The sequence below is a fragment of the Apteryx mantelli genome, chromosome 11 (assembly GCF_036417845.1).
Source record: "Apteryx mantelli isolate bAptMan1 chromosome 11, bAptMan1.hap1, whole genome shotgun sequence".
NCBI lineage: Eukaryota > Metazoa > Chordata > Aves > Apterygiformes > Apterygidae > Apteryx > Apteryx mantelli.
The window spans coordinates 12,824,751-12,892,499 of record NC_089988.1 but is presented as its reverse complement, the minus strand read 5'-3'; the positions used below and the strand labels follow the sequence as shown (position 1 = coordinate 12,892,499).

Below are 67,749 nucleotides of genomic sequence, written 5' to 3'. Positions count from 1 at the left end.
TTGTGAGGTCAGTGGTGGCTCAGTGCCTGCTAGGCCAGAGCTGGGTGCTTGGGTGCTGTTTTCAATGGTGAGGTCAGTGGTGGCTCAGTGCCTGCTAGGCCAGTGCTAGGTGCGTGGCTGCTGTTTGTGGTTGTGAGGTCAGTGGTGGCTCAGTGCCTGCTAGGCCAGTGCTAGGTGTGTGGCTGCTGTTTTGAACTGTGAGGTCGCTTGTGGCTCAGTGCCTGCTAGGCCAGTGCTAGGTGCGTGGCTCCTGTTTGTGGTTGTGAGGTCAGTGGTGGCTCAGTGCCTGCTAGGCCAGTGCTAGGTGCATGGCTGCTGTTTGTGCTTGTGAGGTCAGTGGTGGCTCAGTGCCTGCTAGGCCAGTGCTGGGTGCGTGGGTGCTGTTTGTGGTTGTGAGGTCAGTGGTGGCTCAGTGCCTGCTAGGCCAGTGCTAGGTGTGTGGCTGCTGTTTTCAATTGTGAGGTCAGTGGTGGCTCAGTGCCTGCTAGGCCAGTGCTGGGTGCGTGGGTGCTGTTTGTGGTTGTGAGGTCAGTGGTGGCTCAGTGCCTGCTAGGCCAGTGCTAGGTGCGTGGGTGCTGTTTGTGGTTGTGAGGTCAGTGGTGGCTCAGTGCCTGCTAGGCCAGTGCTAGGTGCGTGGCTGCTGTTTGTGGTTGTGAGGTCAGTGGTGGCTCAGTGCCTGCTAGGACAGTGCTAGGTGTGTGGCTGCTGTTTTCAATTGTGAGGTCGCTTGTGGCTCAGTGCCTGCTAGGCCAGTGCTAGGTGCGTGGCTGCTGTTTGTGGTTGTGAGGTCAGTGGTGGCTCAGTGCCGCTAGGCCAGTGCTAGGTGTGTGGGTGCTGTTTGTGGTTGTGAGGTCAGTGGTGGCTCAGTGCCTGCTAGGCCAGTGCTAGGTGTGTGGGTGCTCTTTGTGGTTGTGAGGTCACTTGTGGCTCAGTGCCTGCTAGGCCAGAGCTAGGTGCGTGGCTGCTGTTTGTGGTTGTGAGGTCAGTGGTGGCTCAGTGCCTGCTAGGCCAGTGCTAGGTGCGTGGCTGCTGTTTGTGGTTGTGAGGTCAGTGGTGGCTCAGTGCCTGCTAGGCCAGTGCTAGGTGCGTGGCTGCTGTTTGTGGTTGTGAGGTCACTTGTGGCTCAGTGCCTGCTAGGCCAGTGCTAGTTGCGTGGGTGCTGTTTGTGGTTGTGAGGTCAGTGGTGGCTCAGTGCCTGCTAGGCCAGTGCTAGGTGTGTGGCTGCTGTTTTCAATTGTGAGGTCGCTTGTGGCTCAGTGCCTGCTAGGCCAGTGCTAGGTGCGTGGCTCCTGTTTGTGGTTGTGAGGTCAGTGGTGGCTCAGTGCCTGCTAGGCCAGTGCTAGGTGCGTGGGTGCTGTTTGTGGTTGTGAGGTCAGTGGTGGCTCAGTGCCTGCTAGGCCAGTGCTAGGTGCGTGGCTGCTGTTTGTGGTTGTGAGGTCAGTGGTGGCTCAGTGCCTGCTAGGCCAGTGCTAGGTGCGTGGCTGCTGTTTGTGCTTGTGAGGTCAGTGGTGGCTCAGTGCCTGCTAGGCCAGTGCTGGGTGCGTGGGTGCTGTTTGTGGTTGTGAGGTCAGTGGTGGCTCAGTGCCTGCTAGGCCAGTGCTAGGTGTGTGGCTGCTGTTTTCAATTGTGAGGTCAGTGGTGGCTCAGTGCCTGCTAGGCCAGTGCTCGGTGCGTGGCTGCTGTTTGTGGTTGTGAGGTGAGTGGTGGCTCAGTGCCTGCTAGGCCAGTGCTAGGTGCGTGGCTGCTGTTTGTGGTTGTGAGGTCAGTGGTGGCTCAGTGCCTGCTAGGCCAGTGCAAGGCACGTGGGTGCTGTTTGTGGTTGTGAGGTCAGTGGTGGCTCAGTGCCTGCTAGGACAGTGCTAGGTGTGTGGCTGCTGTTTTCAATTGTGAGGTCGCTTGTGGCTCAGTGCCTGCTAGGCCAGTGCTAGGTGTGTGGGTGCTCTTTGTGGTTGTGAGGTCACTTGTGGCTCAGTGCCTGCTAGGCCAGAGCTAGGTGCGTGGCTGCTGTTTGTGGTTGTGAGGTCAGTGGTGGCTCAGTGCCTGCTAGGCCAGTGCTAGGTGCGTGGGTGCTGTTTGTGGTTGTGAGGTCAGTGGTGGCTCAGTGCCTGCTAGGCCAGTGCAAGGCGCGTGGGTGCTGTTTGTGGTTGTGAGGTCAGTGGTGGCTCAGTGCCGCTAGGCCAGTGCTAGGTGTGTGGGTGCTGTTTGTGGTTGTGAGGTCAGTGGTGGCTCAGTGCCTGCTAGGCCAGAGCTAGGTGCTTGGGTGCTGTTTTCAATGGTGAGGTCAGTGGTGGCTCAGTGCCTGCTAGGCCAGTGCTAGGTGCGTGGGTGCTGTTTGTGGTTGTGAGGTCAGTGGTGGCTCAGTGCCTGCTAGGCCAGTGCTAGGTGCGTGGCTGCTGTTTGTGGATGTGAGGTCAGTGGTGGCTCAGTGCCTGCTAGGCCAGTGCAAGGCGTGTGGGTGCTGTTTGTGGTGTGAGGTCAGTGGTGGCTCAGTGCCTGCTAGGCCAGTGCTAGGTGCGTGGCTGCTGTTTGTGGTTGTGAGGTCAGTGGTGGCTCAGTGCCTGCTAGGCCAGTGCTAGGTGCGTGGGTGCTGTTTGTGGTTGTGAGGTCACTTGTGGCTCGGTGCCTGCTAGGCCAGTGCTAGGTGCGTGGGTGCTGTTTGTGGTTGTGAGGTCAGTGGTGGCTCAGTGCCTGCTAGGCCAGTGATGGGTGCGTGGGTGCTGTTTGTGGTTGTGAGGTCAGTGGTGGCTCAGTGCCTGCTAGGCCAGTGCTAGGTGCGTGGGTGCTGTTTGTGGTTGTGAGGTCAGTGGTGGCTCAGTGCCTGCTAGGCCAGTGCTAGGTGCGTGGGTGCTGTTTGTGGTTGTGAGGTCAGTGGTGGCTCAGTGCCTGCTAGGCCAGTGATGGGTGCGTGGGTGCTGTTTTCAATTCTGAGGTCAGTGGTGGCTCGGTGCCTGCTAGGCCAGTGCTAGGTGCATGGGTGCTGTTTGTGGTTGTGAGGTCAGTGGTGGCTCAGTGCCTGCTAGGCCAGTGCTTGGCGCGTGGCTGCTGTTTGTGGTTGTGAGGTCAGTGGTGGCTCAGTGCCTGCTAGGCCAGTGCTAGGCACGTGGGTGCTGTTTGTGGTTGTGAGGTCAGTGGTGGCTCAGTGCCTGCTAGGCCAGTGCTAGGTGCGTGGCTGCTGTTTGTGGTTGTGAGGTCAGTGGTGGCTCAGTGCCTGCTAGGCCAGTGCTAGGTGCGTGGCTGCTGTTTGTGGTTGTGAGGTCATTGAGGGCTCAGTGCCTGCTAGGCCAGTGCTAGGTGCGTGGCTGCTGTTTGTGCTTGTGAGGTCAGTGGTGGCTCAGTGCCTGCTAGGCCAGTGATGGGTATGTGGGTGCTGTTTGTGGTTGTGAGGTCAGTGGTGGCTCAGTGCCTGCTAGGCCAGAGCTAGGTGCGTGGGTGCTGTTTGTGGTTGTGAGGTCAGTGGTGGCTCAGTGCCTGCTAGGCCAGTGCTAGGTGCGTGGCTGCTGTTTTCGGTTGTGAGGTCACTTGTGGCTCGGTGCCTGCTAGGCCAGTGCTAGGTGCGTGGGTGCTGTTTTCAATTTTGAGGTCAGTGGTGGCTCAGTGCCTGCTAGGCCAGTGATGGGTGCGTGGGTGCTGTTTTCAACTGTGAGGTCAGTGGTGGCTCAGTGCCTGCTAGGCCAGTGCTAGGCACGTGGGTGCTGTTTGTGGTTGTGAGGTCAGTGGTGGCTCAGTGCCTGCTAGGCCAGTGCTAGGTGCGTGGCTGCTGTTTTCTGTTGTGAGGTCAGTGGTGGCTCAGTGCGTGCTAGGCCAGTGCTAGGTGCGTGGCTGCTGTTTGTGGTTGTGAGGTCAGTGGTGGCTCAGTGCCTGCTAGGCCAGTGCTAGGTGCGTGGCTGCTGTTTTCAATTGTGAGGTCAGTGGTGGCTCAGTGCCTGCTAGGCCAGTGCTCGGTGCGTGGCTGCTGTTTGTGGTTGTGAGGTCAGTGGTGGCTCAGTGCCTGCTAGGCCAGTGCTAGGTGCGTGGCTGCTGTTTTCAATTGTGAGGTCAGTGGTGGCTCAGTGCCTGCTAGGCCAGTGCTAGGTGCGTGGCTGCTGTTTTCGGTTGTGAGGTCACTTGTGGCTCGGTGCCTGCTAGGCCAGTGCTAGGTGCGTGGGTGCTGTTTTCAATTGTGAGGTCAGTGGTGGCTCAGTGCCTGCTAGGCCAGTGCTAGGTGCGTGGCTGCTGTTTGTGGTTTTGAGGTCAGTGGTGGCTCAGGGCCTGCTAGGCCAGTGCTAGGTGCGTGGGTGCTGTTTGTGGTTGTGAGGTCAGTGGTGGCTCAGTGCCTGCTAGGCCAGTGCTAGGTGCGTGGCTGCTGTTTGTGGTTGTGAGGTCAGTGGTGGCTCAGTGCCGCTAGGCCAGTGCTAGGTGTGTGGGTGCTGTTTGTGGTTGTGAGGTCACTTGTGGCTCAGTGCCTGCTAGGCCAGAGCTAGGTGCTTGGGTGCTGTTTTCAATGGTGAGGTCAGTGGTGGCTCAGTGCCGCTAGGCCAGTGCTAGGTGCGTGGCTGCTGTTTGTGCTTGTGAGGTCACTTGTGGCTCAGTGCCTGCTAGGCCAGTGCTACGTGCGTGGCTGCTGTTTTCAATTGTGAGGTCAGTGGTGGCTCAGTGCCTGCTAGGCCAGTGCTAGGTGTGTGGCTGCTGTTTTCAATTGTGAGGTCGCTTGTGGCTCAGTGCCTGCTAGGCCAGTGCTAGGTGCGTGGCTGCTGTTTGTGGTTGTGAGGTGAGTGGTGGCTCAGTGCCTGCTAGGCCAGTGCTAGGTGCGTGGGTGCTGTTTGTGCTTGTGAGGTCAGTGGTGGCTCAGTGCCTGCTAGGCCAGTGCTGGGTGCGTGGGTGCTGTTTGTGGTTGTGAGGTCAGTGGTGGCTCAGTGCCTGCTAGGCCAGTGCTAGGCGCGTGGGTGCTGTTTGTGGTTGTGAGGTCAGTGGTGGCTCAGTGCCTGCTAGGCCAGTGCTAGGTGCGTGGCTGCTGTTTGTGGTTGTGAGGTCAGTGGTGGCTCAGTGCCTGCTAGGCCAGTGCTAGGTGCGTGGGTGCTGTTTGTGGTTGTGAGGTCAGTGGTGCCTCAGTGCCTGCTAGGCCAGTGCAAGGCGCGTGGGTGCTGTTTGTGGTTGTGAGGTCAGTGGTGGCTCAGTGCCGCTAGGCCAGTGCTAGGTGTGTGGGTGCTGTTTGTGGTTGTGAGGTCACTTGTGGCTCAGTGCCTGCTAGGCCAGAGCTAGGTGCTTGGGTCCTGTTTTCAATGGTGAGGTCAGTGGTGGCTCAGTGCCTGCTAGGCCAGTGCTAGGTGCGTGGCTGCTGTTTGTGGTTGTGAGGTCAGTGGTGGCTCAGTGCCTGCTAGGCCAGTGCTAGGTGCATGGCTCCTGTTTGTGCTTGTGAGGTCAGTGGTGGCTCAGTGCCTGCTAGGCCAGTGCTAGGTGCATGGGTGCTGTTTGTGGTTGTGAGGTCAGTGGTGGCTCAGTGCCTGCTAGGCCAGTGATGGGTATGTGGGTGCTGTTTGTGGTTGTGAGGTCAGTGGTGGCTCAGTGCCTGCTAGGCCAGTGCTAGGTGCGTGGGTGCTGTTTGTGGTTGTGAGGTCAGTGGTGGCTCAGTGCCTGCTAGGCCAGTGCTAGGTGCGTGGCTGCTGTTTGTGGTTGTGAGGTCAGTGGTGGCTCGGTGCTTGCTAGGCCAGTGCTAGGTGCGTGGGTGCTGTTTGTGGTTGTGAGGTCAGTGGTGGCTCAGTGCCTGCTAGGCCAGTGCTAGGTGTGTGGCTGCTGTTTTCAATTGTGAGGTCGCTTGTGGCTCAGTGCCTGCTAGGCCAGTGCTAGGTGCGTGGGTGCTGTTTGTGGTTGTGAGGTCAGTGGTGGCTCAGTGCCTGCTAGGCCAGTGCTAGGTGCGTGGGTGCTGTTTGTGGTTGTGAGGTCAGTGGTGGCTCAGTGCCTGCTAGGCCAGTGCTAGGTGCGTGGCTGCTGTTTGTGGTTGTGAGGTCAGTGGTGGCTCAGTGCCTGCTAGGCCAGTGATGGGTATGTGGGTGCTGTTTGTGGTTGTGAGGTCAGTGGTGGCTCAGTGCCTGCTAGGCCAGTGCTAGGTGCGTGGGTGCTGTTTGTGGTTGTGAGGTCAGTGGTGGCTCAGTGCCTGCTAGGCCAGTGCTAGGTGCGTGGGTGCTGTTTGTGGTTGTGAGGTCAGTGGTGGCTCAGTGCCTGCTAGGCCAGTGCTAGGTGCGTGGCTGCTGTTTTCGGTTGTGAGGTCAGTGGTGGCTCAGTGCCTGCTAGGCCACTGCTAGGTGCGTGGCTCCTGTTTGTGGTTGTGAGGTCAGTGGTGGCTCAGTGCCTGCTAGGCCAGTGCTAGGTGCGTGGCTGCTGTTTTCAATTGTGAGGTCAGTGGTGGCTCAGTGCCTGCTAGGCCAGTGCTCGGTGCGTGGCTGCTGTTTGTGGTTGTGAGGTGAGTGGTGGCTCAGTGCCTGCTAGGCCAGTGCTAGGTGCGTGGCTGCTGTTTGTGGTTGTGAGGTCAGTGGTGGCTCAGTGCCTGCTAGGCCAGTGCAAGGCACGTGGGTGCTGTTTGTGGTTGTGAGGTCAGTGGTGGCTCAGTGCCTGCTAGGACAGTGCTAGGTGTGTGGCTGCTGTTTTCAATTGTGAGGTCGCTTGTGGCTCAGTGCCTGCTAGGCCAGTGCTAGGTGTGTGGGTGCTCTTTGTGGTTGTGAGGTCACTTGTGGCTCAGTGCCTGCTAGGCCAGAGCTAGGTGCGTGGCTGCTGTTTGTGGTTGTGAGGTCAGTGGTGGCTCAGTGCCTGCTAGGCCAGTGCTAGGTGCGTGGGTGCTGTTTGTGGTTGTGAGGTCAGTGGTGGCTCAGTGCCTGCTAGGCCAGTGCAAGGCGCGTGGGTGCTGTTTGTGGTTGTGAGGTCAGTGGTGGCTCAGTGCCGCTAGGCCAGTGCTAGGTGTGTGGGTGCTGTTTGTGGTTGTGAGGTCAGTGGTGGCTCAGTGCCTGCTAGGCCAGAGCTAGGTGCTTGGGTGCTGTTTTCAATGGTGAGGTCAGTGGTGGCTCAGTGCCTGCTAGGCCAGTGCTAGGTGCGTGGCTGCTGTTTGTGGTTGTGAGGTCACTTGTGGCTCAGTGCCTGCTAGGCCAGTGCTAGGTGCGTGGCTGCTGTTTGTGGTTGTGAGGTCAGTGGTGGCTCAGTGCCTGCTAGGCCAGTGCTAGGTGCGTGGGTGCTGTTTGTGGTTGTGAGGTCAGTGGTGCCTCAGTGCCTGCTAGGCCAGTGCAAGGCGCGTGGGTGCTGTTTGTGGTTGTGAGGTCAGTGGTGGCTCAGTGCCGCTAGGCCAGTGCTAGGTGTGTGGGTGCTGTTTGTGGTTGTGAGGTCACTTGTGGCTCAGTGCCTGCTAGGCCAGAGCTAGGTGCTTGGGTCCTGTTTTCAATGGTGAGGTCAGTGGTGGCTCAGTGCCTGCTAGGCCAGTGCTAGGTGCGTGGCTGCTGTTTGTGGTTGTGAGGTCAGTGGTGGCTCAGTGCCTGCTAGGCCAGTGCTAGGTGCATGGCTCCTGTTTGTGCTTGTGAGGTCAGTGGTGGCTCAGTGCCTGCTAGGCCAGTGCTAGGTGCATGGGTGCTGTTTGTGGTTGTGAGGTCAGTGGTGGCTCAGTGCCTGCTAGGCCAGTGATGGGTATGTGGGTGCTGTTTGTGGTTGTGAGGTCAGTGGTGGCTCAGTGCCTGCTAGGCCAGTGCTAGGTGCGTGGGTGCTGTTTGTGGTTGTGAGGTCAGTGGTGGCTCAGTGCCTGCTAGGCCAGTGCTAGGTGCGTGGCTGCTGTTTGTGGTTGTGAGGTCAGTGGTGGCTCGGTGCTTGCTAGGCCAGTGCTAGGTGCGTGGGTGCTGTTTGTGGTTGTGAGGTCAGTGGTGGCTCAGTGCCTGCTAGGCCAGTGCTAGGTGTGTGGCTGCTGTTTTCAATTGTGAGGTCGCTTGTGGCTCAGTGCCTGCTAGGCCAGTGCTAGGTGCGTGGGTGCTGTTTGTGGTTGTGAGGTCAGTGGTGGCTCAGTGCCTGCTAGGCCAGTGCTAGGTGCGTGGGTGCTGTTTGTGGTTGTGAGGTCAGTGGTGGCTCAGTGCCTGCTAGGCCAGTGCTAGGTGCGTGGCTGCTGTTTGTGGTTGTGAGGTCAGTGGTGGCTCAGTGCCTGCTAGGCCAGTGATGGGTATGTGGGTGCTGTTTGTGGTTGTGAGGTCAGTGGTGGCTCAGTGCCTGCTAGGCCAGTGCTAGGTGCGTGGGTGCTGTTTGTGGTTGTGAGGTCAGTGGTGGCTCAGTGCCTGCTAGGCCAGTGCTAGGTGCGTGGGTGCTGTTTGTGGTTGTGAGGTCAGTGGTGGCTCAGTGCCTGCTAGGCCAGTGCTAGGTGCGTGGCTGCTGTTTTCGGTTGTGAGGTCAGTGGTGGCTCAGTGCCTGCTAGGCCACTGCTAGGTGCGTGGCTCCTGTTTGTGGTTGTGAGGTCAGTGGTGGCTCAGTGCCTGCTAGGCCAGTGCTAGGTGCGTGGCTGCTGTTTTCAATTGTGAGGTCAGTGGTGGCTCAGTGCCTGCTAGGCCAGTGCTAGGTGCGTGGCTGCTGTTTGTGGTTGTGAGGTGAGTGGTGGCTCAGTGCCTGCTAGGCCAGTGCTAGGTGCGTGGCTGCTGTTTGTGGTTGTGAGGTCAGTGGTGGCTCAGTGCCTGCTAGGCCAGTGCAAGGCACGTGGGTGCTGTTTGTGGTTGTGAGGTCAGTGGTGGCTCAGTGCCTGCTAGGACAGTGCTAGGTGTGTGGCTGCTGTTTTCAATTGTGAGGTCGCTTGTGGCTCAGTGCCTGCTAGGCCAGTGCTAGGTGTGTGGGTGCTCTTTGTGGTTGTGAGGTCACTTGTGGCTCAGTGCCTGCTAGGCCAGAGCTAGGTGCGTGGCTGCTGTTTGTGGTTGTGAGGTCAGTGGTGGCTCAGTGCCTGCTAGGCCAGTGCTAGGTGCGTGGCTGCTGTTTGTGGTTGTGAGGTCAGTGGTGGCTCAGTGCCTGCTAGGCCAGTGCAAGGCGCGTGGGTGCTGTTTGTGGTTGTGAGGTCAGTGGTGGCTCAGTGCCGCTAGGCCAGTGCTAGGTGTGTGGGTGCTGTTTGTGGTTGTGAGGTCAGTGGTGGCTCAGTGCCTGCTAGGCCAGAGCTAGGTGCTTGGGTGCTGTTTTCAATGGTGAGGTCAGTGGTGGCTCAGTGCCTGCTAGGCCAGTGCTAGGTGCGTGGCTGCTGTTTGTGGTTGTGAGGTCACTTGTGGCTCAGTGCCTGCTAGGCCAGTGCTAGGTGCGTGGCTGCTGTTTGTGGTTGTGAGGTCAGTGGTGGCTCAGTGCCTGCTAGGCCAGTGCAAGGCGTGTGGGTGCTGTTTGTGGTTGTGAGGTCAGTGGTGGCTCAGTGCCTGCTAGGCCAGTGCTAGGTGCGTGGCTGCTGTTTGTGGTTGTGAGGTCAGTGGTGGCTCAGTGCCTGCTAGGCCAGTGCTAGGTGCGTGGGTGCTGTTTGTGGTTGTGAGGTCACTTGTGGCTCGGTGCCTGCTAGGCCAGTGCTAGGTGCGTGGGTGCTGTTTGTGGTTGTGAGGTCAGTGGTGGCTCAGTGCCTGCTAGGCCAGTGATGGGTGCGTGGGTGCTGTTTGTGGTTGTGAGGTCAGTGGTGGCTCAGTGCCTGCTAGGCCAGTGCTAGGTGCGTGGGTGCTGTTTGTGGTTGTGAGGTCAGTGGTGGCTCAGTGCCTGCTAGGCCAGTGCTAGGTGCGTGGGTGCTGTTTGTGGTTGTGAGGTCAGTGGTGGCTCAGTGCCTGCTAGGCCAGTGATGGGTGCGTGGGTGCTGTTTTCAATTCTGAGGTCAGTGGTGGCTCGGTGCCTGCTAGGCCAGTGCTAGGTGCATGGGTGCTGTTTGTGGTTGTGAGGTCAGTGGTGGCTCAGTGCCTGCTAGGCCAGTGCTTGGCGCGTGGCTGCTGTTTGTGGTTGTGAGGTCAGTGGTGGCTCAGTGCCTGCTAGGCCAGTGCTAGGCACGTGGGTGCTGTTTGTGGTTGTGAGGTCAGTGGTGGCTCAGTGCCTGCTAGGCCAGTGCTAGGTGCGTGGCTGCTGTTTGTGGTTGTGAGGTCAGTGGTGGCTCAGTGCCTGCTAGGCCAGTGCTAGGTGCGTGGCTGCTGTTTGTGGTTGTGAGGTCATTGAGGGCTCAGTGCCTGCTAGGCCAGTGCTAGGTGCGTGGGTGCTCTTTGTGGTTGTGAGGTCAGTGGTGGCTCAGTGCCTGCTAGGCCAGTGCTAGGTGCGTGGCTGCTGTTTGTGCTTGTGAGGTCAGTGGTGGCTCAGTGCCTGCTAGGCCAGTGCTAGGTGCATGGGTGCTGTTTGTGGTTGTGAGGTCAGTGGTGGCTCAGTGCCTGCTAGGCCAGTGATGGGTATGTGGGTGCTGTTTGTGGTTGTGAGGTCAGTGGTGGCTCAGTGCCTGCTAGGCCAGAGCTAGGTGCGTGGGTGCTGTTTGTGGTTGTGAGGTCAGTGGTGGCTCAGTGCCTGCTAGGCCAGTGCTAGGTGCGTGGCTGCTGTTTTCGGTTGTGAGGTCACTTGTGGCTCGGTGCCTGCTAGGCCAGTGCTAGGTGCGTGGGTGCTGTTTTCAATTTTGAGGTCAGTGGTGGCTCAGTGCCTGCTAGGCCAGTGATGGGTGCGTGGGAGCTGTTTTCAACTGTGAGGTCAGTGGTGGCTCAGTGCCTGCTAGGCCAGTGCTAGGCACGTGGGTGCTGTTTGTGGTTGTGAGGTCAGTGGTGGCTCAGTGCCTGCTAGGCCAGTGCTAGGTGCGTGGCTCCTGTTTGTGGTTGTGAGGTCAGTGGTGGCTCAGTGCCTGCTAGGCCAGTGCTAGGTGCGTGGCTGCTGTTTTCTGTTGTGAGGTCAGTGGTGGCTCAGTGCCTGCTAGGCCAGTGCTAGGTGCGTGGCTGCTGTTTGTGGTTGTGAGGTCAGTGGTGGCTCAGTGCCTGCTAGGCCAGTGCTAGGTGCGTGGCTGCTGTTTTCAATTGTGAGGTCAGTGGTGGCTCAGTGCCTGCTAGGCCAGTGCTCGGTGCGTGGCTGCTGTTTGTGGTTGTGAGGTGAGTGGTGGCTCAGTGCCTGCTAGGCCAGTGCTAGGTGCGTGGGTGCTGTTTGTGGTTGTGAGGTCAGTGGTGGCTCAGTGCCTGCTAGGCCAGTGCAAGGCACGTGGGTGCTGTTTGTGGTTGTGAGGTCAGTGGTGGCTCAGTGCCTGCTAGGCCAGTGCTAGGTGCGTGGCTGCTGTTTGTGGTTGTGAGGTCAGTGGTGGCTCAGTGCCTGCTAGGCCAGTGCTAGGTGCGTGGGTGCTGTTTGTGGTTGTGAGGTCAGTGGTGGCTCAGTGCCTGCTAGGCCAGTGGTAGGTGCGTGGGTGCTGTTTGTGGTTGTGAGGTCAGTGGTGGCTCAGTGCCTGCTAGGCCAGTGCTAGGTGTGTGGCTGCTGTTTTCAATTGTGAGGTCGCTTGTGGCTCAGTGCCTGCTAGGCCAGTGCTAGGTGCGTGGCTGCTGTTTGTGGTTGTGAGGTCAGTGGTGGCTCAGTGCCGCTAGGCCAGTGCTAGGTGTGTGGGTGCTGTTTGTGGTTGTGAGGTCACTTGTGGCTCAGTGCCTGCTAGGCCAGAGCTAGGTGCTTGGGTGCTGTTTTCAATGGTGAGGTCAGTGGTGGCTCAGTGCCGCTAGGCCAGTGATCGGTGCGTGGGTGCTTTTTTCATTTGTGAGGTCAGTGGTGGCTCAGTTAGTGCTAGGCCAGTGCTATGTGCGTGGCTGCTGTTTGTTGCTGTGAGGTCAGTGGTGGCTCAGTGCCTGCTAGGCCAGTGCAAGGCGCGTGGGTGCTCTTTGTGGTTGTGAGGTCAGTGGTGGCTCAGTGCCTGCTAGGCCAGTGCTAGGTGCGTGGGTGCTGTTTGTGGTTGTGAGGTCAGTGGTGGCTCAGTGCCTGCTAGGCCAGTGCTAGGTGTGTGGCTGCTGTTTGTGGTTGTGAGGTCAGTGGTGGCTCAGTGCCTGCTAGGCCAGTGCTAGGTGCGTGGGTGCTGTTTGTGGTTGTGAGGTCAGTGGTGGCTCAGTGCCTTCTAGGCCAGTGCTAGGTGCGTGGGTGCTGTTTGTGGTTGTGAGGTCAGTGGTGGCTCAGTGCCTGCTAGGCCAGTGCTAGGTGCGTGGGTGCTGTTTTCAATTTTGAGGTCAGTGGTGGCTCAGTGCCTGCTAGGCCAGTGATGGGTGCGTGGCTGCTGTTTTCAGTTTTGAGGTCAGTGGTGGCTCAGTGCCTGCTAGGCCAGTGCTAGGTGCGTGGGTGCTGTTTGTGGTTGTGAGGTCAGTGGTGGCTCAGTGCCTGCTAGGCCAGTGCTAGGTGCGTGGGTGCTGTTTGTGGTTGTGAGGTCAGTGGTGGCTCAGTGCCTGCTAGGCCAGTGCTAGGTGCGTGGGTGCTGTTTGTGGTTGTGAGGTCAGTGGTGGCTCAGTGCCTGCTAGGCCAGTGCTAGGTGTGTGGCTGCTGTTTTCAATTGTGAGGTCGCTTGTGGCTCAGTGCCTGCTAGGCCAGTGCTAGGTGCGTGGCTGCTGTTTGTGGTTGTGAGGTCAGTGGTGGCTCAGTGCCGCTAGGCCAGTGCTAGGTGTGTGGGTGCTCTTTGTGGTTGTGAGGTCACTTGTGGCTCAGTGCCTGCTAGGCCAGAGCTAGGTGCGTGGGTGCTGTTTTCAATGGTGAGGTCAGTGGTGGCTCAGTGCCTGCTAGGCCAGTGCTAGGTGCGTGGCTGCTGTTTGTGGTTGTGAGGTCAGTGGTGGCTCAGTGCCTGCTAGGCCAGTGATCGGTGCGTGGGTGCTTTTTTTAATGGTGAGGTCAGTGGTGGCTCAGTGCCGCTAGGCCAGTGATCGGTGCGTGGGTGCTTTTTTCATTTGTGAGGTCAGTGGTGGCTCAGTTAGTGCTAGGCCAGTGCTATGTGCGTGGGTGCTGTTTGTTGCTGTGAGGTCAGTGGTGGCTCAGTGCCTGCTAGGCCAGTGCAAGGCGCGTGGGTGCTCTTTGTGGTTGTGAGGTCAGTGGTGGCTCAGTGCCTGCTAGGCCAGTGCTAGGTGCGTGGGTGCTGTTTGTGGTTGTGAGGTCAGTGGTGGCTCAGTGCCTGCTAGGCCAGTGCTAGGTGCGTGGCTGCTGTTTGTGGTTGTGAGGTCAGTGGTGGCTCAGTGCCTGCTAGGCCAGTGCTAGGTGCGTGGGTGCTGTTTGTGGTTGTGAGGTCAGTGGTGGCTCAGTGCCTGCTAGGCCAGTGCTAGGTGTGTGGCTGCTGTTTGTGGTTGTGAGGTCAGTGGTGGCTCAGTGCCTGCTAGGCCAGTGCTAGGTGCGTGGGTGCTGTTTTCAATTTTGAGGTCAGTGGTGGCTCAGTGCCTGCTAGGCCAGTGCTAGGTGCGTGGGTGCTGTTTGTGGTTGTGAGGTCAGTGGTGGCTCAGTGCCTGCTAGGCCAGTGCTAGGTGCGTGGGTGCTGTTTGTGGTTGTGAGGTCAGTGGTGGCTCAGTGCCTGCTAGGCCAGTGCTAGGTGCGTGGCTGCTGTTTGTGGTTGTGAGGTCAGTGGTGGCTCAGTGCCGCTAGGCCAGTGCTAGGTGTGTGGGTGCTGTTTGTGGTTGTGAGGTCAGTGGTGGCTCAGTGCCTGCTAGGCCAGTGCTAGGTGCGTGGGTGCTGTTTGTGGTTGTGAGGTCAGTGGTGGCTCAGTGCCTGCTAGGCCAGTGCTAGGTGCGTGGCTGCTGTTTGTGGTTGTGAGGTCAGTGGTGGCTCAGTGCCTGCTAGGCCAGTGCTAGGTGCGTGGGTGCTGTTTGTGGTTGTGAGGTCAGTGGTGGCTCAGTGCCTGCTAGGCCAGTGCTAGGTGCGTGGGTGCTTTTTTCATTTGTGAGGTCAGTGGTGGTTCAGTTCCTGCTAGGCCAGTGCTAGGTGCGTGGCTGCTGTTTGTGGTTGTGAGGTCAGTGGTGGCTCAGTGCCTGCTAGGCCAGTGCTAGGTGCGTGGGTGCTGTTTGTTGCTGTGAGGTCAGTGGTGGCTCAGTGCCTGCTAGGCCAGTGCTAGGTGAGTGGGTGCTGTTTGTGGTTGTGAGGTCACTTGTGGCTCGGTGCCTGCTAGGCCAGTGCTAGGCGCGTGGGTGCTGTTTGTGGTTGTGAGGTCAGTGGTGGCTCAGTGCCGCTAGGCCAGTGCTAGGTTTGTGGGTGCTGTTTGTGGTTGTGAGGTCAGTGGCGGCTCAGTGCCTGCTAGGCCAGTGCTAGGTGCGTGGGTGCTGTTTTCAATTGTGAGGTCAGTGGTGGCTCAGTGCCTGCTAGGCCAGTGCTAGGTGCGTGGGTGCTGTTTGTGCTTGTGAGGTCAGTGGTGGCTCAGTGCCTGCTAGGCCAGTGCTAGGTGCGTGGGTGCTGTTTGTGGTTGTGAGGTCAGTGGTGGCTCAGTGCCTGCTAGGCCAGTGCAAGGCGCGTGGGTGCTGTTTGTGGTTGTGAGGTCAGTGGTGGCTCAGTGCCTGCTAGGCCAGTGCTAGGTGTGTGGCTGCTGTTTTCAATTGTGAGGTCGCTTGTGGCTCAGTGCCTTCTAGGCCAGTGCTAGGTGCGTGGGTGCTGTTTGTGGTTGTGAGGTCAGTGGTGGCTCAGTGCCTGCTAGGCCAGTGCTAGGTGCGTGGCTGCTGTTTGTGGTTGTGAGGTCAGTGGTGGCTCAGTGCCTGCTAGGCCAGTGCTAGGCGCGTGGGTGCTGTTTGTGGTTGTGAGGTCAGTGGTGGCTCAGTGCGTGCTAGGCCAGTGCTAGGTGCGTGGCTGCTGTTTGTGGTTGTGAGGTCAGTGGTGGCTCAGTGCCTGCTAGGCTAGTGCTAGGTGCGTGGCTCCTGTTTGTGGTTGTGAGGTCACTTGTGGCTCAGTGCCTGCTAGGCGAGTGCTAGGTGCGTGGGTGCTGTTTGTGGTTGTGAGGTCACTTGTGGCTCAGTGCCTGCTAGGCCAGTGCTAGGTGCGTGGGTGCTGTTTGTGGTTGTGAGGTCAGTGGTGGCTCAGTGCCTGCTAGGCCAGTGCTAGGTGCGTGGGTGCTGTTTGTGGTTGTGAGGTCAGTGGTGGCTCAGTGCCTGCTAGGCCAGTGCTAGGTGCGTGGCTGCTGTTTGTGGTTGTGAGGTCAGTGGTGGCTCAGTGCCTGCTAGGCCAGTGCTAGGTGCGTGGGTGCTGTTTGTGGTTGTGAGGTCAGTGGTGGCTCAGTGCCTGCTAGGCCAGTGCTAGGTGCGTGGGTGCTGTTTGTGGTTGTGAGGTCAGTGGTGGCTCAGTGCCTGCTAGGCCAGTGCTAGGTGCGTGGGTGCTGTTTGTGGTTGTGAGGTCACTTGTGGCTCGGTGCCTGCTAGGCCAGTGCTAGGTGTGTGGGTGCTCTTTGTGGTTGTGAGGTCAGTGGTGGCTCAGTGCCTGCTAGGCCAGTGCTAGGTGCGTGGGTGCTGTTTGTGGTTGTGAGGTCAGTGGTGGCTCAGTGCCTGCTAGGCCAGTGCTAGGTGCGTGGGTGCTGTTTGTGGTTGTGAGGTCAGTGGTGGCTCAGTGCCTGCTAGGCCAGTGCTAGGTGCGTGGCTGCTGTTTGTGGTTGTGAGGTCACTTGTGGCTCGGTGCCTGCTAGGCCAGTGATGGGTATGTGGGTGCTGTTTGTGGTTGTGAGGTCAGTGGTGGCTCAGTGCCTGCTAGGCCAGTGCTAGGTGCGTGGGTGCTGTTTGTGGTTGTGAGGTCAGTGGTGGCTCAGTGCCTGCTAGGCCAGTGCTAGGTGCGTGGCTGCTGTTTGTGGTTGTGAGGTCAGTGGTGGTTCGGTGCCTGCTAGGCCAGTGCTAGGTGCGTGGCTGCTGTTTTCGGTTGTGAGGTCACTTGTGGCTCGGTGCCTGCTAGGCCAGTGCTAGGTGCGTGGGTGCTGTTTTCAATTTTGAGGTCAGTGGTGGCTCAGTGCCTGCTAGGCCAGTGCTAGGCGCGTGGCTGCTGTTTGTGGTTGTGAGGTCAGTGGTGGCTCAGTGCCTGCTAGGCCAGTGCTAGGTGCGTGGCTGCTGTTTGTGGTTGTGAGGTCAGTGGTGGCTCAGTGCCTGCTAGGCCAGTGCTAGGTGCGTGGCTGCTGTTTGTGGTTGTGAGGTCAGTGGTGGCTCAGTGCCTGCTAGGCCACTGCTAAGTGCGTGGCTCCTGTTTGTGGTTGTGAGGTCAGTGGTGGCTCAGTGCCTGCTAGGCCAGTGCTAGGTGCGTGGCTGCTGTTTTCAGTTGTGAGGTCAGTGGTGGCTCAGTGCCTGCTAGGCCAGTGCTCGGTGCGTGGCTGCTGTTTGTGGTTGTGAGGTGAGTGGTGGCTCAGTGCCTGCTAGGCCAGTGCTAGGTGCGTGGCTGCTGTTTGTGGTTGTGAGGTCAGTGGTGGCTCAGTGCCTGCTAGGCCAGTGCAAGGCACGTGGGTGCTGTTTGTGGTTGTGAGGTCAGTGGTGGCTCAGTGCCTGCTAGGCCAGTGCTAGGCGCGTGGGTGCTGTTTGTGGTTGTGAGGTCACTTGTGGCTCAGTGCCTGCTAGGCCAGTGCTAGGTGTGTGGGTGCTCTTTGTGGTTGTGAGGTCAGTGGTGGCTCAGTGCCTGCTAGGCCAGTGATGGGTATGTGGGTGCTGTTTGTGGTTGTGAGGTCAGTGGTGGCTCAGTGCCTGCTAGGCCAGTGCTAGGTGCGTGGGTGCTGTTTGTGGTTGTGAGGTCAGTGGTGGCTCAGTGCCTGCTAGGCCAGTGCTAGGTGCGTGGGTGCTGTTTGTGGTTGTGAGGTCAGTGGTGGCTCAGTGCCTGCTAGGCCAGTGCTAGGTGCGTGGGTGCTGTTTGTGGTTGTGAGGTCAGTGGTGGCTCAGTGCCTGCTAGGCCAGTGCTAGGTGCGTGGGTGCTGTTTGTGGTTGTGAGGTCAGTGGTGGCTCAGTGCCTGCTAGGCCAGTGCTAGGTGCGTGGCTGCTGTTTTCAATTGTGAGGTCAGTGGTGGCTCAGTGCGTGCTAGGCCAGTGCTAGGCGCGTGGCTGCTGTTTGTGGTTGTGAGGTCAGTGGTGGCTCAGTGCCTGCTAGGCCAGTGCTAGGTGCGTGGGTGCTGTTTGTGGTTGTGAGGTCAGTGGTGGCTCAGTGCCTGCTAGGCCAGTGCTAGGTGCGTGGCTGCTGTTTTCAATTGTGAGGTCAGTGGTGGCTCAGTGCCTGTTAGGCCAGAGCTAGGTGCGTGGGTGCTGTTTGTGGTTGTGAGGTCACTTGTGGCTCGGTGCCTGCTAGGCCAGTGCTAGGTGTGTGGGTGCTGTTTGTTGCTGTGAGGTCAGTGGTGGCTCAGTGCCTGCTAGGCCAGTGCTAGGTGCGTGGGTGCTGTTTGTGGTTGTGAGGTCAGTGGTGGCTCAGTGCCTGCTAGGCCAGTGCTAGGTGCGTGGGTGCTGTTTGTGGTTGTGAGGTCAGTGGTGGCTCAGTGCCTGCTAGGCCAGTGCTAGGTGCGTGGCTGCTGTTTGTGGTTGTGAGGTCAGTGGTGGCTCAGTGCCTGCTAGGCCAGTGCTAGGTGCGTGGCTGCTGTTTGTGGTTGTGAGGTCAGTGGTGGCTCAGTGCCTGCTAGGCCAGTGCTAGGTGCGTGGGTGCTGTTTGTGGTTGTGAGGTCAGTGGTGGCTCAGTGCCTGCTAGGCCAGAGCTAGGTGCGTGGCTGCTGTTTTCAGTTCTGAGGTCAGTGGTGGCTCAGTGCGTGCTAGGCCAGTGCTAGGTGCGTAGCTGCTGTTTGTGGTTGTGAGGTCACTTGTGGCTCGGTGCCTGCTAGGCCAGTGCTAGGTGCGTGGGTGCTGTTTGTTGCTGTGAGGTCAGTGGTGGCTCAGTGCCTGCTAGGCCAGTGCTAGGCGCGTGGGTGATGTTTGTGGTTGTGAGGTCAGTGGTGGCTCAGTGCGTGCTAGGCCAGTGCTAGGCGCGTGGCTGCTGTTTGTGGTTGTGAGGTCAGTGGTGGCTCAGTGCCTGCTAGGCCAGTGCTAGGTGCGTGGGTGCTGTTTGTGGTTGTGAGGTCAGTGGTGGCTCAGTGCCTGCTAGGCCAGTGCTAGGTGCGTGGCTGCTGTTTTCAATTGTGAGGTCAGTGGTGGCTCAGTGCCTGCTAGGCCAGTGCTAGGTGCGTGGGTGCTGTTTGTGGTTGTGAGGTCACTTGTGGCTCGGTGCCTGCTAGGCCAGTGCTAGGTGTGTGGGTGCTGTTTGTTGCTGTGAGGTCAGTGGTGGCTCAGTGCCTGCTAGGCCAGTGCTAGGTGCGTGGGTGCTGTTTGTGGTTGTGAGGTCAGTGGTGGCTCAGTGCCTGCTAGGCCAGTGCTAGGTGCGTGGGTGCTGTTTGTGGTTGTGAGGTCAGTGGTGGCTCAGTGCCTGCTAGGCCAGTGCTAGGCGCGTGGCTCCTGTTTGTGGTTGTGAGGTCAGTGGTGGCTCAGTGCCTGCTAGGCCAGTGCTAGGTGCGTGGCTGCTGTTTGTGGTTGTGAGGTCAGTGGTGGCTCAGTGCCTGCTAGGCCAGTGCTAGGTGCGTGGGTGCTGTTTGTGGTTGTGAGGTCACTTGTGGCTCGGTGCCTGCTAGGCCAGTGCTAGGTGCGTGGCTGCTGTTTGTGGTTGTGAGGTCAGTGGTGGCTCAGCGCGTGCTAGGCCAGTGCTAGGTACGCGGCTGCTGTTTTCAATTGTGATTTCAGTGGTGGCTCAGTGCCTGCTAGGCCAGTGCTAGGTGCGTGGGTGCTGTTTGTGGTTGTGAGGTCAGTGGTGGCTCAGTGCGTGCTAGGCCAGTGCTAGGCGCGTGGCTGCTGTTTGTGGTTGTGAGGTCAGTGGTGGCTCAGTGCCTGCTAGGCCAGTGCTAGGTGCGTGGGTGCTGTTTGTGGTTGTGAGGTCAGTGGTGGCTCAGTGCGTGCTAGGCCAGTGCTAGGTGCGTGGCTGCTGTTTGTGGTTGTGAGGTCAGTGGTGGCTCAGTGCCTGCTAGGCCAGTGCTAGGTGCGTGGGTGCTGTTTGTGGTTGTGAGGTCAGTGGTGGCTCAGTGCCTGCTAGGCCAGTGCTAGGTGCGTGGGTGCTGTTTGTGGTTGTGAGGTCAGTGGTGGCTCAGTGCGTGCTAGGCCAGTGCTAGGCGCGTGGATGCTGTTTGTGGTTGTGAGGTCAGTGGTGGCTCAGTGCCTGCTAGGCCAGTGATGGGTATGTGGGTGCTGTTTGTGGTTGTGAGGTCAGTGGTGGCTCAGTGCCTGCTAGGCGAGTGCTAGGCGCGTGGGTGCTGTTTGTGGTTTTGAGGTCAGTGGTGGCTCTGTGCCTGCTAGGCCAGTGCTAGGTCCGTGGGTGCTGTTTTCAGTTCTGAGGTCAGTGGTGGCTCAGTGCGTGCTAGGCCAGTGCTAGGTGCGTGGGTGCTGTTTGTGGTTGTGAGGTCACTTGTGGCTCAGTGCCTGCTAGGCCAGTGCTAGGTGCGTGGGTGCTGTTTGTGGTTGTGAGGTCAGTGGTGGCTCAGTGCCTGCTAGGCCAGTGCTAGGCGCGTGGATGCTGTTTGTGGTTGTGAGGTCAGTGGTGGCTCAGTGCCTACTAGGCCAGTGCTAGGTGCGTGGGTGCTGTTTGTGGTTGTGAGGTCACTTGTGGCTCGGTGCCTGCTAGGCCAGTGCTAGGTGCGTGGCTGCTGTTTGTGGTTGTGAGGTCACTTGTGGCTCGGTGCCTGCTAGGCCAGTGCTAGGTGCGTGGGTGCTGTTTGTGGTTGTGAGGTCAGTGGTGGCTCAGTGCCTGCTAGGCCAGTGCTAGGTGCGTGGCTGCTGTTTTCAATTGTGAGGTCAGTGGTGGCTCAGTGCCTGCTAGGCCAGTGCTAGGCGCGTGGCTGCTGTTTGTGGTTGTGAGGTCAGTGGTGGCTCAGTGCCTGCTAGGCCAGTGCTAGGTGCGTGGGTGCTGTTTGTGGTTGTGAGGTCAGTGGTGGCTCAGTGCCTGCTAGGCCAGTGCTAGGTGCGTGGCTGCTGTTTTCAATTGTGAGGTCAGTGGTGGCTCAGTGCCTGTTAGGCCAGAGCTAGGTGCGTGGGTGCTGTTTGTGGTTGTGAGGTCACTTGTGGCTCGGTGCCTGCTAGGCCAGTGCTAGGTGTGTGGGTGCTGTTTGTTGCTGTGAGGTCAGTGGTGGCTCAGTGCCTGCTAGGCCAGTGCTAGGTGCGTGGGTGCTGTTTGTGGTTGTGAGGTCAGTGGTGGCTCAGTGCCTGCTAGGCCAGTGCTAGGTGCGTGGGTGCTGTTTGTGGTTGTGAGGTCAGTGGTGGCTCAGTGCCTGCTAGGCCAGTGCTAGGTGCGTGGCTGCTGTTTGTGGTTGTGAGGTCAGTGGTGGCTCAGTGCCTGCTAGGCCAGTGCTAGGTGCGTGGCTGCTGTTTGTGGTTGTGAGGTCAGTGGTGGCTCAGTGCCTGCTAGGCCAGTGCTAGGTGCGTGGGTGCTGTTTGTGGTTGTGAGGTCAGTGGTGGCTCAGTGCCTGCTAGGCCAGAGCTAGGTGCGTGGCTGCTGTTTTCAGTTCTGAGGTCAGTGGTGGCTCAGTGCGTGCTAGGCCAGTGCTAGGTGCGTAGCTGCTGTTTGTGGTTGTGAGGTCACTTGTGGCTCGGTGCCTGCTAGGCCAGTGCTGGGTGCGTGGGTGCTGTTTGTTGCTGTGAGGTCAGTGGTGGCTCAGTGCCTGCTAGGCCAGTGCTAGGCGCGTGGGTGATGTTTGTGGTTGTGAGGTCAGTGGTGGCTCAGTGCGTGCTAGGCCAGTGCTAGGCGCGTGGCTGCTGTTTGTGGTTGTGAGGTCAGTGGTGGCTCAGTGCCTGCTAGGCCAGTGCTAGGTGCGTGGGTGCTGTTTGTGGTTGTGAGGTCACTTGTGGCTCGGTGCCTGCTAGGCCAGTGCTAGGTGCGTGGCTGCTGTTTGTGGTTGTGAGGTCAGTGGTGGCTCAGCGCGTGCTAGGCCAGTGCTAGGTACGCGGCTGCTGTTTTCAATTGTGATTTCAGTGGTGGCTCAGTGCCTGCTAGGCCAGTGCTAGGTGCGTGGGTGCTGTTTGTGGTTGTGAGGTCAGTGGTGGCTCAGTGCGTGCTAGGCCAGTGCTAGGTGCGTGGGTGCTGTTTGTGGTTGTGAGGTCAGTGGTGGCTCAGTGCCTGCTAGGCCAGTGCTAGGTGCGTGGCTGCTGTTTGTGGTTGTGAGGTCAGTGGTGGCTCAGTGCCTGCTAGGCCAGTGCTAGGTGCGTGGCTGCTGTTTGTGGTTGTGAGGTCAGTGGTGGCTCAGTGCCTGCTAGGCCAGTGCTAGGTGCGTGGGTGCTGTTTGTGGTTGTGAGGTCACTTGTGGCTCGGTGCCTGCTAGGCCAGTGCTAGGTGCGTGGCTGCTGTTTGTGGTTGTGAGGTCAGTGGTGGCTCAGCGCGTGCTAGGCCAGTGCTAGGTACGCGGCTGCTGTTTTCAATTGTGATTTCAGTGGTGGCTCAGTGCCTGCTAGGCCAGTGCTAGGTGCGTGGGTGCTGTTTGTGGTTGTGAGGTCAGTGGTGGCTCAGTGCGTGCTAGGCCAGTGCTAGGCGCGTGGCTGCTGTTTGTGGTTGTGAGGTCAGTGGTGGCTCAGTGCCTGCTAGGCCAGTGCTAGGTGCGTGGGTGCTGTTTGTGGTTGTGAGGTCAGTGGTGGCTCAGTGCCTGCTAGGCCAGTGCTAGGTGCGTGGCTGCTGTTTGTGGTTGTGAGGTCAGTGGTGGCTCAGTGCCTGCTAGGCCAGTGCTAGGTGCGTGGGTGCTGTTTGTGGTTGTGAGGTCAGTGGTGGCTCAGTGCCTGCTAGGCCAGTGTTAGATGCGTGGCTGCTGTTTGTGGTTGTGAGGTCAGTGGTGGCTCAGTGCCTGCTAGGCCAGTGCTAGGTGCGTGGGTGCTGTTTGTGGTTGTGAGGTCAGTGGTGGCTCAGTGCCTGCTAGGCCAGAGCTAGGTGCATGGCTGCTGTTTTCAGTTCTGAGGTCAGTGGTGGCTCAGTGCGTGCTAGGCCAGTGCTAGGTGCGTGGGTGCTCTTTGTGGTTGTGAGGTCAGTGGTGGCTCAGTGCCTCCTTGGCGAGTGCTAGGCGCGTGGGTGCTGTTTGTGGTTGTGAGGTCAGTGGTGGCTCAGTGCCTGCTAGGCCAGTGCTAGGTCCGTGGCTGCTGTTTGTGGTTGTGAGGTCAGTGGTGGCTCAGTGCCTGCTAGGCCAGAGCTAGGTGCGTGGCTGCTGTTTTCAGTTCTGAGGTCAGTGGTGGCTCAGTGCCTGCTAGGCCAGAGCTAGGTGCGTGGCTGCTGTTTTCAGTTCTGAGGTCAGTGGTGGCTCAGTGCGTGCTAGGCCAGTGCTAGGTGCGTGGGTGCTGTTTGTGGTTGTAAGGTCAGTGGTGGCTCAGTGCGTGCTAGGCCAGTGCTAGGCGCGTGGGTGCTGTTTGTGGTTGTGAGGTCAGTGGTGGCTCAGTGCCTGCTAGGCCAGTGATGGGTATGTGGGTGCTGTTTGTGGTTGTGAGGTCAGTGGTGGCTCAGTGCTTGCTAGGCCAGTGCTAGGCGCGTGGCTGCTGTTTGTGGTTGTGAGGTCAGTGGTGGCTCAGTGCCTGCTAGGCCAGTGCTAGGTGCGTGGCTGCTGTTTGTGGTTGTGAGGTCATTGAGGGCTCAGTGCCTGCTAGGCCAGTGCTAGGTGCGTGGGTGCTCTTTGTGGTTGTGAGGTCAGTGGTGGCTCAGTGCCTGCTAGGCGAGTGCTAGGCGCGTGGGTGCTGTTTGTGGTTTTGAGGTCAGTGGTGGCTCTGTGCCTGCTAGGCCAGTGCTAGGTCCGTGGCTGCTGTTTTCAGTTCTGAGGTCAGTGGTGGCTCAGTGCGTGCTAGGCCAGTGATGGGTATGTGGGTGCTGTTTGTGGTTGTGAGGTCAGTGGTGGCTCAGTGCCTGCTAGGCCAGTGCTAGGTGCGTGGCTGCTGTTTGTGATTGTGAGGTCACTTGTGGCTCGGTGCCTGCTAGGCCAGTGCTAGGTGCGTGGGTGCTGTTTGTGGTTGTGAGGTCAGTGGTGGCTCAGTGCCTGCTAGGCCAGTGCTAGGTGCGTGGCTGCTGTTTGTGGTTGTGAGGTCAGTGGTGGCTCAGTGCCTGCTAGGCCAGAGCTAGGTGCGTGGCTGCTGTTTGTGGTTGTGAGGTCAGTGGTGGCTCAGTGCCTGCTAGGCCAGAGCTAGGTGCGTGGCTGCTGTTTTCAGTTCTGAGGTCAGTGGTGGCTCAGTGCCTGCTAGGCCAGAGCTAGGTGCGTGGCTGCTGTTTGTGGTTGTGAGGTCAGTGGTGGCTCAGTGCCTGCTAGGCCAGTGCTAGGTGCGTGGGTGCTGTTTTCATTTGTGAGGTCAGTGGTGGCTCAGTGCCTGCTAGGCCAGTGCTAGGTGCGTGGGTGCTGTTTGTGGTTGTGAGGTCAGTGGTGGCTCAGTGCCTGCTAGGCCAGTGCTAGGTGCGTGGCTGCTGTTTGTGGTTGTGAGGTCAGTGGTGGCTCAGTGCCTGCTAGGCCAGTGCTAGGTGCGTGGCTGCTCTTTGTGGTTGTGAGGTCAGTGGTGGCTCAGTGCCTGCTAGGCCAGTGCTGGTCATGTGCCTGCTCTTTTCTGTTTTGAGGTCATTTGTGGCTCTTTGTCTTACATTAAACTATCTTTTCTCTTTTGTTCATTCTCGGGCACTGGTAATGAGCAGAAGCAGTTAAATTCTTTTTTGTTGTTGTTGTTGTAATTTTTTGGTAGCAATATGGTGCCTCCTGTTTGGAGCACAAGGAGGGACCCCAAGCAGTTTTTTGTTACACCTTTTAAAGAATAGTAAGTTGTTACATATTCAGTACTTCATTTTACATAGCTACCACATCTATCCACGACTCTTATTTCTACCAATCCCCTTGCCGTGTTATTGTATGATGTAGATCCATGGCAGCCTTTATGGTCCATCTTATAACTGTTCGTTAGCTGATTTGCACCTCTTCTGGTGGTACCTTTGAATAACTTTTGTACAGCTGCCTCGGTTAAACTGGCTTCTTTGCAGTTCTTCAGCTTTGAACGAAAACCAGGGCTAAGACAAGGTCAGATAAGATGTTCTGCTTGCAGGGCGCCTTGACTTTGCATGTTCTTCCTCTGCAAAAGCTCGAGTAGAGTGGACATTTTCTTAACATTCCCTCCTTTTATTTTTATGCATACCTGCCTTCAATGTTATGCTGGTCTAGACTCATGTCCCCTTACACACGAGACGCAAGTGGAACATATTAGACACATGCAGGAGACACAACAGAAAAGCACAGTTCTTAATGCCAGAATTATCATTAAAATTATTCAAACACATCTGGTCCACACTCCCAGATGCGGTAGCCATGACCACAACCACGACCAGTCTGCTGCTAGGGCATTAGGCAGGGCCTGCTCTTTGGATATTCGATGGAAGGTACGAACATATTGTTGAATGACGTTTACAGCATATTCAATTTGTTTTGATATGTTTGCCTAAAAACAACAGGCGGTGTTTACCAGCACACACACTCCTCCCTGTGCGGCCAACAGGCAATCTAAAGCCCATCGATTTTGGACGGCCAATTGAGAGAGAGAGTTCACTTCAATTTGTAGACTTTTTGAGACATTGAGGCGTTTTGATAGGCATAAGGGACCAGGCGTCCAATGGTGCAAGTGCCAGCCCATCCTGGTGGAAAACTCTTGTGGGCATTGGTTTCACGTAAGCAGAATGACACGGATGTCACAATGGTTGGTTTCCCTACTAGGATGGACTTGTTTCTCTGCCCTGTCCCCTATCAGGCCCTGAGGCCGAAGTGACCTCACAACCACAAACAGCAGCCACAGGACCACAACTGAACTATCAAGCACTGAGGTATAAGTGACCTGATGTCACGCTACGAAGGTTTGATAGTAACAACTGAGACAGTAAAGTAATAAAAAAATACATTTACTTCCTCATGCAAGCTCTTAGATTAGTAACATCCATTAAAATAATGCGATTACCAATTTAGAAAGGATAGCCTGAAAAAGGATAGCCCGAAATCATCGATTATTGATTTAGAAAGGATAGCCCGAAATAATGCAATTACTGATTTAGAAAGGATAACCCGAAACCGTCAGTTACTGCGCTAGTAATTGGAAGCACTGCTTATCCCTACTTCAAAGCTTTCTTGTTCACGCTCTTAGTGAGAGGACTCTCAACCTCGAGGAGTTACCTTAACCCAGTGTCCCAGGAAAAGGGGAGGGGGGGGGATACTCATAGTCCAGCCGGAGAGGATGGTCAGGTCACATTCCCGTCCCTGCTCCAACTCTCTTAGCTGCCAAGTCTCTTTTTATATGGCTGGGGCGCTGGGCAAACACTGCTTTTGCTGACCTCTGCGAGTTTCATAATCACAGGACTGTCTGCTTGGGAGGACCCTGCTAGCGAGGCAAGACCACAACCCCTCCGTATCGCTTCTCCCCTCCCTGCGGGTCCATGCAGATTCCTTGGCCTTGTCAGGCGGCGGAGGTCTTTAGCCGTTAGATCTTCTAGTCTGCAGCCTTGAGCATATCAGTTGGCAGACTTTTTCAGTCCTGTTAACTCTTAACTCACTTGACAGTCCCTGTTGAATTCCATGAGGTTCCTGGCAGCCCATTCCTCCTGCCTCTCTAGGTCCCTCTCAATGGCAGCCCTCATCTACAACCCATCCAGTTGTCTGCTCTTCTAGACTCCAACGTTCTAACGTGCATGCAAGAATATTGTGGGAGACAGTGTCAAACACCCTGCTAAAGTCTAGGTAAAGGCCATTTACTCTTCTCCATCCACAACTACAGTTATTTATTCATAGCAGGCAATCAGGTCGGTGAGGCAGAATTTACCCTTGGTAAATGCATGCTAACTGTTCCCAGGCACCTTCTTCTCCTTCATGTGCCCAGAACTATGTTTTGAGAGGATTCGCTGCATGACTCACTGCTAACCAAAGTGTGGCAGAACTGCCTGCAGCTCCCCAGGTTGCCCTTGTGGCCTTTTTGGAAGATGGATGTAACAATTGCCTTTCTGCAGTCATTGGGACTTCACCCCATCTCCACAGCCTTTTAAAGATGATAGCAAGTGGCCTTGCAGGGACAGCAGTCAGCTCTCCCAGCATCCTCGGCTGCAGCCCATCCAACCTCACTGACTTGTATAGTTTGAGTTCTCACAAGTAATCCCTCACTAACCTCGTCCACTGGTGGCTGCTTTTCTCCTCTGGAGTCCTGACTCAAGGCACAACACTCTGGGAGACCTTGCTTGTGGAAACCGATGCTAGTAAGGGGTTGAGTTGCTCAGACCTATCTGCACCTGCTGCTACAAGATTCCCTGTCCCATTTAGCAGTGAGGCCACATTTTCTTTTTTTATTCTTTGATTCTTACGGAAGCATTAGCAGCTCATCTTCATGCCCTTGACATGCCCTGCAAGTGTCAGTGCTAGAGGAGCTTTTTCTTCCCTAACACCAAGCCCATGACCCTGGACAATATTTCTAAATGCCTCCTTTGCCTCTCCCTTCTTGCCCTTCTCTATGCTGCCCTATCACCCTGGAGCTAAGGTGTGAGGTCCCTGTTTAGCCAAGTTGGTCCCCTGAGATAGCTGCTAGTTTTACTGAGAATCGGGATGGTCCATCGTTGTGCTTGGCAGGTGCTGTCCTTAAAGACCTGCTGGCTTTCCTGAGCTCCTGGGCCCTTGACAGCTGCCTCCCATGAGTTCCCCCAGCAGTCCCCTGAAGAGGCGAAAGTCTGCTCCTCTGAGGTCCAGGGTCTGTACTCTGCTACTGTCCTTCCTCACTCTCCTCAGGATCTGGAAATCCACATTTTCATGGTCACAGTAGAGAAGGGTGACGCTTACTATCCCATCCCTGATCAGTTCCTCCTTGTCTGAAATTTTCACATACAGAAAAGCACTACACTTCTCATCCCATCTGCCAGCTGTGCGAAGAAGTTGTCCCAAGAGCAAGAAGAGGAGCAGCATGGACAGGAGGGGAAACAAGGAGCAACACCATGATCCTGGTGCTGAAGGAGGCAAGGAGAGAGAGAGAGAGGGGGCTTGGGAAAGCCTTCAGCTTACCCAGCTGGGCATGCTGCCTCACAGACAACAACATTGCAGGGCAGTCACCCTCAGCCCCCTTTGTCAGGCAGCATGAAATGGGCCTGTGGCAGAAGAGATGCCCCTCTCCTCTGGCAGAGGTCTGGATGCAGAGGAGGAGGCTCATGCCCTGGACTCCAGGTATTGACAGCCCATTCCTCCTGCCTGCCTAGGTCTCTCTGAATGGCAGCCCTCAAGCATATGGCTGGGGCCCCCTGCAGTTTCTTTGTCCTCAACAAGCATAATGAGTATTGCCTCTTCCATGTCGCTAATCAATCATCTGGTTGTGCACCCATCTAGGTGGTAAATTTCTAAACTGTATTCCACAAGGATATTGTGGGAGACAGTGTCCAACCCCTTGCTCAAATCAAGATGAAAGACATTTTCTGCTCTCCAAACACAAATAGAGCTATGCAATCATAAAAGGCAATGAGGTGGTGAGGCACAATTTACCCATGGTAAATCCATGCTGCCTCTTCCCTTTCACCTTCTTCTCCCTCATGTGCCCAGAAATAAGTGGACTCACTCCATGACACACTCCTTAACCAGTTGAGGCTGAATGGCCTGTCGCTCCCTGGGTTGCCCTCTGTGCTCTTCTTGAGAGTGGATGTAACGATTACCTTTCTGCAGTTATTGAGGGGGGACCACACCCCATCTCCACGACCTTTCAAAGATGACAGAGGGCACCCTTGCTACGACTGCAGCCAGCTCTCTCAGTGTCCTTGGATGCAGCCATTCCAGTCCCAGCAACTTGTAAAGGTGGAGTTCTTGCAAGTCATCCCTCACTCAGCCCTCATCCACTGTTGGTTGCTTTTCTTGCCTGGAGCCCTGACTCGAGGCACAACAGCCCGGGAGACCTTGCTGGAGAAGACTGCAGACAAAAAGGCACTCAATTCCTCAGACCTCCCTACATCTGCTCTTACTAGATTCTCTGCCCCTTTCAGCAAAGAGCCAACATTTTCCCTTTTATTCTTTACCGTTCCTGAAGCAGTAGCAGCTCTTCTTCATGCCTTTGATGTCCCCTGCCAGTGTGCACCCTCTGAGAGTTTTGGCTTTCATAACACCATCACTACTCCAGTAAACACAATTTTTGAATTCCTCCTTTGCTGCATATCCCTCCTTCCGCTTCGTTTTTGGTGTCATATTGCCCTGGAGTTGAGCTGTGAGTTCCTGTTTTAGCCTGGTTTCCCCTCCTCATGCTGTTTCCCACTACCAAGAAAAGATCCATGATCTCTTCAAGCACTCGGAGGCTACTACTCTACTGCCCTTCGCCTCCATTTCACCAGGCTGAAGAAGCCCAGGTCCCTCAGCTTCTCCATACATGCCATGTGCTTCAGGACACTAACCCCATCTTGGAAGACTCCTCTGGACCCTCTCCAGTTGCTCCCCATTCCTCCAGCACTGGGCAGCCCACACTGGGACACACTATTCCAGATGCGGCCACACTAGTGCTGAGTTGAGGGGGATGATATTTCCACTTGTCTGGGTGGCCACACGCTTTCTGGAGCAGCCTCGTATGAAGCTGGCCACATCTGCAGTGAAAGTGCATCATTGGCTCATATGGCATCCCTCGTGATGTCCAGGCCCTTCTCCTCAGGGTCACTCCTCTGACGGTCAGGTGCCAGCCTGCCCTGATGCATGGGCTGTTCTGTCCCCTGATGCAGGACCTACCACTGCTCCTTATACAACAGCATGAGGTTTCTGTTGGCCAAATCCCCAAGTTTCTCAGGGCCCCTCTGAACTGAAGCTCCCTTGTGTCAGCTGTAAATGAGTGTGTGCAGATGGCTCATCCTGTCTTGTGGTGCCTCTGACAGGATAACAGCAGGAGGACCTGCAGGACACTATGCATAATGAAAGGAGGTAGTCGTTTAAAGGGACTGCTGGCAAAGGTAGGGATCACCATGGCAAGCAGCTCAGAAAAGCTGCATGAAGAGAGCAAAACCAGGGCCAATGGAGATAGGCTAAACAGGGGTGGGCTGACTTCATGGGAGGGTATCTAAAAAGAAGAACTTGGAAGTTGGAAAAGAGAGAAAATGAAATAAAAGGTGAAGCAAAAAAAAAAAAAAGGAAAAAAAAAGCTATTTGGGTGCAGCTGCCAAGCAGTCCAGAGCCTGAATGACTCTGACTGGAGCATGAGAAGGAACATGCAGTTGATCTGATACTTTTGGGAGATTTGCTTCCATGATCACAGGCAAGCTGAATGTTTTCCCAAGGTCAGGAGAAGACTTGCGCTGGAACAAAATGGAGAATCATTCCATCTGGAAGGGACCTCAAGATGTCTCTGGCCCAACCTCCTTCCCACAGCAGGATCAGCTAACAGGTCCGATCAGGTTGCTCAGGGCTTTACTCATTTTGGACTTGAAAACCTCTGAGGATGGAGATGGTACAGCCTCTCAGGGCAACCTGCCCCAGTGCTTGGCTCTCTGGATGGGTCAAAAGTTTCTCCTTACACCCAGCATGAACCTCTCTTTTTTCAGCTAATGCCCATCGGCCTTCACCCTTGCCTCATGTACAAAAGTGAAGAGTCTTGCTCCAACTTCTTGATGACGTCCTGGTAGCTATGGCAAGACTGCTATTAGGTGTCCCCAGGTCCTTCTCTTCTCCAGGCTGAACAAACACAGCTCCCTCACCTCCCAGAGGGACAAAGTCAACATTACCTGTGTGTGCCTAGGAGCTTTAAGGCTCTTTCAGTCCTTCTGGATATTCTTGGATCAGCAAAGGACCTCATGGATGTTAGAGTGCAATCACCCTCATGCCATGACTTTCTGCATTTGCCATACTCATTTGGCATCGTGTTGTAATGTACAGGTGTTGTAGGCTGTGAGCAGGTCCCATTCTGGAGAAGCAGTCGCTCATAATGAAACCTTGAACTGAAAACCTTTCAGGCCCAAGAGGCAACCACACACCACTAGGAGGGGCTGGCTCTGGGGAGGCCATGTCAGGTGCTAACCCACGTGCAGCAAAGGACTTTCTGCCTGCAACAATTGCAGTGGCTATCACCAGAGATGACAGAATTACAGAACCATTCAGGCTGGAAGGGACCTTGGGAGCGCTCTAGTCCAACCTCTTGCTCACTTAGGGATCAACACTGAATTCACACCAAGTTCTTGAGGGCTTTGTCCAGCTGCATCCTGCAAGCCTCCAAGAAGAGAGAGTCCATAACCCCTCTGGACACCACTTCAAATGCTTCAGGATCTTCATTGATTTTTCTCCCTTATATACAATTTTAACTGCACTTGTGTCAGCTTTGAACTCTTTCCTCTCATTCTCCTGCCATGAATTCCTGTAAAAACCTGGTTCATTATCAGTGACAACCTTGAGTTGGGAACCTTCTATGATTCCTCCCCCAAACCTTCCCTTCTCTGTGCTGAACAAGCCCTGTTCCCTCAGCCTCTCCTCACAGGGGAAGTGCTCCAGCCCCCAACCACCTTGGGGGCCTTCCACTGGACTCACTCCATGTGATCAACAGTGTTCTTCTACAGGCAGCCCCAACTGGACACAGTCTCTGGATGGGCTCTAATGAGTGGCGAGTAGAGGGAAATACTCACTTCCCTCCATCTCCTGGCTGTGCTCCTGTTCACGCCGCCCAGGACACTGTGGCCTCCTTTGTTGCTAGGGCAAGCTGCTGGCTGATGTTCAGCTCCCTGCCCACAAAGACTCCCCAGACCGTATTACTGCAGGGTGTTGGTCTACCCTAGGTACAGGACCTGCATTTCTCCTTGTTGAATTTCACAAAATTCCTGACAGCCCATTCCTCCTGCCTGCTGAGGTCCCTCTGAATGGCAGCCCTTAAACATATGACTCTTCCTCCTGATGAGGTGTCATCTACAAATGTGATGAGAGTTGCATCCTCCAGGTCACTGGTGAATCTGTTAGACAGGACAGGTCCGAGTATAGACCCCTGCATACTCCACCTTTACCTGGCTTCCTGGTAAAGCATGACCCATTCAAAAAACCCTCTGAGCTCCATCATCCAACCAGCTTTTTACCCACCTGAGTGTCTACCCATCTTAACATGATGCCTTATTGTATTCAAGAATATTCATGGGGACAGTGTCCAACACCTTGCTAAAATCATGGTAAATAACATCCAGTACTTTCTGCTCCTCCACAATCACAGGTCTTTTATCACAGAAGGCTATCAGGTTGTGCAGGAATGTTTTACCTTGGGTAAATCCATGCTGACTGTTCCCAGGCACATTCTTCATGTGCCCAGAAATGTGATGTGAGAGCATTTGCTGCATGACACACTCTTCACCAAAGTGAGGCTGAAGGGCCTGCAGCTCCCCAGGTTGTCCTTGTGGCCTTTCTTGAAGATGGGTACAACACATTCCTTTTTCTGGTCATTGGGACCTCCCTTGATCTACACAACCTTTCAAAAGGTGATAGAGACTGGCCTTGTTACAATGTTGTCCAGCCCTCTCAGTGTCCTTGGATGCAGCCCATCCCATCCCAGAGACTTGCATGGGCTGAGTACTTACAAGCAATCCTTCACTCAACCCTCATCCCCTGCTGGCTCTTTTTCTCCTCTGGAGCCCTGACTTGAGGCACAACAGCTCAGGAGACCTTGCTGGTGAAGACTGAAGCCAAGAAGGCACTGAGCTCCTCAGACCTATCTGCACCTGCTATTACTAGAGCCCCTGCCCCATTCAGCAGTGAGACCTGGTGTTTCTTCCTTATTCTTTCTGTGTTAGTGGAGTAGTAGCAGCTCTTCTTCATGCCCTTGACATCTGCTGCAAGTGTCTACCATCAGGGAGCTTTCGTTTCACCATCCCTACTTTGGTGGACAACAGTATCCTGTTTAACCAAGCCGATCTCCCAGGATTTCTCCTAGTTCTAATGGGTATCGCTATGGTCCATCCTTGTGCTTGGTGGCTGCTGTCCTTAAAGACCTGCTGGCTTTCCCAAGCTCCATTGCCCCTCAGAGCTGCCTCCAATGGGATCCCCCACCAGTCCCCTGGAGAGGACAAAGTTTCCTCCTCTGAAGGCCAGTGTCTGTACACTACTATTGTCCTTCCTCACTGCCCTCATGATCTGGGACTCCACTATTCCATAGTCACTGCAGACAAGGTTTCCACAGATTATCACAGCCCTGATCCGTGCTTCCTTGTGTGAGTACCAGATCCAGGTGAGCATCACCCTTACTGGCCCATCAGGGAGCTGTGCTTGGAAGCTGTCCCTGACACCCTCCAGAAATCTCCTGGACTGCTTTCACCCTCCTGTTTGCCCTTCCAGTGAATGTCAGTGAGATTAAAGTCCCCCCAGAAGAACCAGGCCCTGTAACCACTGACTTCCTCAGGTTGCTTAAAGGAGACTGCATCCACCTCCTCACCCTCATCGGGTGGTCTGTAACTCCCATCACAGCAATGCCTTTACTCTGATGCTCACGCACAAGCCTCACCCAAACCCATGTCCATCCCATGCAAGAGCTCCATCCACCTGAGCTGTCCCTTCACACAAAGTGCATCTCCCCTGCTCACCTTTCCTAATGGTCTTGCCTGCAGAGATTGTACCCTGCCATCACAGCCCTCCAGCCATGGTAGCGGTCCCACCGCTTCTCAGTTATTCCAACCATGTTTCAGTCCTGTGACAGCTTGTGCATCTCCATCTGTTCCTTTCTGTGCCCCAGGCTGCATGCACTTGTGTGTATTGGGGTTGCAGAGCCTCAGCTGTGGCACAGAGAACAGATTGCTCATGGTGAAACACATTACTGTGAGCCAAGGATACTGTGTGCAATGGCCCCACCTCAGAGCAGAGCCATGCTGGCCTAGACAGCAGGTGGCAATGTAATGGTGCAAGGAGGTTCCCACTAAGAGAGCAAAGCCTGCAGTGCCCAAGGCCAGCGAGAAACAGAGCTGGGCTCTGCAGGAATGGCAGGAAATGGTTTGGCTGCCTGAGCTGACTCTGTGGCACCGTTGGTCTTGTGACAGAGGAGAACTGATCTCCAGGCAGGACAAGGTGCCACTGAAGAAGTCCCTGGCACTGGGCAGCCTGTGATTTGGCACCCTGAGGTCATCATTAGCCCAGTTCCTGTTCATATCACCTGGTGGTGAGAAGAGGTTCGGGGGAGGAAAGCTAGAGGGTTTTAAGGGTGCAGAGACTAGAGCAGAGACCTTGGTGGGATGTGCCTCTCCCATTTATGAAGCACGCTTGGCTGTAGATCAGAAGGATTTGGCCTAAAGGCAGTGGTGGGATCCAGTTGTTCGGGCACTGGTAGGAAACCTGAATTGCCCTGGGTCACTTGCCCAGCAACCACTCCAAAGGGCCATGGTTTTCCTAGAGGTCCCATGGTGTACCTCCTAGAGACATGTGGTTGTGCTGGACCCCTGAGGCATTCAACATGGCCCTGCAGGCCTATTTCTATGTCACTGAATCAAGTGCCTGCACTGGATGACATCAACTGTTTGCAATGTTGGGATCTGCATGTGTCTCAGCTTCCTAGTGAGTGGTGCTCTGGTAGTAGTGGGCATTTAATATCATTTCAGGTAGCCAAGGCAGTTCCCCTCCTGACCCCCACCTCATGCTCTAGAAGGATGTAGGTGTCACGCTTGCTCCATCAGAGCAAGCAGACACTGGCACATGTGCTCCAGCACCTCTGTCTCTTCCAAAGTCATCAGGTGTTTGTGTGTGAGCAACTGACTCCCACCCTCCATCTCCAGTGATTGTACTGGGAGCATAGACTAAGATCTTGCATGCAGACATCTGTGCTGTGCTCACTTCTGTCTGGGCAAGGGGAATCACAACTCCTGTGTGTCTGTGGAGCTCTCAGGAAGGATCTCGTTCCCACTGCATCCCAGGATCTTCTAAAGCACCCTGAGAAGCCCAAACCGAGTCATCTGAATCAACACCTGAACCATATGTCAATGAGCTCCCTTCTTGTCCCCATCTAGGCATCCTGCCTAGTTAAGAGGTGTGAATAGGAACTTCCAGAGTGGGACTTTTCCACTTTCATAGATAACCATCTTCTGATGAGACAAATTGCAATGCTGGAATCAGTCTTCCTGCGCTGCTTAGAGAGGGACTGTGAGTGATTATTTCAGTTTATTTCAGTGAACATTTCCCAGGAGGAGGGAGCACAAGGGACAGAGAAAGTCATGAGCTCAGCTGGGCCTCTGCTCCTGAGTGGGGCCAGGCTCCGGGGATGGAGGGAGCTCATGGCAACTGGGCAGCACTGCCCAGAGACAGCTGTGTGCAGGAGCAGCTCCTCTGCAAAGAGCAGCAGGGCTCAGGGCACTGCCTGCTGCTGCTGACATGAGAGGAGAGAAGATAGGGACAAGTGAAAAACAGTGTGGAGTGGGAGGAGAGAGAAGAGCTCCTTGTGGGAGAAATCTTCACAGCCCCTGACATGATAAGTCTCTGGCTGCAGGGCAATGCTACTGAGGTTCCTGGAAAGGTCTTGAAATCATTCCAGTCTCATGATTAGATTTTTAAGGATGTTTCTACTGGCTTCTCGTTTGCAGAGGAGGGGGAGATGCTTCAGAGCAGGGATTCCCTGCCACACAGTCATAGGGACAGAGCATCTTGCTACCTTCTCCCAGGGATGCTGCAGGGGTGTGAAGCCTGTGTGTGCACACTGGTCTGCCCAGGGCTGTGATTTAGAGCAGTGTCCCTGTGCCCCAGGGTGCTGTGTGCCGGGGGCAGTGACTCTGCTGCCTGCGATGATCAGCACTCAACCTGCCCAGGGAGCTCCCCACGGCAATGTGGGGAGAAGCTCTGGGTGGGAGGAGCGACCCCCCGGAAGGACAGGTTCATTCTGCTGCTGAGAATGTGCTGCGTGGGTCAGGGCTGCCCACAGCTCCAGCTCATTCCCAGGACATTTCTGAAGGAGAGTTTCCAAAAGGAAGGTCAAGGCAGGAGATGCATAAAAGGGAAGGAGCTGTCATGAGTCTGTGCTTTCAGTTATTTTCTGTTTGGGTGGGGTGAAATGGGATTGGATCTGTCAGCTTTTAGACAGGGGACGGAAGTTCCAAAACAGTGACATTGCGAGAGGAGCAGTTCTGGGAGGAACTCAGCAAATGCCTTCATCCACCCCTCCATCTAAGGACAGAGCCTCACCTTTCCAGCCTCACCAAGGTTTGTCTCCCCTGCTCCATAGCACCGGCAAACACGGAGGTGCCCCTGGGAGGTTTCTGCAGGGCAGAGCTGAGCTCTCAGTGGGTGAGATGGGGTGTGTGAGCACTGAGAGGGGAGAGACGTGGGGACAGAGAAACAGGTCCCCGCAGGGACAGCTCCAAGCACCAGAGTCATGGTCAAAGTGTGAGAGGAAACTGTCAACTCCAAGGTCTCCTCTCCTCTCCCAGCCAGCCCAGCCCTCTGCTCTCAAGGCTGGGGGGTGCAGGGCAGGAGTCGTTTGCTCGGCAGCCGGACATGCAGGAGAGAAGACACTCGTGAGTGCCCCTCTGTCCCTCCCTGTCCCTGCCTCCCTCCGCACAAATATCATGGTATTGCTGCATGTTTCCCACCTGCCCATGCTGCCCTTGTCCTTCCCCTTGGACTCTCTGGGCAGGGGGGTTTCTGATGCAGTTCAGACACTGAGACCCTGTGGGTGCTGCTATGGAAATGTGTCCTTGACAGTGAGGTGCCCAAGTGCCCCTCTAACCTGTGGGGCTCTGGGCAACGCAGTGTGGGGGGCTGGGAATGAGCCAACTCTCTCATCAGGACACCCCATCCTTAGGACATTCCGCCATTTCCCTGGGGTGTCTGGCTGGGCTGCAAGCTGCCCTCCGCAAGGACACAGCTCTCCCATTGCAGCTGTGTGTTATCTAGGTGCCCCAGGCAGAAGCCACCTAGATACTGAGGCCACGCTGGGAACATGCTGGTGGGAGGGTGGGTGTGGGCAGCTGGAAGGAGGCCGATGTGTTGCTGGCTAGAAGGGGAGGGCTGAGACCTGCCTCACGTCCCCTCAGAAAGAGTGCTGATGGGCACTTTGCAAGTGCATTCCTCTGCTCTCTGCGGTGTCGTTTCTTTTTTGGGTAACATGAGTGCAACTGTCGTCCACCTCCAAGGTGTGAGGACAGGGCAGCTGTGAACAACGCTGATGGACAGGCCAGCTCTGCTCCCTCTGCACTCAAGCCAGAGTGAATCCTTCTGCCTCTCTGGAATCACAGCTGCTCACTCTGAGTGCAGCAGCAATGCTGAGGATTTCTTTCTCCAGGAATTCCTCCTCAGGTGTGACAGGGTCAGCTAAAGAAAACAAAAGAAGCCTTAAAACCCTTAATGCACCCACATTATTTAGAGGGGGGGGATGAAGATGCTGAAAATGCCTTCAGCATTATTAGTGGATGAAATCTGGCTGGAACTGGGAACACAACATTTTAGTCTCCCCTGTTCCCATGTACTTACTGCTGTAGGTCAGGGCTTACTCCCCTGGAGCCCATGGGCAGAGGCCCCTGCTCATCATGTCAAACTCAGCCAGCACAAATCAGACCTCAAGCGATGGAGCTCAGTGATGGTGTTGCTGAGATGGGGAGAGGTAATGTGTGTGTTTGGGAGGGTTTTATGAGAAAGTTTTGCTCAGAGAAGTCTGCCCTAATTTGTCAATGTGTCTTCTTCCTCAGACAAACCCCTTGTGCCCCATTGGAGCAAATGTCCAACAGCAGCTCCCTTAACGAGTTCCTCCTCCTGGCATTTGCGGACAAGCGGGAGCTGCAGCTCTTGCACTTCGCGCTCTTCCTGGGCATCTACATGGCTGCCATCCTGGGCAACGGCCTCATCATCACAGCCGTAGCCTGCGACCGCCCCCTCCACACCCCCATGTACTTCTTCCTCCTCAACCTCTCCCTCCTTGACTTTGGCAATATCTCCACCACTGTCCCCAAATCCATGGCCAATTCGCTGTGGGACACCAGGGCCATTTCCTACTCAGGATGTGCTGGCCAGGTCTTTTCCTTCTTTTCCTTAATTTCAGCGGAGTACTCTCTCCTTACTGTCATGGCTTATGACTGCTACGTTGCCATCTGCAAACCCCTGCACTATGGGACCCTCATGGGCAGCAGAGCTTGTGTCAAAATGGCAGCAGCTGCCTGGGCCAGTGGTTTTCTCATTGCTCTTCTGCACACCGGAAACACATTTTCCATACCACTCTGCCAAGGCAACACAGTGGACCAGTTCTTCTGTGAAGTCCCCCAGATCCTCAAGCTCTCCTGCTCAGACTCCTACCTCAGGGAAGTTGGGGTTCTTGTGGTTGGTGCCTGTTTATCTTTGGGGTGTTTCATTTTCATTGTGCTGTCCTACGTGCATATCTTCACTGCTGTGCTGAGGATCCCCTCTGAGCAGGGCCGGCACAAAGCCTTTTCCATGTGCCTCCCTCACCTGGCTGTGGTCTCCCTGTTTATCAGCACTAGCCTGTTTGCCTACTTGAAGCCCCCCTCCCTCTCCTCCCCAGTTCTGGATCTGGTGCTGGCCATTCTGTACGCAGTGGTGCCTCCAACAGTGAACCCTCTCATCTACAGCATGAGGAACAAGTTGCTCAAGGAGGCACTGAAGAAACTGGTTCAGTTCGTCCTGTTTCAGCAGCAATAAGCTGCCCATCTCTCCTCACAAGTGATTTCCAAGCCATCTCAGGGAACATTTGTAGTTTGGGCATTCTACCTGTTATAAGCATGTTTGTACACCAATGTCTGAATTCATCTCTCTTCTCCAGTGACACAAACCCCATCTGTCTGACTCAGAGGCCTTCTATAAATCTGCTGACCACTGTGTCAGAGCTGGCCTCCCTTGCAGCATCTGTGTAATAAAAGGGGGTTTCCTCAGTACACTGCCTGAAGGTTGGGCTCTTCTTCCCAAACTGGAGCCAAGAATGCACTCAGGGAATTGCCGCCGAGAAGGCCCTGTTGCCATGCCTGGGTTTTCCATGTTCTGAGGAGGATGTGGTCATAGGGTGATGTGTGAGGGAATGAGGGCTGGATTCATCTGTCACTGGTGGGTGCCCAGTGGCCCTGGAGAGGGTGAGTGCTCAAGCAGTGTCTGCTGGGGCTGTCTCAAATATTAGAGGGCTGGTGACAGATGCCCATCCTTCTGGAAGGCAATATGGGGCCACCAGGTGAGCACAGGGGGTCTGCAGGGACAGCATGTGCCTGGGATGGTCAGTGAATGGAGACTCTCAAAACCAAGTGGAGTCACCCAAAGGTAAAGGGCCAAACTGAGGAATGCACCAAATCAGGTCTCTGCAATCTCAGGAGAGGCAGTGGGGACTCATCAGGCACAAGGAAGGCAGCCTCAAGGGTGGTTCATGTCACCTACAATGAAAAAACATGGCTGGATCTAATGGCACAGCTGACCCCATCCTGAGCCATTGGAAATGCCTTGTGATTGCTCTGAGCATCTTCCACAGCCACAGATGCCTGGGGAGGGGGTTGTCAGGCGCAGTGATGCTGGGACAGCTGCATCTACCCTGACCAGTACGGCCACTGTGGAGTCACCCTGGGGCCCCACAGCCTGCTTGCCCTGCAGAGCAGCACCACGAGCCTGGGGAGCACAGCGGAGGGGTGCAGGAGTGGCTGGGCAGGCCAGCATGGACACACTGACCTGGGGAAAGCTCTCTGAAGAACAGGGACGTCTCTCAAGAAGAGCAAAGGAACAATTGTGTGCTTGCAGGGAGGAATAAATGAAAACCTGTTTCTGTGTGTGTCAACTCAGGGCAGAGTTGCTCTTTTGCTGGACACTTTCACTAACCGAATCTGTTCATTGTATCATATGTCATCGTTCCTTCCCTTTCCTCTAAGCGTTTTCCAGTTTCCAACAGATGTTGAGTAACCTTGGTGTTCTGTTTGAGAAAGCTGTCGAGTTGATGCAAGGTTACTCCAAGTGATACTGATGGATTAAATAGTGCAAAAAAAGACATTGTTTGTTCAGTCATATGAGAAGTTAACCAGAAGTCTGCGTGGTGATTTGGTCAAAACCATAGGTCATGTTACAACGGCTTTTGTTGCCTTCCATGTCTGGAGTACCCATCTCACTCTATTGTCAGAACCATGTGCAGCTTCCCATCCAGTGTGTTATTACACAGAGCTACGTTTAGACTAACTTTAGCTCTTAGGGTTAGTGCAACATGATTGTCTACAATCAGTCCTTTACCTAGTGCTATTATAGATAATGCTGCTCTTGTAGCTATAGTTTTGAAGATGGTTTGTGACTGATCTCCAATACCCGAGTTGTCCCATGGGCAACGTGAAAAGACAGAACCTGTTAGAGACACGTTTCAGGTGTTTTTTTCCCAGTTATCAGTGTTCCCACAGTTAGCAGGTAACACCCCATCTCCCTGCAAGAGAAGACACCCAGGTCTTGGACATAACCCAGGCCTCGCTTACAGTTAACTTACTCTCTTCATTGTCTACAGCATCCCATGCTCCTTTTCCATGGGAAAAGAGCAGAGTCACCCAGACTGATCCCTGAACTGGATGTTTAACCACAACTTCACCTCCAGGACTTTGATAGAGTTTTATTTCTGTTTTAACAGGAATTCATGCAGCTACTGACACAAACCCCTTATCTATGGGACTTCCCATGGGAGTTTGTCGCTTAGTTAGCCACCTTACAACTTCTCACAAGTGGGATCCCCACTTAGAAGTATTCTATGAGAGAAGAGTCACTCTTGTGCAGCTGTTGTTTCTGTCGGCCACTCCATTGTTCTACTACCCCATACTTGGAGGTTGATACCATAGGTGAAAAGTCTATTGATCTTTCTTTGAAGCACACCAAGTTTGCAGTTCTTTGTTCTTCAAATGTGTTCCATTACCAAATTGCATTTCTCTGGGAAGGGGGAAAGCAGCAAACCAGTGGTTCAAACCAGCAAGGCTTGCTAGTCCAGTTGCAGCTCAGGTGGGGTGCACATTCCCTCTGCTGATAATTATTTCTGCTCTGGCAAGGATTTATTTCCAGCCTTCAGGTGTTTGCATGAGTCTGGAGGGTGGCCTAAAACAAAGGCCACCCTCTGGTTCTCTTTGCGCTGAGATAAATTCCACTTGCTTTGTGGCAGCTGTGGTCCATCACAGCCTACGTTCTTCCCTGAACCTTCTTCCATGGTAGGAACTGATTGGTTGGTCACAATACAAGATGCAAGTAGAGTTCAATTTCTCAGAAGATGTTCTAGGCTACCAGACTAGAATGCACATAGATGCCTTTGTCAAAATAAACACCTGTAGGTATGAAAAAAGTCTTCTAGGTTTAAATAGGGTCAAGTATGAATTCAAAGAATACAAAACTCAAGGGTTTGAAAAAGGAGAATTGCTTCTATCCTAAACAAAAGCCTCAATTTTAATAGTCATCTCAGAGAAATTTCTGTTTGAGTTCACATGAGACTAGCTGTTTTGCTTTTGTAAAGCATGGGTAAAGTTTTTTTAAGTTTTACAACAATTTTTGTAGGCAATGGACAGGCATCTTCTTCCAATTCTAACCATGCAGGGCCAGGTACAGCCCTTTCCACCCTGCTCTCCCCCAGCACCTCTTCCCTGAATTTGGGGTGCCCTGCACAATGTCCTTCCTTGTGGGTGAAGGGGGACCGCAGTTCTCCAAGAAAGAGGCTGCAGCCTCAGCACTTGTGGCAAGGGGTCGCACAGCAAAATAGCCATGGGAGCTCCCTGCCCCATTGCTGCTCATCTTTGAAAGGTGCTGGGAGAGCATTTGGTGTTAGGAGTTGTGGCAGGGGGTCCCTTGCAGGAGTGTTCCCTCCCGGAGAGCTGGAGTGCCCTCCTGTGGGGTCTGGACTCCCAACCCTGAGAGCATTGGGGACCATCTGCCTGCAGCGCCACCAAGGACAGAGCCCCAGGAAAGGTGCAAGATGCACAGAAGAACATGGGAAGGGCCCAGGGGGACAGGAATCCAAAGGGGTCAGGAAATGGGATGTGTGGGAAGGCCATGACTTCCAGGTAGGAAGGGTGTTTCTCTGGTCTCCCACCAAAAGGAACCTGATGATGACTGACCCTGGCTTTCCAATGGCTTAGTGTGGTAGGGAATGAACAGCCTCCATGAGCAAATGCCACTGGCTGCTGTAGCTGCATGCCAAGTGCTGTGTGCCAAGCGCTGCCTTGGCCTGCCTTGCCCTGTGCTGGGGGGAAATGGCTAGAGGGGGCAGAGCAATCCCAGAGGAGGTTTGCCTGCTCAGCTGAGGACCAACAGTGCCTTCTTCCTGCTGCCAGGCTGGTGAGGGGGGCTCTGAGACACCGGTGTCACTGGATCTTGCACCAGCTGGCAAGGCTGCTGAGAAGGGAGGACTAGTTTTGTTCAGATGTCCACCAGGGCTTTCTTCATTGAGGTGGGCCTCAGGGCAAGTGGTGCCTCTCTGGAGGTGCCTCTAAATGCTCTGCTGGCTCATGCACATGGCTGTGGGGTGATGTTGGTCAAGGGAGCTGGGGCAATGGAGCTGGGGCACTCCTCTGAGTCGCCCTGACTTTGGCTCATTTCTGCTGGGCTGCCACTTGTAAACACTTGGATTTTGTGCCTCCTTTGTGGCAGCTCTGTGTTCAATTGCTCCTCCAAGGGATGGGAACCAGAGGCTGCAGAGGGTTCAGAGGATAGGAGGAGGAGGCGAGTGGTGTGTGCAGTGTGCTGTGAGGCCCAGGGCTGGGAGCAGGGCCTGGGGGTGTCTCCACAATCCCTGCTACCTGTGCGCTGAGCTTTGTCAGGGCCTGGTGCCCTTTCCCTGAAAGGTGGGTGGGATCCAGGGCTGCCCGGTGCAGGCAGTCCTGCCAGCTCAGCCAGTCTTTCATTGCTGTGTGCATTTCAGCTGCTGGATTGCCCTGACCTTGCCCATGTGGATGATGCCATCCTGCCGTTCCTCCAGAGCTATGTCCAAAGTCAGAGCCTGAAGATGCGTGGGCTGGCATTCAGAGGCCTCATGAGCCTGTCGCAGAGACCCGAGATGGTGAGCAGGGGGCAGCTGGGTGAAGCCATGCTGGCAGCCTGGGGCTTGACAGGAGGTGTTCATCTGCCCTGAGTCTTTCATGCCAGGCACTTGGCTGGGCTGCACAAGCACAAAGGCACCAGAGCCCACCAGAAAGAGTCCCCACTGATGGCACGTCTTGGCTGTGCGAGGCAGAGATCCAGGACCAGCGCCAGGCAAGCCAGCTCCAAATGGCCTCAGTCATGGGAGTGCTGTGGCAAGTCACACTACAAGAGGGACGATGAGGCAGAGCACAGGGTCAGGCTAAGGTAGCCGGCTGCTCCTGGGCCTTGAGGCAGCAGCCTTCCTCCAAGTAGAGGCCATAGCATGTTGAGGGCCCCCTGGGAGATCTCTGCCCTGCACTGCAGCCTCTGTGCTGTGGGTGTGTGCAGAGCCCTGGCCCCGGACACTGAGCCCTCATGGGAAGTCAGCACCCAGAGCACTTTTGGCAGGGGGGTCTGGCCTTGCTTCACTGAAAGGAAGTTGTGTGTTTCACACAGGCAAGGAGGATGCAGAGCCTGCTCCCAGACATCATGCAGTGGCTGCAGGATGCTGGCAGGGACATGTGTGTGGGAAGCCTGATGTTGCTGAGAAACATCCTCAGCCCCCTGCGCCAGAAGGGCTCCAGCCCCATTGCTCTGCAGCTGGCTGAGAAGCTTCTGTGAGCTTTGATGATGGAAGGCTGGTGGGAGAGCCAGGGGCTCTCCTGGTGTGTCCAGGGGTCTGTACGCGTGGCTATAGGTGCTGTGTGTCCCTCTGCACATGTGCCCATTGGCATGTCAATTTGCGCCTCCTGCCACAGGCCCTGCTGCCTGTCAGGAAACCTTTTGCCCTGTTGTTCTCAGGCCATTCTCTGTGCTGGCCTTGGTGTCCTGGGCTGTGAGACTAGATCAAACCAGCTCCCTCTCTGCCCTCGGCTGCTCTGTCTCATGCTTGACTCCGTGTGGTGCTTTCCTGGCCTGGGGCAGAGATGAACAAAGAGGCAGGAGCAGGCTAGAGAGTGAGGGAGAGGCCGTGTCCCCGGGCTGTCCCTTTCTGTTATCCTCTCCTGCGAGGGGGCCCTGATGGAGTCTTAGGGAAATCCAGAAAGTCCCCTCCAGAGGCACAGGGAGACAGAGGCCAGGGAAGCTTGCCCTGCTGCTGCCGACAATCCTCATTCTCCTGGCTGCCTTCCCAGCAGCTTGTCGCCAGCTCTGACCTCCAGCCGGGCTGGGCAACACTTGTGCCTGGAGAGGGTGAGGCCTCACAATGGCAAACCCTCTTCTCATGCCCACTTCCTGGAGTCATTGCTGAGGCCTCCCCTCCTCTCCTCCCTGCCCACAGGAAGACAGCCCCATGCGAGAGCTCTCCATCCTCCTCTGCAAAGACCTGATGGAGATTGTGGTGGGGAAGAACAAACGGTGCATGAAGCAGCAAGTGCAGAGGAGCCTGGTCCCACTCTTCCTCCACATGAGTGACCAGATGCAAGGAGTGGCCCAGGTATGGACCAGGGATTTGGGAAAGCAATGGTGACATCCCTTGGGTGGGCCAGAGCGTCAGGGCAAGGGCTGTTGACAAGTGTCCCTTTGAATGCATGTCAGCATGGTGTCCAACTTCCTGAGTCCCCAAGGACAAGGCAGAGCTGCCTCTGCCTTCAGCGAGGGACAGACCCAAGCTGCATCTCCTCATTCCGGGCTGGGAATGGCTTGGGGCCTTGCCAAGATGAGGGGGACACAGGGTGTCCTGCCCTGGCTGTGGTGGCATCTCCTGGTCTCTGCTGCTCTGCAGGTCTCTCAGGAAACCCACACTCTGTCCTCTGCTCCCTCTGAACCTCAGTACCACACAGCTTCTAGCTGACAGTCATAAACAGAAAGGAAGAGGAGGCCAATCCTGCGAGGAGGGACAGGCCTGGCCTTCTGGGGAGGCTCGGTACCAGCCCCCTGGCTTTGTGCTGTCTCCAGCTGCTGAGGGACAGCAGCAGAGCAGAGCAGTACCTGCACCAGAGCCTGCCGTACTTGGAGAACCCTGAAGCATCATTGCTGGAGGCAGCTGTGAGGTTCATGGGTGAGCCACAACCCCGGTCGCATCCCTGCCCACACAGATGGGCTGACAGGAGGTTCTTCAGTCCCTCACACCACCTCTGGATCCTGCACCCTGGGGACTGTGCTTGGCCTCATAGGCAAGCTCAGGAAGTGTGGGCTAGGTGAGCAGACAGTGAGGTGGATTGAGAACTGGCTGAATGGCAGAGCTCAGAGGGTTGCGATCAGTGGCAGAGAGTCTAGTTGGAGGCCTGTAGCTAGCGGTGTCCCCCAAGGGTCAGTCCTGGGTCCAGTCTTGTTCAACTTCTTCATCAGTGACCTGGATGAAGGCACAGAGTGCACCCTCAGCAAGTTTGCTGATGATAGCAAACTGGGAGGAGTGGCTGATACCCCAGAGGGCTGTGCTGCCATTCAGAGAGACCTGGAGAGGCTGGAGAGGTGGGCGGAGAGGAACCTCATGAATTTCAACAAAGGCAAGTGCAGGGTCCTGCACCTGGGGAGGAATAACCCCATGCAGCAGGACAGGTTGGGGGTTGACCTGCTGGAAAGCAGCTCTGCTGAGAAGGACCTCAGGTTCCTAGTAGACACCAAGTTAAGCATGAGACGGCAGTGTGCCCTTGTGGCCAAGGCAGCCAATGGTATCCTGGGGTGCATTAGGAAGGGTGTTGCCAGCAGGTCGAGGGAGATGATCCTACCCCTCTACTCAGCCCTAGTGAGGCCACATCTGGAGTACTGTGTCCAGTTCTGGGCTCCCCAGTACAAGAGAGACATGGAACTACTGGAGCGAGTCCAGCAGAGGGCTACGAAGATGATTAGGGGACTGGAACATCTCTCTTATGAGGAAAGACTGAGAGAGCTGGACCTGTTCAGCCTGGAGAAGAGAAGACTGAGAGGAGATCTTATCAATGTATACAAATAACTGAAGGGAGGGTGCCGAGAGGATGGAGCTGGACTCTTTTCAGTGGTGCCCAGCGACAGGACGCGAGGCAACAGGCACAAACTGAAACTCAGGAAGTTCCATCTGAATATGAGGAAAAACTTCTTTTCTGTAAGGGTGACCAAGCACATGAACAGGTTGCCCAGAGAGGCTGTGGAGTCTCCTTCTCTGGAGATATTCAAAACCCACCTGGATGTGATCCTGTGCAACGTGCTCCAGGTGACTCTGCTTGAGCAGGGGATTTGGACTAGATGAGGAGGTGCCTTTCAACCTCAACCATTCTGTGCTTCTGTGAAGGAGCAGAAGGGTCCCGAAAATTGCATCACTCCTGGAGCAGAGCAGGAACTGAGCGCAGTGCATTGATTGCTGTGAGCAAAGGAGTTGGCCAGCAAGACACTGGAGACAAGAAGGTGTACCGCTATCAATCAGATGAGTTTTCCAAAGGAGGAAAAGGAAGTACAGAGGGCCTTGCATCTGGCCGTATATACATAGAAATGCCAGATGTAAGGAAGATGCAGAACAGATGCATGGACATCCATCCTGGGTACTAGTCTTTCCTTCTGCACAACAGGAAATTGTTCCCAAAAAAGAAGCAAAAGAAACCCCCCTCACCTCAGGTTCTTCCTCCAGACCAAGGGTTCCTCCCCAGCAGTCCCTTGAACAGGCCAAAGTCTGCTCCTCTCAAGTCCAGGGTCTGTATTCTGCTACTGTCCTTCCTCAATCTCCTCAGGATCTGGGACTCCACTTTCTCATGGTCACTCTAGGCAAGGCTGACACTATCCTGTCCCTGATCACTTCCTCCTTATTTGCAATTTCCAGATCCAGGAAAGCATCACCCTTATCTGCCTTGTGCATCTCCATCTGCTCACGCCTGTGTTCCAGGCTGCATTCACTTGTGTATATTTGGGCTGCAGAGCCTCAGCTGTGGCACAGAGCACAGACCGGTCATGGTGAAACATGTTCCCAAGGGCTGAGGACACTGTGTGTGCAATGGCCCCACTTCAGAGCAGAGACATGCTGGCATGGATAGCAGGTGGCAATGTAAAGGTGAAAGGAGGTTCCCACTGAGAGAGCAATGTCTGCAGTGCCCAAGGCCAGGCAGAAACAGAGCTGGGCTGTGCAGAAATGGCAGGAGAGGGGTTTGCTGCCTGAACTGACTTTGTTGCATCTTGGGGCCTGAGACAGAGGTGAAGCAATCTCCAGGAAGGACAAGTGCCACTGAAACATTCCCTGGGCCTGGATGTCCTTTGATCCAACCAGCCTGTGGACATCACTAGCACAGTCCCTGTTCACATGATCTGGGGGTGAGAAGTTCTTCATGGAGAGAAGAGAAAGAAGTGTTTGAGAGTGCAGAGACTAGAGCAGAGATCTTGGCGTGATGTGCCTGCCATCTATGCAACACTGTTGGATGTAGATGGGATGGACTTTGCCTAAAGCTAAATGGTGGGATTCAGTTGTTTGGGCCCTGGTAGGAAAACTGAGTGGCCCTGGGGTGCTTTCCCAGCAACCACTCCAGAAGGACATGCCTTTCCTGTAGGTCCCCATGCTGTATTTGCTAGAGACCTGGGGTTGTGCTGGACTCTCCTGGCATCGGACATGGCCTTGCCTATGGCCTATCTTTATGTCACTGAATCTAGTGTCTGCACTGAATTGCGTTCAGTGTTTGCATTGTACAGATCTGCTTGTCTCAGCTTCAGAGTGAGTGGAGCTCTAGCTGCAGTAGGCACTAGGGTCATTTCAGATGGCCAAGGATATTCCCCAACAGGCCCCCAACTCAGGTTCTAGAAGGTTTCGGGCATCATAGTTGCTCCGTTAAAACAAGCAGACACTGGCACATGCCTTCGACCACCTCTGTCTCTTCCAATGTCACCAGGTGTTTGTGTGTGACCAGCTGACTCCCACCCTCCATCTCCAGTGATTACAACGGGAGCTTAGACAAGGAGCTCCCATGCAGACACCTCTGTTGTGCTCACTTCAGGTTTGGCAAAGGAAAACTCACCTCCTGTGTGTTTGTGGAGTTCACGGGAGGGATCTGAATCCCCCTCCAGCCCACGGGTTTCTAACCTGGCATAAGGTGCCCAGACAGACTCATCTGAATCAATACTTGAACCATGGGGAAAGGAACTCCCTTCTTGTCCGCTTCTAGGTGTCCTGCCTAGTGAAGGCATAGGAATAGGGGCTTGCAGGTGCTGACGTTTCCACCTCACATAGACAACCACTCTCTGATGAGACAAATTGCAATGCTGGAATCAGTCTTCCTTCAATAGTTAGAGGGTGACCATGAGTAACTCTTTTAGTTTATTGCAGTGAACATTTCCCAGGAGGAGGGAGCACAACGGACAGAGAAATTCATGATTTCAGCTGGGCCTCTGCTCCTGAGCAGGGACAGGCTCTTCAGACTGAGGGAACTCATGGCAAGTGGGCAGCACTGCCAAGGAACAGCTGTGTGCAGGAGCAGCTCCTCTGCAAAGAGCAGCAGGGCTCCGGGCACTGCCTGCTGCTGCTGACATGAGATGAGACAAGGCAGAGAGAAGTGCAAGGCGGTGTGGAGTGGGAGGAGAGAGGAGAGCTCCTTGTGGGGGAAAGCTTCACAGCCCCTGACACGGTAAGTCTTTGGCTGCAGGGCAATGCTACTGAGGTTCCTGGAAGGGTCTTCTGAACCCATCCCATCCCATCACTGATAGGACTTTTAGCTTCTCTCTCCTGCCTTCTCTAGTGCAGAGGAGGAGGAGGTGCTTCAGAGCAGGGATCGTCTCCCATACCATCTCAGGGAAGGGCATCCTACTCCCTTTTCCCAAGGAAGCTGCATGGTTGTGAAGCTGGGGTCTGCGCAGGACTGTAATTCAGAGCGCTGCCCCTATGCCCCACATTGCTGTATTCCACGGTAAGTGACTCTGCCGCCTGCAAGGGTCAGAACTCAGCCTGCCTGGGGAGCTCCCCACGGCACTGCCAGGAGAAGCTCTGGGTGGGAGGAGCGACCTCTGTCAGGGCAGGTTCCTTCTCCCACTGACAGGGTGTTGCATGGGTCAGGGCTGCTCATAGCGCTAGCTCATACACAGGACGTTTCCGAAGGGGCTTTTCAAAAGGAAAGTGAAGGCAGGGATTTCCTGAAAGAGAAGCCAATTTCCTGACATGGTGCTTTACATTTCCTACCACCTGGCAAGGGGAAAACGGAAAGGGAGCTGTCAGGCTTGGACAACAGACTGAGACTCATGAACAGTTTCCAGGAGCAGCCAACGTGTCTGCTAGGAACTTCTGAAAGTTCCTTCCTCCTTCCTTAGACCCCTTAGTCTATAGACAGCACCAGCTTCCCCTTTGCTGGCCTCCTCAGGGTTTATGTGACCTGCTCCTTAGCACCTGCAACCATGGGGATGGCCCTGGGCAGTGCCCTGCTACTGGGAGGTTTCTGCAGGGCAGACCTGAGCTCCCTGAGGGAGGTGTCGGCACTGCAGGGCCTGACCATGACTTGCTCAACTCCATCCCCCCATAATGTTTCTGTTTGCACTTCCCTCTCACTGCCTGCCCATCTCCGCTGCCTGGAGCTGTCCCTGCTGGCAGCTCTTTCTCGGTCCCAATGTCTTTTCCTGGTCGGTGCTCACAGACCCCCTCCCACCCTCTGTGTGCTCATTCCTGCCCTCCACAAACCTCCCACAGGCAGGGCCCTGTCCAGGGGCATCTCTGTGCTTGCAGGTTCTAAGGAACAGGTCAGGCAAACCCTCCCGAGGCCAAGAAGGTGATGGTGGTGCTGTCTGTAGGCTGAGGTGAGGATGAAGGGACTTGCTGAGGTTTCTCTCAGACCTTTCAGGGGTGTTCAGCTGCAGTTAAGACACCGGCCCTGTGTGTCCTGCATGGTGTTCCCTTCCTGGTAGTGAGAAGCCCCAATCCCCTTCCAACCTGTGAGGCTCCTGGCAATGCATTTCATCACGTTGGGGAATGAGCTGACTCTCCTTTTGGGAGAGTCCATCTTTAGGACCCTGGACTGCTTCTTGGGGCTGTGCTGTCAAGCTGCAAGCTGCCCTCTGAAAAAGCACAGCTTCCCTGGAGCATTTCTGTAAGATCTGAGAGTCCCTGGTCTGGTCATGTGAGTCAGAAACCTTGTCACACTCTTCACCACTCTCTCCATCTCAGGGCTGAGAGCGAAGAATTTGGAAATCTTCACTGTGAAACTGAACTCCCCCACTCCCAGCTCAGTCTAGTTACTTTCTTAGAGGAATTTGTGTGTGTGGTTGTCCTTCATCTGAGTGAGGTGCAAGTGCAGGGCAGTGAGGGGCAAGACTCATGGACAGACCAGGTCCCGTGACCCTATACAAAGTCACAGAGGGTTTTTTGCTCTTTGGGTGCACAAGGGCACATGCTTAGAGCAGCTAAAATGCCAGTTTTCCACCGCCTCAAAGAATGCTCTCACTGGGAGATGGAGGCATCTAAAATACAAGCATACATATATGTGTGTGTGTGTGTGTGTGTGTGTGTGTGTGTATGTATGTATGTATATCCTCAGACTCCTCCAGTGATCATTTTGCAGAGAAAAATGGGTTTCCAAATGTTGAACAGCCCTTCCACATAACTCGGTGGACATAATCTGCTGCAGCATGTGTGCATCAGAGCTAGTCGCTTCCCATTCCCTCTGCAGTGCCTGCAGGAAGGGCACAGATGGCAAACTGGCGTGAGGGCAGGGTCTATCTCATTGGGACAGAGACATCTAGAAAGGGTCAGGTCACCCCCTGCCTTCACTTGACTCTTTCTCTGCCTTGCTGGAGTGGCAGCTGGTGTGACTGATTCAGATACAGACACCTCTGTTGAAGAGGGCAAGGCTGGGGGAGATGAATCCCTCCCAAGGGTCTTCTCTTGCAGACACAGCTGTATTCAGCTCTCATTATGGTAAGCAGAGAAACTTCCCACTGGTACCTGGACCAAGTCCCCTGCTCCCAGCTCCCAGCGCCCATCCCCAGGTATCCCACCACGTAGCAGGGTCAGTTTGACACCTCCATTTACACCCCCCAGCAGAGCAGGACTGACTCCTCTGGACACCATGGGCAGAGGCCCCTGCTCCGCATGGCACCCTCAGCCAGTGTAAACAGAGCTGCAGAAAGGGAGCTGAGCGAAGGTAAAGGGCGGAGGAAAGGTGGAGGTTTCTGTGAGAAACAGAGTGGGTTTGGCTCAGGGAAGCCTGCTCTAACTTGCCACTGTCTTTTCCTCCTTGGACAGTCCACCAGTGCCCCAACGGAGCAAATGTACAACGGCAGCACCCTCAATGAGTTTCTCCTCTTGGCATTTGCGAACACATGGGAGCTGCACGTCTTGTACTTCTTGCTCTTCCTGGGCATCTACCTGGCTGCCCTCCTGGGCAACGGCCTCATCATCACAGCTATAGCCTGTGACCACCGCCTCCACACCCCCATGTACTTCTTCCTCCTCAACCTCTCTGTTCTGGACCTTGGCACCATCTCCACCACTGTCCCCAAATCCATGGCCAATTCCCTGTGGGACACCAGGGTCATTTCCTACTTGGGATGTGTTGCACAGACCTTTCTATTTGTCTTCTTCTTTGGAGGAGAGTATTGTCTCCTCACTGTCATGGCCTATGACCGCTACATTGCCATCTGCAAAACTCTGCACTATGAGATCCTCATGGGCACCAGAGCTTGTCTCAAAATGGCAGCAGCTGCATGGGGCAGTGGTTTTCTCAATGCTCTCCTGCACACTGGGAACACATTTTTAATACCACTCTGCCAAGGCAACACAGTGGACCAGTTCTTCTGTGAAATCCCCCAAATCCTCAAGCTCTCCTGCTCAGACTCCTACCTCAGGGAAGTTGGGCTTATTGTGGTTAGTGTCTGTTTAGTTTTAGGGTTTTTCATATTCATTGTGCTGTCCTATGTGCAGATCTTCACAGTTGTGCTGAGGTTGCCCTCTGAGCAGGGACGACATAAAGCCTTTTCCATGTGCCTCCCTCACCTGGCCGTGGTCTCCCTCTTCGTTTGCACTGATGGGTTTGCCTGCCTGAAGCCCCCCTCCCTCTCCTCCCCAGCTCTGGATCTGGTGGTGACTGTTCTGTATGCAGTGGTGCCTCCAGCAGTGAACCCCCTCATCTACAGCATGAGGAACAAGGAGCTCAAGGATGCCCTGAGGAAAGTGATTTCACGGACATTTTTCAGCACTGGTAACATTGCCATTGCTCTCCACAAATGACTCCCCCTCTGTTCTGTACCAAGACTGAGCTTTGTTTGTTCACTTTATTTTCATTATGACTTTTATTACTATTAGTAGTAGTACTTGTTATCTGTGTTGCTGAACAAGTGGTTGGATTCATTCCACCTTCACTGAGACTGCTCTGTCTCACCCGGTGCCCGTATAAAGTTGTGTCCAACACTGGGTCAGAGCTGACTCCCTCATAATATCTCTGTAATAAAGTAGGTTCTTCCAGGTGCGGTGCCTGAAGGCTGGGCTCTTCCTCCAAAGCTGCTGTCCCTTGTGCAGTGTCCCCAGCACATTTCCTTCAGACAATCTCCCCCACCCTGCATGCTGGTCCTTACCCCCAAAGTCACCCCCAGACAAGGCTCCATGCCCAGCTGGAGGACTCGATGTCCAGCTGTTATCCCTGGGAGGATGAGGCCTCTGCTGGGTCCTCTGCAGGGCTTTCAGGGAGCATGCAGAGGAGGTCCTGGGGCTGTCTACTGGGCCTGTAGACCATCCTCCTCCCATGGGGGCCTCAAATAGGGTGCCTCAGTGCCAAGATCCAGCCCAGCTTGTTGCTGCATGAACAGAGAGGAGAAACAGCCCCAGGAAACTCCTCACACACCCAGACCCTCACACCAGCTATTTCCAGCACTGGCCATTCCCCACGGTCCTGGAGAGGGGTCATCTCTGAGTGTGACCAGCTCCATCTGCCTGCTGGGCTCAGCACCTGTATGGGGGGAATGCCCAGCCCTGCCTGGCCTCTTTATGGCCTCAGACCTCATCAGACCCTGGAGCATGGCCTTCTGCTAACACCAGGGGGACAGGATCAGGGCTGAGCAGGGTCTGGGGACTGGTGGGAGGCTGCCAGTCAGGAGGGCCAAGGGGGACGGGGCACCAAGGGCTGTCATGGGGACCATGCTGGGGGGATGTTTCCCCACCCCAGAATGCACCCTGTCCTGTATGGTGCCTACACAGTGGGGCTGTTGGGCCACATGGAGGTTAGCAGGGCTGGGCCAGTGGAGGGATGAGGTGCAGATGGGAGCCACGACACTCCAGAAACTCCCGACAGTCATGGAGGGGACTCACTGCTGGTAGCAGGGTTGGGGTTTTCTCTAGGGCTGCAGGCACCAGCACCACCTGCCAGGACTCCCAGACCCAGCACAGATGGTCAGTGCCCAGCACTGCAGCTCACAGTGCCCCCTGTCCTGTGTCACTGTCTCAGGAGCACCGCTAGGTGCATCACTGCCAGCCCAGGTGTGGAGAGGAGCTGCTGGAGGTTTTCACTTCTCATGCCTGTTGATCCTGTCTCTGCCCTGGCATTGGCCCACAGGCTCTGCCTGGGTCATGTCATGTATCCATACATTCTCGTCTAAGACCACATAGGGATCCGCAGCACATAGCTCTGCTTGGAGATGGCCACCACAGCCCGCCTGCGCGGTCCCAGGAGATCCCAGGAAGGTTGTGCCTGGAAGTGAGGCTGTGAGGGTCCTCAGTCAAAGTTGGTGGGCTGGTCTGGCTGGGACCTAAGGGCAGGAAAGGTCAAGAGACAGCAAGGAAAAGATGAAGTAAGGGAAATTTCAAAAGAGTTTAACGAAAAAAACAAAGAAATAACCATGGTAGTTGAGCAGCACTGGGGCAGGGGAGAGGAAATCTTATAAAAACTCTCCTGGAGAAAGCACCTACCAACCTGATCTATCTGTCAAGTTAGCCCAGCTCAGAGCAGATCATGCTCCTGGAGATCTCTGGTGGTCCCTCCCAAACCAAATCCTCTAGGAGGAAGGGGCTGGAAGGCAGAGTTCTGGGCAGGGGACACTGTTGTGGGGTTGAGGCCTTGCTGGCATTTGTACTGCCTGGTCAAGCCTGTCCTCAGAATTACACAGTGAGCAAGTTCATCCCCAAAGGAGTCTCTGCTCCATGTGCAACAGGAGTCAAAGTAGTGCCAGGAGACTCCAAAAAAGTTTTAGGCAACACGCCAGGTATTCAGGCCCTTCGACTGCTGAGGTGTCCCCAGACCGGTGCTTTGCATCCTGGGTCTTAAGGGCTGAGAAATCTTTAGAGCCAGAGCAGATGAGAGTCCCACTTCCTGGGCTCACGGGTTACAGGGCATCAGCAGGGCTGTACTGGCTGCAGGGAGGGAATCACTGTCCAGGGCATCAGCAGATCCCCCTTGACTTCCCCCTCTCTGCACACCCCGGAACAGAGATTGTTTTTCTCGTGTTGGTCCTCTCTGCCGGGCTGTTTTCCCAGCTAGAGGGGATGCAGGCTTCACTGGGGAAATGCAGGAGAGCCCAGTCTCATCTAGGGAACCAGGGTCCCACCACACCTGCTGTGTGGCCAAGGCTGCAGGCTGCAGACACCACTCTCTTCCCCGCACACCTCCTGCCTGGGGCTGCAGGGTGCCCAGCAGCAAGGCAGGCATGCCTGGGGCTCTTGGGACATTGGGGTGGTGGCCTTTGGACCAGCCTCTGTCTGTAAGGGACTCAGGATCTTTTCCATCTCCATGTTAGTGGCAAAGTTAGTGTCCCAGCTTCTTCTTTGTGGAGAGCTGAGGCTTTCATTCTCGGGAGAAGGGGAAAAAGGAAAGCCTTTTGTCCATGGGACTTGTACCACCCCATCAACCCTCTACTGACTTCTCCATCACTATCATCCCCAGAAGTCCTTTGGCAGGGGCATTCTTTGATTTCTGACCCTCTATCTGACCCTGCTTTGAGCAGCACGTTGCACTACAGACCTCCTGTGGTCTCTTCAACCTGCATTATCCTGAATGCCTATGATCTCAGGCCCCATTCCAAGCACAGAGCAAATGTCTCTGGGACAGGAGTCCTTTGTGCTTTATGGGACCATCTAAAAGAAGGCAGGTGAACACCTCCTCCTCCCCGTTGCCTGTAAGGGCAGCCTGGGAGGCACTGCCTCAGGCATAAGCTACATTACAACGGAAATTCTTTGCATCCACCTTTAACCACCTGAAAGGCCATTGCCAGGATCCCCTCAGGGGGTGAAGTGAAAACAACAAGCTTTTCTGCGGTGTGATTTCTGTACCTCTGTAGTTTGCACCTCTAAGTAGATGGTGCCACCCTCCCTTTGGTTTCTTGCCTGAAGCTCAGGCTGGATGGGGATGTGAACGTACAGGTTGTCTGTCACAGCAGTGACTGTGAGATGGTGGAGAACTAAGAGGAATAACAGAGTCACCACCCTGGACTGCAGCAGAGAGGATTTCATCTTGTTTGGGATGGAATTAGGCAAGCCAAAGCTCAGATGGAGGTGGGCTGGAGCTGGATCTAGAAAGGGATGGGGAGGGTAGCCTAAAGGTCTTATGCAAGGATGTTGGCAGCACAAGGCAGCCATCCAAGGAAAATGTGTTCTCCCTGCTCAGTGGGGCAGGGAACGTAGTGGCAAAGAGAGGGGAAAGGCTGAGGAGCTCATTGCCTCTTTCACCTTGTCTTTTCCTGGTCTTGTCTACTGTCACGCCTCCCTGGCCCCCGAGTCCTTTGGCAGCACCTGTGTTAGCAAAGCCTCACCCAAGGGGGACAAAGATGCTGCTGGGGAGGACTTTTGCCCAGTGGGCACACACAAGTCCACGGGACCAGACTGGAAGCACCCCAGGATGCAGGGAGAGGTGGCGGGAGTCACTGCAACACCACTCCCAATTGTCTATGAAATGTCATGGTAATCAGGGAGGTTCCTGATGACTGGGAAAAGGCAGACATCTCAGCCATTTCCCAGAAGGGCAAGAGGGCGGGTGTGGGGAATGACAGGCTGGTCCTCTTCATCTCAGTGCCTGTGAAGGTGATGCAGCAAATCCTCCTGGAAACCATCTCCAAGCATATGAAGGAGAAGGCCTGGAAGAGGCAGCATGTGTTGACCAAGGGGAAATGGAAAGCATGCCTGACCAATCTGATTGCCTTCTACCATAAGATGAATGCCTGTGTGCACAAGGGGAAAGCAGGGGATCTTGTGAACCTTCACTTTAGCAAGGCCTTTGGCACAGTCCCCCAGAGTCTCCTTATAGGCAAATTGTTGAGCTGAGCCCTGGATCAACAGACCATGAGGCAGGTGGAAGATTGGATGGACCTTCAGGATGAAACGTTGTCATCAGTGGTACAAGCTCCAAGTGGCAGCCAGTTCCTAGCGGCATCCCTCAGTGATCAACATGTGGGGCAGGACTGTTTAACATCTTGATGAATGGCCTGCACAGTGGATGGAGCGCACTCTCAGCACCCTTGCGGCCAATGCATAAGTGGGGGAGGCCCTGGGCAACCTCATCTAGCTCCCTCTGCATTGACCAGGGTGGCTGGGACTAGGTGATGTCCAGGGGTCTCCCCTACCCTAAGTGCTGTGATTCAGCGCACTGTTCCCTGGAGGGCTCTGTAAAGAGAGAAGAGGCCGAGGGAGAAGAAAGAACAGAGAGGCAGAAGAAGAGAACTGAAATATTACAGTTTAAATAAAGCAGTTCCTCAGAATAAAGTTTCTCCATTCAGAGTGTTGGTAGCAAATGCATTTTGATGAATAATGTGTGTGTGTATATATATATATATATATATATATATATATATACACTTGCATAGACAGGGTAATTCCTGTAGTGCATGAACATGGTGCTGTCAATTAATAAAAAAGAAAGAAAAAATATTTGGCAATGGTAATAACTGTGTGAAGTTTTGGAAATGAGGATTTCTTGTCTATTGTTGCAGTGAGTTATTTTTTGAGAAGATCTCAACTTATGACTAGGATCTGCTTTTGGGGCTTGATTCATTTGACCACAGAGAGAGGCTATTGCTGCCTGAGATGCCCTGGGGTAGTCATGTTGCCATGTGGTGCTGGAAGTTTTGGAGGCGTCTCCTGCGGGACCTGAGCTTGTCATTCAGAAATGTATCTCGAAACAGCTCAGTTGAGACAACTTAGTTCCCTCTTTGGATGAGAAAGGGAAGTGCAGAGACCTGGATTTGACAGAGACATCTGCACTGATGGGGTCTGGCCTGGGGTGAGATCAGCCTCCTCCTTGTTGTCAATGAGCTCCCTTCTTGCCTCGTTCTATGTGTCCTGCCTAGTTAAGAGATGGGAATCGGGGCTTCCAGAGTTGAACATTTCCACCTCTTTCAAATACCCATCCTCTGGTGAGACAATTTGTAATGCTGGAATCAGTCTCCCTTCAGTGCTTAGAGAGGGCCCATTGGTGATTATTTTAGTCTACTTCAATGAACATGATGAAAGAGTGCAAATCTTCAGGAAGGGTGTTAATCTGGGGAGAAGAAATATCGATCTGCCCTTGACCTTGTGTTTCCACTGTTCTGTTAGGCTGTGGATAAATCTCAGTGATGCCTCACATATTTCCACATGTCCTGATTAAACTGGTCATTTCTAAAGACATCTTTGCATCAGACTCTCTGGACATATGCACTTCCCATAGTTTCCCAGTTTTCCTCTTCCCCTTGCTCTTTATCTGTTCAGGTACCTCTCAACTCTCCAGGTGCTGCTCTGAGCTGCTGGGAGTCTGAAGCTTGCCTCATCTTTCAGCAGTCTCCTTGTCTCTTTAGCCACCTCCTTTGTTGTGTTTCTTGTGTATCCTTTCCTATCTATCTGTGGAAAACATTTCAAGGCAGGTTATGCCTTGTGGGCAGTAGACCTCACTGGAGGCAGCTTGGACTTACCATACAGTTGATGACTGTCTTGTATCTTTTATTAAACTGTTCCAAGTTTTATTTTTGTTTGTTTGCTCTTAAGAAAAACCCTTCTGTGTCTGCTTGCAGCTAGTTCTCGAAGGAAAGCAGGTGGGAATTAGTGCACATGAGCTGTAGCATTCAGCTACAGCCTTGAGTGGCAAAAGGTTCGATTTTCACAAGAGTGATGTGAAGTCCCCAGTGGCTGATGAGGGCAATGGCAGGGCTGGGGAGCTGGGGAGGAAGGTTCTCCATACAGGTCTCCTATCAAAAATACTGCTTTGCCTCCATGCCTGACTTCAATAGGAGACACTGTGGATCACGATGAATTGGGGAATGTGGGTGTGACTTATTCTGAAAAGTGAAGAATCAAGAAAGCTTGAGAAGCAGACCTCTTTTTTTTCAGGTGCTCATTGAAATTTGCCTAATTTCAATACACTCCTGCAAACTTTCCAATTAGCGACACAAGATTTAAAGAGCTGAAGAAAATTATGGCAACAGGCACGGTTCCTTAGGGGTTTTTTGCATTTTAATGACCCCTTGGGTGTATTTGGTACTGAGCCCATGAAGCTGAGATGCAGAGAAGAGGCTGAAGCAACTTCTCAAGAAGCAAATCCCAAGTTTCTTGGAAAGATAATGGGTCCCACTGAGGACCATTACCAACAAAGGCTCCCCAGGGGCTGATTAGAGCCGAAAGTTGGAGGCCCTGATTGCAGGTAGGCAAAGACATTGTGAGGGTGGCTCTGATGCCAAGTCATCCTTGAAGTGTGTTATCAAGCAGAGCAACCAGGCACCGACAGACAGCTCCTGGGTAGGGTGATGCTTTCCCTCACGCATTGCTCAGGTCTCTTCCTCGGGGCAATTTGCAGGTGTGGGTGCACAACGCTAAGGGCAAGATCATGATATGGCACTGCCTGGGGTGCCAAGGGACAAGGATGCAGCAAGGCCACAGTGCTTTAAGGAACGGCAACTTCTTGAGGGCCTCGGTGACAGAGACACCAGCCATAGTTAAAAGGACAAAGACCTAGCTGTGTTGGGAGCTTTCAGCCTTGACAGTGCCCTCGGCCATCTCCACCACTGGTTGTCCTATGCTTTCCCACACCTCTGCCTGTTTCCCTGCAGAATGTACACACCCAAGCTGCTTCCCCACCTTGCTCTCAGTCTGGGATCTCCCCACCTCTCCTGATGTCTGCCTGTCCTCACTTGCTTTTCCTTGAAACACAAAGGCAGGGGCTGATCACAGACTCCCTCTGGGTGACCTGTTGCACCTCAGCACTACCCTACGGGTGACATTCTTTTGACCTGAAGTCCGGTCTGAACCCCTCAAGATGCATTTTGTGGCTCTTTCCCCTTCTCATGATATTTCCCCATACTAAGAAAAACTCTTTCATCTCTGAAAGCACTCTTCAAGCAGTCATAGGCTCCTACTCTACTGCCCTTTGCCTCCACTTCAGTAGGATAAGGAAGCCCAGGTCTCTCAACCTCTCCTCATAGATGGAGTTATTCCCACCGAGTCACAGGATTTGACACTTCTCTTGTAAATCTCCATGATGTATCTGTTGTCCGAATCACACACACACACAAAAAAAAAAAAACCAACCAACCAACTAACCAACCAAACAAAACAAGCCAGCGCTAATGAGTTAAGGGTGAGGTGGGGTGGGGTGGGCTTTATGGGACAGGATCAGGGTGGTAAAAGAGACAGACTTAGAAGGAATGGAAGAAAAAAACCAAGGAAATTCCAAAAGAAGAAAAGGATTGATCAGGGCTGTCTTGGGGATTCCTGCCAAGAAGCCCTGCATCTGAATAATTCTGACTAGAGGAAGACAAGAAGTCTGCCTGCTTCCACTGTCACAGGGCACCTGTGTGCTTTCCCTGACATCAACAAGGGAAGATGGAGAGTGGGAAGAATCATGGACTCCTTCAGGGTGGAAGGGACTTCAGGGGGTCTCCAGCCCAATCTGCTTGCTCACAGCAGGGTCAGCTCTGGGGTCGCAGCAGGTTGCTCTGGGCTTCATCCAGTCTGGTGTTGGCAACCTCCAAAGGAGGAGACTGTACAGCACTGTCAGGGCAACAAGTTCCAATGCATCCTCACAAAGCAAGTGCTCCAGCTCCCTGACTGTTGTGAGGGCCCTCAGCCAAATTCGCTCCCAGTTATCTACCTCCTTCTTGTTCTGGGAACCCAAACCTGGATGCAAGGTTCTACATGTGCTCTAATGAATACTGACTAGAAGGCTATCACCATTTCCCTCCACCTCCTGCCTGTGCTCCTGCTCATACAGCCCACAATGCTTCTGGCCTTCTTTGCTGCCAGGGAACGCTGCTGCCTCATGTTTTGCCTCCTGTCCCCCAGCACCCTCATGTCCTTTTCCACAGAGCTGCTCCCCAGGCCCTCAGGCCCCAGCCAGTAACACTGTGGGGTGTTGGTTTATCGCAGGTGCAAGCCCTGGCATTTGTCCTTATTGAATTCCATGAGGTTCCTGACAGCCCATTCCTCCTGCCTCTCTAGGTCCCTCTGAATGGCAGCCCTCATCTACAGGCATGATGAGTGTTGCCCCTTCCATGTCACTGATACAGATGATAAACAGGACAAGTTCCTGGAGAGACCCTGTGGTGCTCCACTTCTCCCTGGATTCCAGGAAGAATACTACCCATTCACCACTGCCCTCTGAGCCTCTGATCATCCAAGCAGCTTTTTACCCATCTGGTTGTCTACTCTTCTAGACTGTAATGTTCTAATGTGCATGCAAGAGGTCTGGATGCAGAGGAGGTGGCTCATGCCCTGGATTCCATGTATTGACAGCCCATTCCTCCTGCCTGTCTAGGGCCCTCTGAATGGCAGCACTCAAGCATGTGCCTGAGGTCCCCCCCTGCAGTTGTTTTGTCCTCAACGAGCATAGTGAGTATTGCCTCTTCCATGTCACTAATCAAGTCATCTGCTTGTCAAGCCATCTAAGCAGTAAATTACTAAACTGCATTCCACAAGGATATCGTGGGAGACAGTGTCAAACACCTTGCTCAAATCAAGTTGAAAGGCATTTTCTGCTCTCCAAACACAAATACAGCTGTGTGATCCTAGAAGGCAATCAGGCAGTGAGGCACAATTTACCCTGGCCAAATCCATGCTGCCTCTTCCCTATCACCTTCTTCTCCCTCATGTGCCCAGAAATGAGTGGACTCACTCCATGACACACTCCTCAACCAGTTGAGGCTGAATGGTCTGTCATTCCCTGGGTTGTCCTCTGGGCCTTTTTGAGAGTGGATGTAATGTTTGCCTTTCTGCAAACAGCTGGCCAGCTCTCTCAGTGTCCTTGGATGCAGCTGTTCCAATCCCACTGACTTGTAGGGGTGGAGTTCTTGCAAGTCATCCCTCACTCAGCCCTCATGCACTGCTGGTTCCTTTTCTTGCCTGGAGCCCTGACTCGAGGCACAACAGCCCGGGAGACCTTGCTGGTGAAGACGGAAGCCAAAAAGGCACCGAGTTCCTCAGACCTACCTACATCTGCTCTTACTAGGTTCTCTGCCCCTTTCAGCAAGGAGCCAACATTTTCCCTTTTATTCTTTACTATTCCTGAAGGAGTAGCAGCGCTTCTTCATGCCTTTGATGTCCCCTGCCAGTGTGTACCCTCTGAGAGCTTTGGCTTCCCTAACACCATCCCATCTTTACTGGACAATATTTTTGAATTCTTCCTTTGCTGCATATCCCTCCTTCCACCTCTTGTATGCTGCCTTATTGCCCTGGAGTTGAGCTGTGGGTTCCTGTTTTGGCCTGGTTTCCCCTTCTCATGCTGTTTCCCATTATCAAGAAGAGATCCAAGATCTCTTCAAGCACTCGGAGGCTACTACTACGCTGCCCTTTACCTCCATTTCACCAGGCTGAAGAAGCCCAGGTCCCTCAGCCTCTCCTTCAGGCGCTGTGCTTCAGCACACTAACCCCATCTCGGAAGACTCCTCTGGACCCTCTCCAGTTGCTCCCCATTCCTCCAGCACTGGGCAGTCCACACTGGGACACGCTATTCCAGACATGGCTACACCAGGCCTAGTCAAGGCGGAAGGTAATTCCACTTGTCTGGGTGTCCACACTCTTCCTGAAGCAGCCTCGTATGAAGCTGGCCTCATTTGCAGTGAGCGTGAACCACTGGCTCATATGGCATCCCTTGTGACATCCAGGCCCTTCTCATCAGGGTCGCTCCTCTGACAGTCAGGTGCCAGCCTCTCCTGATGCATGGGCTCTTCTGTCCCCCAGTGCAGGACCTTCTTGTACGACAGCATGAGGTTTCTGTTGGCCAAATCCCCAAGTTTCTCAAGGCCACTCTGGACTGAAGCTCCCTTGTGTCAGCTGTAAATGAGTGTGCGCAGATGGCTCATCCTGTCTTGTGGTGCCTCTGACAGGATAACAGCAGGAGGACCTGCAGGACACTACGCATAATAAAAGGAGGTAGTCCTTTAAAGGGACTGCTGGCAAAGGTAGGCATCACCATGGCAAGCAGCTCAGAAAAACTGAATGAAGAGAACAAAACCAGGGCCAATGGAGATAGGGTAAACAGGGGTTGGCTGACTTCATGGGAGGGTATCAGGATGTTAAAAGAGAAGAACTTGGAATGTGGAAAAAAGGGAAAAATGCAATAAAAGGTGAAACAAAAGAACAATCAGGGCTATTTGGGTGTAGCTGCCAAGCAGTCCTGAATCTGAATGACTCTAACCGGAGCAGGAGAAGGAACGTGCAGTTGATCTGATCATACTTTTCTGAGATCTGCTTCCACAATCACAGGCAAGCTGAATTTTTTCCCAAGGTCAAGAGAAGACTCGGGGTGGAAGGAAATGCAGAATCATTCCATCTGGAAGCAACCCCAGGATGTCTCTGGCCCAACCTCCTTCCCACAGCAGGGTCAGCTATCAGGTCCAATCAGGTTGCTCAGGGCTTTACTCATTTCAGACTTGAAAACCTCTGAGGATGGAGATGGCACAGTCTCTCAGGGCAACCTGCCCCAGTGCTTGGCTCTCTGGATGGGTCAAAAGTTTCTCCTTACACCCAGCCTGAACCTCTCTTCTTTCAGCTAATACCGATCGGCCTTCACCCTCGCATCATGCACAGCAGTGAAGAGTCTGGCTCCATCTCCTTGACGACATTCTGGTGGGCATGGAGAGGCTGCTATTAGGTGTCCCCAAGTCCTTCTCTTCTCCAGGCTGAACAAACTCAGCTCCCTCACCTCCCATGGTGACAAAGTCAACATTACCTGTGTGTGCCTAGGAGCTTTAAGGCTTTTCCAGTCCTTCTCTATATTAGTGGATCAGCAAAGGACCTCATGGATGTTAGAGTGCAATCACCCTCATGTCATGACTTTCTGCATTTGTCACACTCATTTGGCATCGTGTGGTAATGTACAGGTGTTGTAGGCTGTGGAGGGGGTTCACTCTGTACAAGCAGTCTTCCCTTGGAGGACTACAGTCATGCGTGTGGTCCAACCACACCTAAGTTATTCCAACCATGTGGCACTCCTCTGACAGCCTGTGCATCTTCATTTGCTCCTGGCTGCACCCCAGGCTGCATATGTTTGCATATATTTGGGCAGCAGAGCATCAGTTGTGGCACCGACTGAAGACCAGTCACAGGGAAACATGTTACCAAGGATCATATGGGTGCAAAAGCTTTGATTGCAAGTGGTGATATGCTGGCCTACATAGCAGGTGGCAATGTAGTGGTGATAGGAGGTTCCCACTAAGAGAGCAAAGCCTGCAGTGCCCAAGGCCAGCGAGAAACAGAGCTGGGGTGTGCAGGAATGGCAGGAGAGGGGTTGGCTGCCTGAGCTGACTCTGCAGCACCTTGGGGCCTGTGACAGACTTGAAATAATATCCAGGAAGGACAAGGTGCCACTGAAGAGGTTCCTGGTTCTGTGATCCAGCCACCTTGAGGACATCATTAGCCCAGTCCCTGTTCATATCATCCTTGGGGGGTGAGAAGGGGTTCAGGAGGAGGAGAGCTAGAAGGATTTGAAAGTGCAGAGACTAGAGTGGAGCCCTTGGTGTGATGTGCCTCCCATTTGTGCAGCATGCTTGGATGTAGACAGTGCAGACTGTGCCTAAAGGCAGTGGTGGGATTCATTTGTTTGGGCACAGGTAGGAAACCCAAGATGCCCTGGGGTACTTGCCCAGCAAGCGCTCCAAAAAGGCATGGCTTCCTGTAGGTCCCATGCTGGAACTACTAGAGACATGTGGATGTGCTGGACACCCCAGGTATCCGACATGGCCCTGCCAGCCTCTTTCTATGTCATTAAATCAAGTGTCTGCCCTGAATTGCATTAGCTGTTTGTAGCTTTGGGATCTTCCTATGTCTCAGCTTTATAGTGAGTGGAGCCCTAGTAGTAGGAGGCATCTAGTGTCATTTCAGATGGCCAAGGGAATTCTCCACCTGGCCCCCAACTCATTCTCTAGAAGGCTGGGGGTGTCATAGCTGCTCCATGAGAGCAAGCAGACACTGGCACATGCCTTGGTCCACCTCTGTCTCTTCCAATGTCACCAGGTATTTGTATGTGAGTGACTGACTCCCACCCTCCATCTCCAGTGATTACAATGGGAGCTTAGACAAGGAGCTCCCATGCAGACATCTATGTTGTGCTCACTTCATTTTTTTGCAAGGGGAAACCCACCTGCTTTGTGTCTGTGGAGTTCACAGGAGGGATCTGCATCCCACTGCATCCCAGGGGCTTCTAACTGGGCATGAGATGCCCAAACTGACTTATCTGAATGAAAACCTGAACCATGGGTGAATGACCTCCATTCTTGTCCGCTTCTAGGTGTCCTGCCTAGTTAAGACATGGGAATATGGATTTCCAGGGTGGGATGTTTCCACCTCTCATAGATAACCATCCTCTGATGAAACCATCCTCTGATGAAACAAGGGACAATGCTGTAACTGGTCTCTCTGTATTGATTTGAGAGGGACCATTGGTGATTATTTTAGTTTATTGGAGTGAACATTTCCCAGGAGGAGGGAGCACAAGGGACAGAGAAATTCATGAGCTCAGCTGGGCCTCTGCTCCTGAGCAGGGACAGGCTCTTCAGACTGAGGGAACTCATGGCAAGTGGGCAGCACTGCCCAGAGACAGCTGTGTGCAGGAGCAGCTCCTCTGCAAAGAGCAGCAGGGCTCCGGGCACTGCCTGCTGCTGCTGACATGAGAGGAGAGAAGGCAGAGAGAAGTGCAAGGCAGTGTGGAGTGGGAGGAGAGAGGAGAGCTGCTTGTGGGAGAAATCTTCACAGCCCTTGACGTGGTAAGTCTCTGGCTGCAGGGCAATGCTACTGAGGTTCCTGGAGGTGTCTTCTGAACCCATCCCATCTCATCACTGATAGGATTTTTAGCTTCTCTCTCCTGGCTTCTGCAGTGCAGAGGAGGAGGAGCTGCTTCAGAGCAGGTATTCTCTACCACACCATTTCAGGAACAGGGCATCCTACTCCCTTCTCCCAAGGAAGCTGTAGGGGTTTGAAGCCGGGGTGTGCACACAGGTCTGCCCAGTGCTGTAACTCGGAGGAGTGTTCCTGTGCCCCAGGGTGCTGTGTTCCTGACTAAATGACTCTGCCGCCTGCGAGGGTCAGCACTCAGCCTGCCCGGGGAGCTCCCCATGGCATTGCTGGGAGAAGCTCTGGGTGGGAGGAGCAACCTCTGTCAGGGCAGGTACATTCTCATGCTGAGAGGGTGCTGTGTGGGTCAGGGCTGCTCACAGCTCTAGCTCATGCACAGGACATTTCCGAGGGGACTTTTCAAAAGGAAAGTGAAGGCAGGGATTTCCTGAAAGAGAAGCCAATTTCCTGACATGGTGCTTTACATTTCCTACCACCTGGCAAGGGGAAAATGGAAATGGAGCTGTCAGGCTTGGACAACAGACTGAGACTCATTAACAGTTTCCAGGAGCAGCCAACGTGTCTGCTAGGAACTTCTGAAAGTCCCTCCAGCCACCCCTTAGTCTATAGACAGCACCAGCTTCCCCTTTGCTGGCCTCCTCAGGGTTTATGTGACCTGCTCCTTAGCACCTGCAACCATGGGGATGGCCCTGGGCAGTGCCCTGCTACTGGGAGGTTTCTGCAGGGCAGACCTGAGCTCCCTGAGGGAGGTGTCGGCACTGCAGGGCCTGACCATGACTTGCTCAACTCCATCCACCCATAATGTTTCTGTTTGCACTTCCCTCTCATTGCCTGCCCGTCTCCGCTGCCTGGAGCTGTCCCTGCTGGCAGCTCTTTCTCTGCCCCAATGTCTTTTCCTGGTCGGTGTTCACAGACCCCCTCCCACCCTCTGTGTGCTCATTCCTGCCCTCCACAAACCTCCCACAGGCAGGGCCCTGTCCAGGGGCATCTCTGTGCTTGCAGGTTCTAAGGAGGAGGTCAGGCAAACCCTCACGGGGCCAGGAAAGTGATGGTGGTTCTGTCTGTAGACTGAGGTGGGAATGGTTGGGGAATGAGCTGACTCTCCTTTTAGGAGAGTCCGTCTTTAGGACCCTGGACTGCTGCTCGGGGCTGTGCTGTCAAGCTGCAAGCTGCCCTCCAGAAAAGCACAGCTTCCCTGGAGCATTTCTGTAAGATCTGAGAGCCCCTGGTCTGGTCTTGTGAGTAAGAAACCTTGTCACACTCTTCATCACTCTCTCCATCTCGGGTCTGAGAGCATAGAATTTGGAAATCTTCACTGTGATGCTGAACTCCTCTGCTCCCAGCTCAGTCCAGTTTCTTACCTAGAGGAATTTGTGAATTTGGTTGTCCTTCCTGTGAGTGAGGTGCAAATTTGGGGCAGTGAGGAGCAAGACTCATGGACAGACCAGGTCCCGTGACCCTATTCAAAGTAACAGCAAGTCCTTTCCTCTTGGGATGCACAAGGGCTCATGCTGAGAGCACCTGAAATGCCAAAGATTTCTACCCCCTCAAAGAATGCTCCCACGGTCAGAAGGAGGCATCTAAAATAGAGATGTGTGTGTGTGTGTGTGTGTGTGTGTGTGTGTGTGTGTGTTTGTGTATCATCAGACTCCTGCACTGATCATTTTGCAGAGAAAAGTGGGTTTCCAAATGTTGAACAGCCCTTCCACATACGCGGTGGACATAATCTGCTGCAGCATGTGTGCATCACAGCTAGTCACTTCCCATTCTCTCTGCAGTGCCTGCAGGAAGGGCACAGATGGTAAACGGGTGCGAGGACAGGGTCTATCCCATTGGGACAGAGACATCTAGAAAGGGTCAGGTCACCCCCTGCCTTCACGTGACTGTTTCTCTGCCTTGCTGGAGTGGCAGCTGGTGTGATTGATTCAGATACAGACACCTCTGATGAAGAGGACAAGGCTGGGGCAGATGAATCCCTCACAAGGGTCTTCTCTTTCAGACACAGCTGCCACGACAGCTCTATTCAGCCCTCATCATGGTAAATAGAGAAACTTCCCACTGGTACCTGGACCATGCCCCCTGCTCCCAGCTCCCAGCGCCCATCCCCAGGTATCCCACCACGTAGCAGGGTCAGTTTGACACCTCCATTTACACCCCCCAGCAGAGCAGGACTGACTCCTCTGGAGCCCATGGGCAGAGGCCCCTGCTCCACATGGCACCCTCAGCCGGTGTAAACAGAGCTGCATAAAGGGAGCTGAGCGAAGGTAAAGGACGGAGGAAAGGTGGGGGGTTCTATGAGAAACAGAGTGGGTTTGGCTCAGAGAAGCCTGCTCTAACTTACCACTGTCTTTTCCTCCTTGGACAGTCCACAAAGCCCCGAGGAAGCAAATGTCCAACAGCAGCTCCCTCAACGAGTTCCTCCTCCTGGCATTTGTGGACACGCGGGAGCTGCAGCTCTTGCACTTCTGGCTCTTCCTGGGCATCTACCTGGCTGCCCTCCTGGGCAACGGCCTCATCATCACAGCTGTAGCCTGTGACCATCGCCTCCACACCCCCATGTACTTCTTCCTCCTCAACCTCTCCCTCCTCGACCTTGGCACTGTCTCCACCACTGTCCCCAAATCCATGGCCAATTCCCTGATGGACACCAGGGCCATTTCCTACTTGGGATGTGCTGTCCAGGTCTTCCTGGTTCTCTTCTTTTTAGGAGGAGAGTGTTCTGTTCTCACAGTCATGGCCTATGACCGCTACGTTGCCATCTGCAGACCCCTGCACTACAGCACACTCATGGGCAGCAGAGCTTGTGTCAGAATGGCAGCAGCTGTCTGGGGCAGTAGTTTTCTCAATGCTGCCCTGCACACTGCTAACACATTTTCAATTCCACTCTGCCAAGGCAACACAGTGGACCAGTTCTTCTGTGAAGTCCCCCAGATCCTCAAGCTCTCCTGCTCGGACACCTACCTCAGGGAAGTTGGGCTTATTGTGGTTAGTGTCTTTTTAAGCTTTGTGTGTTTCATTTTCATTGTGCTGTCCTACGTGCAGATCTTCACTGCTGTGCTGAGGATCCCCTCTGAGCAGGGCCAAAACAAAGCCTTTTCCACGTGCATCCCACACCTGGCCGTGGTCTCCCTGTTTGTCAGCACTGGCATCTTTGCCTACCTGAAACCCCCCTCCCTCTCCTCCCCAGCTCTGAATCTGGTGGTGGCTGTTCTGTATGCGGTGGTGCCTCCAACTCTGAACCCCCTCATCTATAGCATGAGGAACAAGGAGCTCAAAGATGCCCTGAGGAAAATGACTTCATGGACAATTTTCAGTAGTGGTAACATTGCCATTGCTCTCCACAAATGACTTCCACAGCATCCTGTACCACGACTGGGCTTTGTTCACTTTATTTTTATTATGACTATTATTCCTAATATTTGTAATCATGTTGCTACGCAAATGCTTGGATTCATTCCACCTTTACTGAGACTGCTCTGTCTCACCTCGTGCCCCTATAAAGTTGTGCCCAACACTGGGTCAGAGCTGACTCCCTCACAGTATCTCTGAAATAAAGTAGGTTCTTGCAGGTGCAGTGCTTGAAGCCTGGACTTCTTTTCCAAAGATGGTGTCAAGAATAGGCCCAAGGAATTGCACCCCAGAAAGGCCTAATATGCAGGGTTCTCCATGGTTTCAGGAGCAAAAAGCTCTTAATCATGTAATGAGCTTCTAGACACCAAGGGCTGGATTTAGAACTCACCCATTGGTGTCCAGTGACAGTGGAGGGGATGAATGGTCACAGATTTACATACCCACAGCT

General features: G+C 54.3%; 2 protein-coding genes across 2 annotated transcripts; both read left to right on the top strand.

Annotated features, from left to right (window-relative positions):
* Positions 1-36,511: 36,511 nt before the first annotated feature.
* On the top strand, positions 36,512-37,447 carry LOC136993120 (olfactory receptor 14A16-like). Its single transcript, XM_067303133.1, has one exon. The coding sequence runs from the start codon at positions 36,512-36,514 to the stop codon at positions 37,445-37,447; it is 936 nt and encodes a 311-aa protein (XP_067159234.1).
* Positions 37,448-49,988: 12,541 nt separating this feature from the next.
* On the top strand, positions 49,989-56,252 carry LOC136992976 (olfactory receptor 14C36-like). Its single transcript, XM_067302994.1, has 2 exons — positions 49,989-50,891; positions 56,232-56,252. The coding sequence occupies exons 1-2, from the start codon at positions 49,989-49,991 to the stop codon at positions 56,250-56,252; spliced, it is 924 nt and encodes a 307-aa protein (XP_067159095.1).
* Positions 56,253-67,749: the final 11,497 nt, after the last annotated feature.

Excerpts from the sequence above, each read along its gene's own strand:
- LOC136993120 (XM_067303133.1), top strand. The coding sequence starts at position 36,512 with ATGTCCAACAGCAGCTCCCTTAACGAGTTCCTCCTCCTGGCATTTGCG.
- LOC136992976 (XM_067302994.1), top strand. The coding sequence starts at position 49,989 with ATGTACAACGGCAGCACCCTCAATGAGTTTCTCCTCTTGGCATTTGCG. Across the intron at positions 50,892-56,231 it reads TCAAGGATGCCCTGAGGAAA|GCTGTGGATAAATCTCAGTG; the intron begins GTGATTTCACGG and ends CTGTTCTGTTAG.